The sequence below is a fragment of the Mytilus galloprovincialis genome, chromosome 3 (genome assembly GCF_965363235.1).
Source record: "Mytilus galloprovincialis chromosome 3, xbMytGall1.hap1.1, whole genome shotgun sequence".
NCBI lineage: Eukaryota > Metazoa > Mollusca > Bivalvia > Mytilida > Mytilidae > Mytilus > Mytilus galloprovincialis.
The window spans coordinates 78,747,499-78,819,587 of NC_134840.1; the positions used below are offsets into that span (position 1 = coordinate 78,747,499).

The 72,089-nt window shown below is 32.4% G+C and overlaps 2 long non-coding RNA genes across 6 annotated transcripts; one reads left to right on the forward strand and one right to left on the reverse strand.

Moving 5' to 3' along the window:
- Window positions 1-25,268: 25,268 nt before the first annotated feature.
- Window positions 25,269-36,574, reverse strand: LOC143069054 (uncharacterized). 5 transcript variants are annotated; one of them, XR_012976314.1, is made up of 3 exons: window positions 36,487-36,574; window positions 26,742-26,829; window positions 25,269-26,046 (listed from the first exon to the last, which is right to left on the reverse strand). It is a non-coding gene; the product is annotated as an uncharacterized LOC143069054 (long non-coding RNA). The 5 variants fall into 5 exon arrangements; XR_012976313.1 differs by having other exon boundaries at window positions 36,483-36,571; XR_012976312.1 differs by lacking the exon at window positions 36,487-36,574 and adding an exon at window positions 30,327-30,354.
- On the forward strand, window positions 36,564-41,002 carry LOC143069055 (uncharacterized). Its single transcript, XR_012976315.1, has 3 exons — window positions 36,564-36,697; window positions 39,180-39,272; window positions 40,312-41,002. It is a non-coding gene; the product is annotated as an uncharacterized LOC143069055 (long non-coding RNA).
- Window positions 41,003-72,089: the final 31,087 nt, after the last annotated feature.

Below are 72,089 nucleotides of genomic sequence, written 5' to 3' on the forward strand. Positions count from 1 at the left end.
TTATTTCCTGCCTTTTTATTGAACAAACTATTTACGTTAGCATCAATATCTTTTTTCAAACATTTCCATTACATACTATTCATATCAGTACACTAAGGGATTAGACATTTAACTTCAAATGGGTGATGGAGTATGGTTTTCTCCTAAAATAGATATTTTGATCCCAAATTTTATGAGAAATTTTTTTTTATGGTCAAGAAAATATATAAGACCGGATAATTTGGACTTTGCAATGAAATAAGTTTTTAAACAACATTTTAGTAATTCAATTGTTTATGTATATTTAGGTTTTGCATTTATTTTATTATTATAATTCTAGACTTTGTCGTAAATTTAGGCATAAGTGTTTTACACACGGATTATGTGTCATAATCTTGGACAAAGGTCTTAAATGCATTTACTCTATTTATCTCATTATTTATTCTCTGTGACAGTTTAGACTTTAATTCACAAATACGTGTCGGACACTTATTACTCTTTTAATCTATTGTTATTTCTAATTTGTCATCTGTTAATCTGCTTAATCCTTTAATTGCTTGTGCTTATATATATTGTTATTGTTTGTATGTTACATTACTCTTGCCGGACTGCTGAAATAAAAGTTTACTGATTTACATTTAGCTGGAACGACATTTCACCCGGCTATATCGATGACAAATTAATGTTTTGCATGATTCCTGATTTTTTCCGAATACCGTTACATTTGTAATAGTGCTAATTTAAACAAAAACATTTGGGTGATGGCGTTGAAAAGTAAATAGTTAATATACTCAAAAAAGAACATACCGCTTCCTTTATGAAGCAAAATATTCGGTCAATAAATGTTTTCTTGAACAATATATGGACATGTATAGTATTTTGGACAATGCTGAAAGTAAAGAAATGATGATACTGACGTGTATATTTCAATAAAAATAAGACAAGAAATAAGTAAATAAAAAAATCAAATCTAATATCAAAAGATAAAGTCCCAATCAACTCACCAATGCATGATTGATCCTATAAACAAAAAGTGTTCATGTAATACACGTCCAAAAATGCAGCAAATCTAGAAGAAAATCATTCAACCTATGTCATCAATTTTGGGCGGTAAGCTGCGATTGGATCATATATTAACACATGTTTAATCCCGATCAACACTTGCAGATCTAGAGACGAGCATGAATTTAAAAAAAAAATCAAAGTATATGCCTGAATATATATAATATTAAGACAAAATTCATTTTTTCATAAACATTTCATTCACTAACGAAGTAGGAAATTCATTCTTTTAATACATTTATATTGTTATCAAATGTATATCTGTGGCGGATCCAAATCCAGGACAAAACAAGGGGAGGGGGTGTCCAACTTTATGTCCCCATTTAAATGCATTGATTGTCCAAAAAGGGTTGTTCCAACCCCTGCGACACCCACTACTAAATATCAAATTCATGTATTTGGCAACAAACGCGCGATTTTTACGATTTTTTTTATGGGGGGATGGAATGGCACATCCTACATTTTTTCATCAAAAAGAAAGATCACAGCCTGTTTATTTTAAAATGAATTAGACCCCCCCCCCCCTTCTCCGCTTTCCGTTTCATTCATAAAAATCAAACGTTATCTTACTTACCACTAAAATATTTCTTTAATGTATTACTTTTTTACGAAGTTGCATTTAAAAAATCTTAAATGCGTACAACATTTATCTTTTACTTGAAATGTTTTTTTTTTTTTTATCAAATTATTAGATTCCTGATTTTTTTTTCTTGAAAAAAAATCTCGGTTGAAGGGGAAAAGAAAAAAAAATGTGTTTATACTATAACTTACATTTACTGCTTTATGGCTATCTAAGTTTCTCAAATGTTTAGTCTTGCAAAAAGTATTATTATTTTCTTGAAACGTCGTACAAGTCAGATAAAAAACAAAAGTAACAAAAGAAACAGGCCGGTTACAACCAGCCGAACAGTTTTTCTGCACTTGTAGTCAGGTCAAGGTCCGAGGCGATAGCCTCGGACCTTGACCTGACTACTCGTGCAGAAAAACTATCCGGCAACGGTTGTTACCGGCTTGCTTCTTTGTTACCTTTGTATTTTATCTAATACATACTGACTGGGAGTAAATGTGACTTGATTGTCTTGCGGGAGAATAATTATTGGCAAGCCAGGTCTGCCTAAACGTCCATTTTTACGGATTTCTGACAAAACAGTGACTAGATTTTACAAACCAGATTTTTTTTTACGTACTATACCTCTTTGTGTTCCTGTACCACCTATGCATGTATTTATGATAATAGTTAATAACTACAGCCCATACCAGTAACGTAGTGGACATAAAAGACTCCCAACCCACCTAAATTTTGCTACTTTTCACATTTATCCGATTTTGAACTTAAAGTTGTCATATTTTCATAAAAAAAAACACACATCTGGAAAGAGTTTATGGACCATGCATTGTATGGTTGAACACCCTGCTGTCAACAGTTCAGCTGGGACAGTTCTAAAAAAGTAAGGAGGTTGCTATCACGACTACAGGTGAGATTGGGGGCGAAGGGGTTAATGAAATTTATCTGTAAATGGAGTTTCAGTGAATCCAGCTCAAATGAACTTTTGAATGAGACGAATAGATGGTTAAAAAATTCGAAATTAGGGAAAGTATATTTATTTCATCAAAGAAGACTAATATACAAAACAGCGATTAACAACGAATTTATTTTATAAGCGTATAAAGTTATCAACAATATATTAAGCACTGATGTACAAATACACTGAAAAATCTCGAAATTCTGCACAAGAAAATGCTTAAAATTGCAGGGACATTTATAATACTATACGCCAAATTTATGAGGAAACTCTGTTATATGTCCACTTTTATTGGGTCGCAGACTAAAGGCGAGTTGTACATAACTTCTGTGCATCGAACTTTGTGTATATTGTGTTGAGTTGCACAAACTGGGAATGGTTCCCTCCAAAAGCTTTGTATAAGTCCACTTAATTTAATATTCATATGGTCAATGATTTTACATTTTGTTTACAAGATTTTTTTAAATTTTGACTAGAACTTAACTTTGCATGTGCAATCAGTTATCCACTTAGAACAATTTATTTATCTTTGATTGGATGAATAATTGATAAGGATTGTAGAATATATAATTCGGTTAATTTTACAACTACATTCAAACTTCTTTAAAATTTAAAAGTTAAAATGGGTGATCCATCTTATGAAATACAAATCTAAAAAGACAGAGTCCGGTTAAATGTGCTATTATCGATAGCATTATTTTCTTGTATTATTTTTCAAAATTCGTTAAACACAAACCTTTTTTCAAGTTGTCATAATATTTACCTTATTTTAGTCGGATTATAATCGGAAGCTGAACAGTATGAGAATTTTTATACTAAATTTCTGAATTTATTTATTATTTTACATTCATTATCAAAAAAGTATAATATGAAAATTAAATTATATAAATTGTATATAGGTCTCGCTATACTTTCCTAAAACAACAATTTTAATTGCTTTATAAACACCAAGCCAATCTATTGTTTGTTACTTGTTGGATAAACGTGAATTGGAATTTTTCAAATGTTGCAGAACCGTGAATAACGGTGCATTACGTTTGCGCGCATTACCACTACGTTTGCGCGCAAAAATCATTACGTTTGCGCGCAGCTTTTGATTACAATTGCGCGCATTTTTATGACAGGTAAACCCAGGTAAAATACAGGTAATAATACTTATTTATTTATAATTTGTTCAATTATTTACCCTGCTCACCAACGATGAGGTGGAAGTGGTATTTCGAGCAAGATAATTCCGTTTTATTTTGCACAAGCACTAAATCCTAGAAATCTATACAGATAAAATTGTTAAAATGCTCAAACATAGCTAATCTTAAAAAAGGTAAAGGTATAATTGATAAATTCATTACTTCACATGTTGTTACGTGCCGAAACTCCATGTTTGTGCCTTAGTGTAACTTTAAAAAAAATAACTTATATTATTTACTAATTTTAAAAACGATCACTATTCATTGAAACACTTTTTATTCTGAAACATTCGCAATGAAGTTACATGTATGTCTTAAGCTATACTACGGAGTTTATAATGCTCACTTTAAAATTTGTTTTACAATTTTATATGAACAAATTACAATTTGAATTAAGAAATATTTTCAAAATTAATAATTGATAGTCATGTTTATTATGAAAATGAAAAAAAAATATTTAGTCAATTGTAATTTAATTTAATTTTTTACCTGAATTTACCTGTAAAATGAATGCGCGCAAATGTAATCAAAAGCTGCGCGCAAACGTAAAAAATTTTAATCCCCAAATGCGCGCAAACGTAGTGCGCCCGTGAATAAACCGTTTTTAATTGATTTCTTTGTGATAGCGTATTTCGTTTATCCACCCTTTTTATCTCTCTCTCTTCTTGTATCCAAAGTAGCTGTAAATTAATGTTCTGTAAAAGTACGGATGTATCCCGGGAATCTCATAATTCTGCAAAAGTACGGAGGTATCCCGGGAATCTCATAATAAAAAAGGTAATAGATTTACTTAGTAACTTCATGGATTTCATTATTTCAATTATTGCTGTATAGAGTATATTTGGTACTTTTTTTTTTAGCTCAAAATAGATCAGATCTCGGGTAGCTCATGACAAGCAACATTCCGAAGTTACGTTGGATTCGATGATACGAGGTATTCAAACCACAAATAGATAATTTTTATTTATCTCTCTTTTACGAAATTTTCCTTTGATCTTGCTGACTGATAATTTACCTATGACGAAGTTGTCAATTTTATGTCAACTTCATTGACAACGCCACGTGCCCCCTTAGTTTCTAGCGATAATTTTTCATATCACTCGACTCCGCTGAGAAATATGAAAAATTATCGCTAGAAACTAAGGGGGCACGTGGCGTTGTCAATGAAGTTGACATAAAATTGACAACTTCGTCATAGGTAAATAAACTCATCATAGATACCAGGACTAAATTTTATATATACGCCAGACGCGCGTTTCGTCTACAAAAGACTGATCAGTGACGCTCGAATCCAAAAAAGTAAAAAAAAAACCAAATAAAGTATTAAGTTGAAGAGTAGATAAAATAGCCATAAACAGATTATCATTGGTCATCTCAACTTGATTGCTTTTCTCACTTTCGCCGTACCGACTCAAGCGAGAAAATCAATCTCGTTGAGATGATCAACGATAATCTATAAATATATCAAAAGTACAGGTAACAGTAAATGGCGTAATCATATTACTATTTACAATGAACCTGGTATAAAAATAGTTATATGAACATTAAGCACTTTCACAGTTAACAGTCAACTTATTTGGTATTGAAAAGAAGAGCCTCAGCATGTGTTATGATTTTGATTGAATTGTGCGGTCAAATGTAAGATTAAAGAGGGATGAAGATGAAAAAATAGAAACGAATTAGAAGATACATCAATCAGGGATTTAAAAACACCTACACAAGTCTTTCAATGACATAGTATTGAATAAAGAATTATAAGTTCTTCATGAAAGGAATACAAAAAAGGTATATAAAAGTATGTTGACTCTGGAGCGTTGTTTTACACACGCTTGAACTACAATTAGAAACTTTTGTACTTTTATAATTCGCGTCGAATCGAAATATATTATAATTAACCATATACCTTTAATGTACAATTGATGTTGAGTGCATCGAAACTTCGACCTGCATCATCATTACATAATCTGTTACCTTGCAACTATATACCTTCAGTAAGATTTGTGAAATGCATATTAAATGTATTTGCTATTTCAACATCATTTTCAATTACACTTTTTCTATATTCTAAATGCGTTATATTATTATGTGATTTTTTGGGGATTTAAATTTTTAACAAACTTCCAAAATCATAATTTTCGTTCAGCTGATAAAAACCTATTGAAACTTCCGAAACTACAAAACAAATTTTTTGAAGAAAACTTTTATATATTCTGGTTCTCAAATATGGAACAGTTTACCAAATGAAATAATTTAAAAGATGAGTAATACACTTGTATCTTTTAAAACAAAATGTTACAATTTTTTCATGAAGAAGACAGTTTAATATGCCTTTTCATTTATATCTATATAAAATTGTATATTGTGTATATATCATTATAATACTAGTATTGTATGTACTTTATTGATATGTTTTATTATTTTTAGGACTCTCAGGAAGATAAGTTTTAACAAATGAAATTATCCTGTTGAAATCAAGATTATTTAATTTGATTTAATTTTAATTTACAACGAATTCATGAGATTAAGCTCATATATTACGTAGTTATAACCAATCTTGTTTTAAACAAGTTTATAAGAATTGCTATTGTTGTCTGGTTTTTTATTTTCATACAAGTGAAAGATTTAGCTAGCTCAATTTTCAATTCTTTATTTACACTCAGACACAAAATATGTGTTACATGAGGACAAATTACAAATCAAATGCAATAAATGACAAAATAGACAGGAAACTAATAACAAAAGTGTACTTTCTAAAGATCATAAAACTTGTAAGATACATGCACCTTTCTAAATAAAGGTAGATAGTTTCTTGATAAATATAGTTAAATTATACAATAACTGCATGACAGTGACACAATGACAGCATCTTTTGCATTTTCAGTACAGATGGGTATGTTGTATAATATTTCGGTATATATTTCTTCCGAAGGTCAGTAATAGTACTTTTATTACATACATATAAATAATGATATTCATCACCAATACATTCATTACATAAGGTACATATGCAATCTGTTCTAGCGATGTTGTACCATCTGCTAGTTTCCATAGGAATTTTAAGATGACATGTTCTCAGTTTTGAAATCAATATTCTTTTATCCTCTGGAAGACGTAATAAATAATTTTCAAGACCAAACTGAGTTTTAAATAACTTATAATATTCGCCACGAGACGAGTTATCGATATTACTGAACCACTTTTAAAGATTGAAACTGATCTTGAAGAATCTGTTTTATAACAGGTTTGATAGTGGAATAATCAAAGTATTGGTTGAAAAACATATAACCTAATCCTGAGTTGTCAAATATAGATTTTACAAATGACACCCATTTAAACTCACAAATACCATCAGTATGTAATTTGAAAATAAGCTTATACATATAACTACTAAGTTTGTTTTCATATTTAGCCATTCTACTCCAAAACGATAACATTCTTAATTTAACTTTAATTTTTAGTGGATACCTTCCTAATTCTCCATATACCATAACAATTGGAGTACTTGATCTCACATTTAAAATTCTCTTGCAAAATTGTAGATGAACTTTTTCAATTATATCAATGTTTTCAAATCCCCATATTTCTGATCCATACAATAAAATAGGTTCGACAAGATAATCAAACAATTTAAGTTGTAAATCAATGGGTAAATGTAAATTTCTAATCTTTGTATACAAACGTCAAAAAGTCCTTTTTGAGACTGTTCTACAAGCTTTTTCTTTGCACAAACAAATGACCCATTATAATTTAGCAAAAGACCAAGGTATGTATAGATATCTACAATTTCAAGAGATGTACCATCAAGTTTAAAATCAAAATCCATTTTCGTTTTTCTTTTGCTAAAAACCATCACTTTAGTTTTACCAATATTCGCACTAAGTTTCCACATTTTACAATAGTTTTCAAATACTTTGAGAGCATTTTGCATTTCATCACAATTATCAGTAAAAATAGCAGTATCATCTGCATACAACAAAACAAAAATTTCTAAAAATACATGTAATTTATTATAACATTTTTCTTTAATTAATTCTAGAGGTAAAACATAAAGTTCTCTGAAGTAATCTTCTAAGTCATTTAAGAATATGGAAAACAAAAAAGGGGAAATATTTTCACCCTGACGAACTCCAATCATACAAGGGAAGAAATCTGATTTCGTATTGTTGTATTGAACACATGATTTGATATTAGTATACATATTATATATAACTTGGAAACATTTTCCTTTTATCTGGCTTTTTTGTAATTTTAACCAAAGTCCAGTTCTCCAAATAGTATCAAAAGCCTTTCTAAAATCTATGAATGTACAAAACAATTTTTTACCAAAGGACAAATACAATGAAACAAGTACATGTATGACAAAAAAATTGTCTGTAGTTGAATGCCCTTTCCTAAAACCGGCTTGATTTTTAGAGATCAACTCCAGTTCATTAGAAAAAAAAATCAGTCTTTCATTTATAATCGAAGTGAAAAGTTTACCTAGACAACTAATGAGTGTTATTGCTCTAAAGTTGTCAGGATCTTGTGGATTTCCTTTATTCTTAAACACCGGCTTAATTTTACCCAGGAGCCAACTATCTGGGATAATACCTGTGTCTAGCGCAATGTTAAAAAGTTTACAATACATTGAGATAAACTCAGGTGGGGTGTTTTTAAGATATTCGTTTAAAATACTGTCAATCCCAGGTAATTTTATTACTATTTTTCAATTTTTTAATAGCTTCAGCAACTTCTGTCTCGGTTATAATCCCATTTAATATTTTATCATATATAGGATTGTCTTGTATGACTGTATCTATATCAATAGTAATATCCCCAGGTTTCATATCGTCTTGCATCAGATCTCATCCTCCGAATTATCAGAGTTAAGATTTTTGAAATATTCTGAAAAAGTTTCGATAGATATATCCGGATTATCTTTTTTAAAATTACTAAATATATTCAACAACTTCCAAAATTGCTTGAGTCGGATTTTGAAAAAATTCGCAACTCATTTACGCACTTATCTTTATATTTATTAAAACTGTTGCTAATCTGTTTTTTAAACTCTCTGGATTTCTCATTAAGCAATAATCTGACATTATCAGATTTGTTATGCTTAAATTTTGCCTTTACCTGATGAAAAGCATCCCTTTTCCCTCGACAAGCTCTATCAAACCCAGGTTTATTACTATAACTCGATTTGTAGGAAAGAATATTCGAGTTGCCCAGTACAATACTGTCTGTCTGGGTCAACATGTTGCCAAGGTCATTGACAACCTTATTTACCTGTTCAGTTGTAATGTTTTGGTTTTTATCTAGGTCATCTAGTGTGCTGTCAATTTCACTCAAGCGATTTGATAACACCTGCTGAAATTGGTTAGCGTGTACAGGATTCCACTTAATTTTAGTATGATCTAGATCATTTATGTTTTTGGGATTTACTTGTTTCAAAGTCTGGAAACTAAGAAACTCAAGGTAAAATGTATTCTGTTAATTACATCTGAGATCATCGGATCAAAATCGAATGCATTCAATATAATTAAATAAATCAGGAGAAATAATCAAAATAATCAATAAGACTCACATTTTTACACGTGGTTTTACCAATTGTATCATCAAGTAATCTACCGTTAGCGATATACAATGAACACCTTTTACACATGTCAATTAATTTTGAACCAAACCCATTAGACTTTTTATCCTCTGAGGATCTTTGCAAAGGAATATTGTAGTCTAATAAATAATTGTAAGAATACATATTTTTAAGAGTATCTACGTCCTGATTATCAGTTAAATCTAAAATATCAAATAGTGTATCATCAGGAACCATAAAATCAGCCATTGTTGCAGTTCTAGCATTAAAATCACCAAGCAATATAATTATAGAATCGTAATGACTGGTCATGTGTGTCTGATGTGTTGTCCTAGTGTCCGTGTACATGTTGTTCAGGGGTACACCACGGGGCGGGGGCTCATACGGTTGGACATCGACAATGAGTTGATCATATACAATTCTAGCGTTTCTACGGGCCCTTTGAAACTCTTTAAACTTCGGTACTAATGCCCGTCTACGATCATTAATTTCTGCGGGGTACTGCTGCTGGACTGAATAACGTGACTTATGTTTTAGTTTTTCTTGGACTGCTCGAAGCACACGTTGGTGGTCATCGTATTGTGAAAATCTCGCAATAATATTTCTAGGTTTTCCGTTATTTCGTGGTCTGAGTCTTTGAACATTCTGAAAGGCAATTGTGTTTGCGTCTCGGATTTCAAGTTCAGTTGCGATAAAGTTTCTTATTACACTGTCAGTGTCTTCTTTGGATTCATTGTCCTGCTCTGTTATACCACTAAAAATCAAATTATATTTCATTGAATGTGTTTGGAGCCTTATATATTGTTCTTTAAGTTCAAAGTTTTCATTTTCAAGATAGGTGTTGACTTGTTCCATTGACTTTACTCGATCTTCTATGATGTGATGGTGATTTTCTTCTTTTGTCAACGTACGTGCTTGTTGTTCTTGTGTTGCTTTAATGTTATTTATTTCAATTTTCATATCTTTCATGTTTTTTTTTTCAAATATTTGGATTTTTTGCTGATATCTTCCAATAAGTCAAGTTTTTGTAACTGTTGGTATATAATTGTGTTAGAATTGTTTACACTTTCTAGTTTTTGATTCATTATACTCATGTTTGATAAAATCATCTGTATTGCAACATTGGGGTCTGAATTAATTGGTAGGGTAGCAGTTGATATAGGCAGCCCTGAATTACAAGGAGCTATCTGTGGACACGGCATTGGAGACTAAAAGATGCGTTGAGGCTCATGCACCGGTGTACTTTGCAGAGGGTAAGGCGGTACCGGAGGTCTCTGAAATATGGATTTACTAAAGTGCTGAGAATTAGGTTCTACAAATGAAACTGCAGCTGCGGGACTAATATTTCCATGTAAAGACTCATGTGCTTCGGAAATTACTTGCGACAAGTCCATTGTTTTGTTTTGGTCTATTGTTTTTGACGCCGCCATTTTTGTATTTGTTTTCTCCGGTGGGGTCAAACCTGTTTTTGATGAGTTGTTTCTTTGACGTTTGTTGTTCTTTTTTTCCCATTAAACCAGTAATTATGTCCAATATCCAATTGGGAATATATCAAGCACAAAAATGTTAATGGATCTCGCTAGTATCATGGTGAAATTATAATTTTCGTTCTCCCACTACTGACGTGGACCCTGTCTATTCCGCCATTTTTGTTCTTGCTATAAAACTAGATTTAAATCACCATTTTCTACATAAAGAAATGTCTGTACCAAGTCAGGAACATGGCAGTTGTTTTTTATTCGTTTGATGTGTTTGAGCTTTTGATTTTGTCATTTCATAAGCGACTTTCCGTTTTGAAGTTCGGTATTTTTGTTATTTTTACTTTTTAGTATACAATTCTAACATGTCTAACGAATATTTGCTTTTAGTTCTAACAAATATTGATCAATAATAACTAGTAAGAATATCATAATTAAAGATTATCTTTTCAAATTAATCAACCTAGATTAATGTAAAGCGTATATCTTTTACCAAGATACATCTGTCCGATTAGAATAACAGAGTAAGTAAGCACTGGAAGAATAGACACAACTGTATGAAACTGTTTATATCTAGTACATGTAAGTATAAATAATATCATAAAATGTTTAAATCCAACATTTATTCTTTTAAAAATGCTAAACATGTAAGGATTATTTCTTATATATAAAATAAATTTAATTCCAAAAACAAAATTATGTGACAGAATGCGATAATCAAGATTTGAAACTAACCTCAACACGTTGTATCTAGACGCAGTAAGATTTGAACATTCACCTCAACATGTTGTATCTAGACGCAGCAAGATTTGAAAATCACCCAAATATGTTGTATCTAGACGCAGAAAGATTTGAAAATCACCTCAACATGTTGTATCTAGACGCAGAAAGATTTGAAAATCACCCAAACATGTTGTATCTAGACGCAGAAAGATTTGAAAATTAACCTCAACACGTTGTATCTAGACGCAGTAAGATTTGAAAACCACCTCAACAAGTTGTATCTAGACGCAGTAAGATTTGAAAATTAACCTCAACATGTTGTATCTAGACGCAGTAAGATTTGAAAATCACCTCAACATATTGTATCTAGACGCAGAAAGATTTGAAAATCACCTCAACATGTAGTCCGAGATTACTCTGACGTCGAACGGCTGTTTTACCAGACAAGCTGGGGCCGTGGGACGTCAGAGCTCGTCCCATATCAAAAAGTGGATATTTGCCCACCCAAAATAGATGCGCTGCTTCGTCGCTTCTGGTGCCGACTGACGGCCTTGGAATTATATAAATTGGGCATCAGTCTGGTTCATTTTTCATTTATCTCTTTATTTATGTAAGTTTCACCTACCTGCCAACCTTTATTTTTCTATATTTTAACAGTTTTCACAGAGACCCACCGATTTCTGCATTTTGACTTTTATTTTCAAAGATTATCACGTGACCACGATAAAACAGTGATGATTTATGCAAATGACCATAATGTAACACCTCGTTCATTTACGATGCAAGTTATCTAAATGTCCGAGAGCTTCCGATTGTTATCGTGGTCGGAACTAAATGCTTAATACCGATCTCCTGTAAAGGAGGTGAAAAATCGTGGTTGGCTACTAAATGTTAAACATCGATCTCCTATAAAGGAGATGAAAAAAAATAAGTATTTGCATATTTGAGTCTCGTGGCCACGAACTCTCTCTCGTAACTTGACGTCCATTTGAAAGTGAAAGTCAAAATGCAGAAATCGATGGGTCTCCGTGAAAACTGTAAAAATATGGAAAAATATAGGTTGGCAGGTAGGTGAAACTTACATAAATGAAAGGATAAATGAAAAATGAACAGATTGATGCCCGATTTATATAATTCCAAGGCCGTCAGTCGGCACCAGAAGCGACGAAGCAGCACATCTATTTTGGGTGGGCAAATATCCACTTTTTGATATGGGATGAGCTCTGACGTCCCACGGCCCCAGCTTGTCTGGCAAAACAGCCGTTGGACGTCAGAGTAATCTCGGACTACTCAACATGTATTTAGACGCAGAAAGATTTGAAAATTACCTCAACATATCGTATTTAGATGCAGAAAGATTTGAAAATCTCGCAAACATGTTGTAACTAGACGCAGTAAGATTTGAAAATCACCTTAACATGTTGTATCTAGACGCAGTAAGACTTGAAAATCACCCCAACACGTTGTATTTAGACGCAGAAAGATTTGAAAATCACCCAAACATGTTGTATCTAGACGGAGTAAGATTTGAAAATAACTTCAACAAGTTGTATTTAGACGCAGAAAGATTTGAAAATTACCTCAACATATCGTATTTAGATGCAGAAAGATTTAAAAATCTCGCAAACATGTTGTAACTAGACGCAGTAAGATTTGAAAATCACCTTAACATGTTGTATCTAGACGCAGTAAGATTTGAAAATCACCCAAACATGTTGTATCTAGACGAAGTAAGATTTGAAAATAACCTCAACAAGTTGTATTTTGACGCAGAAAGATTTGAAAATTACCTCAACATATCGTATTTAGATGCAGAAAGATTTGAAAATCTCGGAAACATGTTGTAACTAGACGCACTAAGATTTGAAAATAATTTTAACATGTACCTAGACGCACTAAGATTTGAAAATAAATTTAACATGTACCTAGACGCACTAAGATTTGAAAATAAACGAAGTCAAAAATCGATGAGATAACAACCTAAAGTCATTTATGAATTAACCTTTACACTTCATAAGATTCAAGTAAATGTTCAGTTATTATTTTAAACAATTATTAACAACTCATTGTGATATTGTCGAACATAATAGCTGTTTATGAAGTTATGTCCAGTCCAAGATACTGAGTAATTTGACAATTATGTGTTCATATTGTCGAATATAATAAAAGCTGTTTATAGGTCCATGATGATGATATTTCGTTAATCACTTTTGATTTTCTCTACTTCACAAATAAATTCATTCTATTGATAAGCTTGACAGACGACACAGTCATATACCGAGATGAAACATATTTCTACAGTTATAAAGCAGATTATTCGTGCTCTGTAAAACTTAACTATATTTACTAACAAGAGGAAAAAGTTCAAGTTTTAGTATTTAAACAAGAAAATGACAAAATAGAACAGCGATTCATAAAAGCAGTGGTAAGCATGATAATGTATCAATTTGATGACAGAAACAAACAAAGAAACAATTAGGTTTGCATTCCAAATCCGAAACTATAAAACATCTTCTGAAGGTGTGTCTATTCTTGTTTATAAAAGAAGGCTCTTTTTCGAATAATAGAAAAGAGAAAATAATTATATGTACATCAGAGGCGGATTTAGAGGGGGACCCAGCCCCCCCCCCCCCCCTTTGTGGGAAAAAAATTGATTGATTACATAGGAAATCACTGAAGCATGACTGGAGCGGGCCCCCTTTTAGGCAGTCAGTGGGCCCCACTTATGAAAATTTCTGGATCCGCCACTGTACATGTATTTCTTCTATGTGAATTACGTTAGTCGTCATATAGTGACGCCACTCAGATTTGAGAACACTATGTCTAATACTATAAAAAGTCAAAACGTAAAACGAACGCAACTTTAGTTATAGTAGTTTGGGGATATCTAAAAGACAAGCTATACAAAAATTTACATTTTTTTTATGAAGAATTCAGTATATACCTGAAGGAAAACTAGAAGCGCTTCCTTGACGAGTGTTTACATCTTTTGGAATAAAAATATTGTCATAAAAGTAGATGAAACAATCACCACAGATCTTAACGCTAATAACAGCGATACTAATTTTAAAATATCTTAATTTCATATCCTGCCACCTATCCCACACCAAAATAGAAACATTCCGTTTAATATTTTGAGATGTATATGCTCTATTGTAATAAATGCACCACTTCGCGACAAAAGGCATCAAGAATTGAAAGAACATCTATCAAGTCAAAATTATCTTCATATTGTCATCGATGCAACAATTGCAAAAGCTAATTCCATGCCTATTGCGGAATTAAGAACACCGAAAGAAACAAATTATAATGACAAAAACATTTCATTTTTATCACACATAATCCAAGCTAAAGGATCATACAACTTTAAACACGCCAGACGTGTTTTTCTCGATTTTAGATCAAATTGAATCTTCCCAAATGAAGGAACTGATAGACGAATTCACTGTTATAATTAACAGCAGAAGACAACCACCGAACTTTAAAAAGCTGTTAACGAAGTACATACTAAATTCACATCTAGAAAAAAAAAAAGAAATTTGGTGACCCTAGATATGGGACATGTAATGAAATTGATGAAGGAGAAGCTATAATATTCAAATCCGGTGATATTTTTAAAGTGAACGTAAAAACGAATTGGTAATCCCGGAATTTGATTTATAGTGCTACTTGTCCAACCTGTAAAGGAAACTACATTGGACAAACCGGTGATACACTATTTAGCCGTGTAAGAGTGCATAATCAACATTTAAGAGATTCGTCAGTACGAACAATGCTATGCAGTGAACAATTTGATAGTTGTTGAAATGGGTATTTTCCGATATTTCCGGTTTATTAAAAAATATTTATTGACAATGAAGGTTATTGTTAAACTTGTTTTTATCATAAATTACCAAGTTACTTTTCACTTTTGAATTGATTTTACAGCGATGTTCAGATAAACTATATTTGTATATATCAATCCTCCAGGTTTTAATCTCCATCGTTTTTCTAACGAATGATACAGAAATTAACATGCAAGAAAAATCAGTACAAGAAATACTTTACTCATAAATAACGGCAGACTGTATAATAGATTACAAAAGCACTATTACAATAAAATAATAACAATAGAAAGAATGCTCTAAATCAGGGGCCGGTTTCACGAAGCTATCCTAAGACATGTCATAAGACATATCTTAGGACATGTCTTATGATCCTCTTATGACTATCCTAGGACATATCTCAGACCTCGTCTCGAAGCTGTCTTAGGATCATCTTAGCTAAGACATCCTAAACCTGTCGCAAGTTCTTTAAATTTTCAAATAAAAATATGATCTACGGAAAAAAATCATGTAAATGTAGTATGTCTTACCATAAATTATTCTAAACGTATTGATTAATATAATGACATAATATGCAAAATAAATATAAAAAAATAAAAGAAATTTATATATAAATTATCTTTAAACAATACATCAATATAAATATGAAATTTTCAATGCAAAATTAAGATTAAAGAATATAAAATTATGACATTGTTTTGGTACAAGTGAGGTGAATTCAATTTCGACTTTATTGGTTATAAAAGGTTAAGAGATAAAATCGTGCAATTTTTATATCAATACATCGAATTTTCATTGTTGAAAAATCCTGATAATCCTTCAATGTATATATGTTTTAAGCAGGAACAGGAGAATAGATAATTAGATAATAATAAGATAATTTTTTTCAAAATTAATATAAAAAATGAGTGTAATTTATATAAATAAACGTATAACTATCCTAAGACCATCATAAGACACCTCTCGCGTTGTCCTAACTTCAAGACCAACTTTAAGAGATGTCCTGATTTAGGACCGCTTTGTGAAACCCACTTAGGACTAAGATATGTCGTAAGACCATCCTAAGACAGCTTCGTGAAACTGGGCCCAGGCCGTTAGCAACCGAACGATGTACACAAATCTAACGGGACTAAGAGAAAGATCTGATTTAAATACGATTGTATCTAGACCTACCTCTAATTTCATTTTACTCTCTTATAAAAAATTATAACTTCACCAATAACTTTCGTTAAAACATTTATTTGTCGTTCGAGACTCAAGTTTTTTTTTCCTAGCAAATCTTACTAGATTTATACAATGTATCGAAATAAAATGCCTCCCCCTCCCGCAACAAAAGTAGATAAAAGAAGGTTAAATTTGAATTACAAAAAATCAGTATTATTCATATTAATTAAATGTAGCAATTCAAAAACCTTGGTATTAATTTATTTTAATCCAATTATGGAATAATATTGTATATTAATTCTTAGCCGATTTTTTCTTAAAACTTTTTATACATGAGTCCTCTTTACAGCTAATATTACATCGGATAATATGTTGAATATGTTTATAGAATATTTCTTTGCTTTTGTATGCTTTAAAATGTTCAATACATTTGTACAGCCTATGATGAAAGTTAAACTTAAATAATTACTTTTAAATAATTTCATCTTAATTATCAAAATATGAACAAATCATTCCTAACATAAAGTCCTCCTATACCCACTTGACAAAACCCAAAGATAAAGAATAACGCTATTATTGTTGTTCATCGTCTAACAGTTATTGTATCCTACCTGATCAATATACTCAAATCCTGGATGTTCCTTATTAAACCATATTTTAGGATCGTCTTCTCTTGATGTTGTGAATACTATCCTGTCAGTAAATTCTCCATCTCTGAAATCTGATCTTCTAAAACCACAAACCGAATGGAACAAGTATATTAAACTAAGAAGAAAAAAATAAAAATTCATTTTTGTTCAATTCAAAAGGTCAGTGTTTTAATATTTAATCAATATTTTTTCGGCATATGTCACGTTAAGAATATGAACACAGCTACGTGTTTCTTTAACTAAAGATTTTTTTAAAAGTTATCAATAGTTTATATCTATATATATTATTGATACACTTCAGAAACTGTTCTGTGTCATTGGCTGGTGAATTTTAAAACGCATTTATTTTTTAAATAGTAGTACGTACCGTAGGTGTATATGTATCTCCATGAATTGTAATTAAAAAGTAAAATAACAAAAACACCGAACTCCAAGGAAGATTCAAAAAGGAAAGTTCCTTTTCAAATGGCAAAATCAAAAGCTCAAACACATCAAACGAAGGGAAGACAAGTTTCATATTCCTGACTTGGTACAGGCATTTCCGCATGTAGAATTCGAAATGGTGAATTAAACCTGGTTTTATAGCTAAACCTCTAACTTGTATGACAGTCGCAAAGATTTCAATTATATTGACAACAATGTGTGAGCAAAAGCAAAATCAAACAGACATAATAGGTAAAACTGTAATAAATTGGGGAACAGCAACCAATATTGTTTTATAATCTTAATCACTATAAAAAAAAAAAAACAGCTATGTCAAGAAAGTCAAGAAAGAAAAACAAAATGGCATATAGACACTATAGACAAAGCACATAAGCAAAAATGAAAGACAAGAATACAAAAAATAAGCATAGTACAATAACACAATGGCGGGATGTGTTGATACCGAGCCACGCCAAAAGGATAACACAAAAAATGGACAAAACAGTAAAGGTTGAAAATATACAATGATAAATAAAAAGAACACTATAGCACATTATTAAGATGCTAAACAACGTCAGTACTAAGAATCTATATATCTTGTAACCATCTTATGATGTTTATATATCTCAACGTGTTCGATTCGCTGGTGTATGGAACAACGTATTTAATTTGAACGAAAGAAATCGCTGTATTACTGAAAAATTATTACACCAGGGTTTTCGATATCACAAACCAGTCAAAACATTTACTAAATTGTATCATCGGTACAAAGACATCATTCGTAAATACTAATCAACATGCAGACATCTTATACGTTAAGGTATTTCACAACTAATGTTTTATGGTAATATTCTATACAAAGCAAAAACAATTTCGTCATTCACCCCAAAATCTAACCAAACCTTTAAACAGACTTATTCAGTAGTGATATAGTTACGATACTGTTTTCCAGTCATTAAAGATGGAATATTTGGGACTTGATATTGAATTACGCATAGGGTCTTTGCATCGGATATAAACACCATTTGTTGGCATGATACGGGTTATATTTTTCTCATATATATATTATGATGGTATGATACTAAACCCCTAACGGGAGGGATTGTATCTGATTTTCATATGAGGAAGACATAATCTATCTATCCGTTTAATTGAGGTATGTTGATGGCATGTCAGTAACTGCTAGTAATCCTTTAATTTGTTAATTTATGTATCATTGTCATTTTTCTAAATAGTTTCTTCTGTTACCTATTCTTACATCGGACTCGTACTTCTTTTAAACTGAATTTTACTGAGCGCATTGCTGTGTGAGTAGCAGCTGCAAGCTCTTGAATACCGGACGAGTTGGGAAATGTATACATGTATCCCATACGCAGCTGAATTTGGTATATTGCTGCTATAGTGGGGGGAATTTATAATTTCAAAAATAAAGTTTGTCATAATACAGCTTATTTATAGTTTGAATCAATATTAAAACGATTCTTTTATTTTTTCTACCACCAAATGTTGATGAAATTAGGTATGATTATAGCACAATATGGTGCCTCACTTGTTTTCTGTTTATGGTGTTGCTGTATGGCCAATACATGTACGTGGAAATACAATCAAACAGAGCTATGGATGGTAATATTTCAAATGAACAGGTGAAGTAATTTGGTCACTCTTTCAGTTTAGATCTGCGAGTGTTCAAAGTGTAGAACGTCAAGATTTCAAATGGGCAGTTTAAGTAATTTGGTCTTTCTTTCACTAGCTGCGAGTGTTTTGTGATACGTGAATAATTTAAACAAATATTTTTTGTTAATTTATGGAACTATTATTTAGAAATTATGTGATATTCCTGTATCGAAACAATGTATGTTATTTCATTTAAAATCATGGAGATGTGGTTTGATTGCCAATTAGACAAATACCCACAAGAGTCTGAAGCAATTCCAAAGGGTAAATATATGCTATATAACTATAAATCAATAAAAACAAATACGGAAGACACATATGTATATACCTTTTTGTTTTAAAATACACTCAAATAGTTTCAAGAAAAGGGGGAGATTGAGAACTATCAAAAACATATCTAACCTAACTGGTATGTCAACCACAGACAACTGTTACACTTTGGCCACGATAAAACAGACGAACTCTATTTTAAAGACATATTATCTGAAATATCATACGGCTTTCTCATTATTTTTTGTGCACTGAAATATTCTTACTAATTATTTTTCTTCTCAATTTCAGACATCTTTGCAAACGTGGTTAAATAGATTCGAAATTTTTTTTTGTTTAATATGTTCAATACCGTAAACATGAACACATTACAAAAAATTCTTTCTGTTATTATATTCAAATTTGTTTTAAAGGTATTTATAATTCTTCTGATTTTTTTCTTATTCTTTTTAAAGGGGACATAAACAACGTACTTTCTATTATAAATAATATTTACATAATTACTGACAAAAGTCCTAAAAATATAATTGATGCACAGGCACTTGTCTCAGAATTTTTTTTCCCGATATACCTGAATATAACACAAGGTACTTAACTCGCAATTTTGAAAAATGTCACCCGGTCACGAAATTCCGTTATATGCCGATTTCTCGGCTGTCAACCCCACTAAAACTTGTTATGCCGTAAATCTAAATTGATTTTTCTGCACAATGGTGTATAACACACCTACCTATGTTGTCGGAATCATCCGTAGCAGGCCTACCCAAGTATGTCAACCGTAATTATTTCTTCTACCAACACACATTGGACAAAAAAGGTAGGCGTGTTATACACCATTGTGTAGATAAATCAATTTAGATTTACGGCAGAACGAGTTTTAGTGGGGTTGACAACTGAGAAATCGAAATATAACGGAATTTCGCGAGTTATGTACTTGTGTTATATTGAGGTATATAGACTTATTAGGAAAAAAAATTCTGGGACAAGTGCCTTTGAATTGGTGATAAAGAATTCACTAACCGTAAGGAATTATCCATGTTAGATTTAATTCCATTCGTTTATTTCCGTCTCACGGTCCATATCTCCCATGTTATTCGATTTTGGAACAGAATACGTTGGCCTGGTAAGAACAAATGGAAAACAATTTGCTTTCTTTAAAAAAAAAAAAAAAACAATACGTGAACCCAAGACTGCTGACTGGTCATCAAGATTGTTGCTGAATGTTTGGCTTTTGATTTGAAATAATTCACTGTGAATTAGATAATGATGAGCTTAGTTACAAAACCATTATTGCAAATATATAATAGTGTAGATTCTTGCACTAGTGAATACAAAGATTTGTTGAATTTTACTTATAAATAAAAAAGTGTATACACGTTTTGAATTTACCTTATAAGGCTCGACTGCTTTGTTTATTACTTGGGAGTGTAAATCATTTTTACTTAGTGTTCAATATTCAAATTCCTTTAATTATCCTATTATAATTCCCAGTTTATGCAAAATCTAAAGCGACTAATGCAAATTGCATTGACACTGCAAAATAAATTTCAGACCTCAATTTGCTTTTATTATCTGGCTGCATTTATTTTAACTTTCAAAATTCACATACTTTGTTTACTGGTTGCTTTTAATTATTCTCCACTCATTTTAGAAGCGGTCTGTGACAACCATACATATTTTATTTGTAAATGTAAGCAATAAGGACATATAAGATAAATGGACAGTGTTATTGTTAAATAGATATAAGAAGATGTGGTATGATTGCCAATGAGACAACTCTCCATCCAAGTCACAATTTATAAAAGTAAACCATTATAGGTCAAAGTACAATCTTCAACACGGAGCTTTGGCTCACACCGCACAGTAAGCTATAAAGGGCCCTAAAATTACTAGACTTAGTGTAAAACCATTCAAACGGGAAAACCAACGGTCTAATCTATATAAAAAACGAGAAACGAGAAACACTTATGAACCACATCAACAAACGACAACTACTGAACATCAGATTTCTGACTTAGAACAGGTGCAAACAATTGCAACGGGTTTAAACGTTTTAAAGGTACCAAACCTTCACCCTTATCTGAAACAATAGTGTAAAGTCTGGACAACTCACATGTGGTTTTGGCATTACTTATCTATATACAGCACCTGTAAGACATTGATACATGACTTTGAAGCATGGTTTTCATTAAGGTATATCGACCTTTAGTGTTTCATCTTTTTGTTGTTATGTTCATGTTTATTAACTTATAAGTAGGTTATTTAGAGAGCAGAATCTGGTATTCATAATAATTGCTAGTACATAAGAGGTCTGTTGTGATATATCACCAAGAATAAAGGAAACCAAATAAATGTATGCTTGCAAATGAAAAAACATAACTCTATACAAATATTAATATGTTGCCAATGAGACAAATATCCACAGAGACTAAATGAATGTCCGCTGGCATAAAAAAAAAATAAAGACCACAGTGTCTCTGTTTACAAATAAGATTAATAGGTTGCCAATACGACGACTATTCACCAAAAACCAAATGTTTGTATGCTTGCAAAACAAAAACATGTACGAGATGCAATCTTGTTGATTTGTGAATCCAAGGATTTGTATACACTATAAAAATCCTTGGTAAATCTACCTCTACCTCAAATATTTGCATGACTTAAGTTTCCGAGAATAAATTTTCATACTCCATAACCCGCTGAATCAGTTCCAACGTATAGTACAAAAACAAAATATTGATAAATGGAAAATGGTTTTATTTTTAATAATGCATACTTATGATACATAAAAAAAAAACATATAGTATGAAATTCAATTCTAAAATATACCAAAAAGCAAAATCATATTTTTTATTAATAAGGTTTGCACATATTTTTTTTATCATTCTTTCAAAACACCTGATGGCAAAAACGTTTAACTAAACAATGTTATTTATTTTATACTTTGAACAGTTCAATAAACAAAGATTCATATCAAAAGAAAATTATGTTTGTATTAATTTTCATTTAACCCAAATAAATAAAAATCTGATTCTAAAAAATTCTTAAATATGAGCCTCATTTATTTATTCTACTCTTACAAAGAAATATCTAATTAAAATACATTTTATTACTTGCAAATTATCATGACAACTGAGAAAAAGTTAAGTTAATAATAACATATATACATATTTACAATAAATAACTCTACTAATATAAAAAGAAGATAGGGTATGATTGCCAATGAGATAACTCCCCACAAGAGACCAAAATGACACAGAAATTAACGACTATAGGTCACCGTACGGCATTCAACAATGAGCAAAGCCCATACCACATAGTCAGCTATAAAAGACCCCGACATGACTAATGTAAAACAATTCAAACTAGAAGACTAACGTACAAAATAATGTACGAAAAACAAATATGTTACACAGCAACAAACGACAATCACTGAATTACAGACTCCTGACTTGGGACAAGTACATATATACAGAATGTGGCGGGGCTAAACTAGTTTGAAAGCGCCAACCCTCTCCCTAACCTGGGACAGTGGTGTAACAATACAACATAAGAACAAACTATAAAAAAGGATGTATGAAATTACAGAAAGGACCTTTTTGTAGGGAGTTATATCTCGAATCACTGAAGAACATCTATGATGAAGTACATCTATGACTAATCAATTATTTTTTTAAATTTGAAATCTTTGATGTTTCAGAAAAATCTATAGAACTCAATTTTTTTATGGAAACATGAGATTCATTTCACCACTTACCATAATATATGATTTTTAGAAAGTATCTATAAACTGAAATAGGTTTTTTTTTCTTGGGACACAGAATGACAATCAAGCATCCAGAAGTTATTCTTTTATCAAAGTTATTGTATTAATGTGGCCATCGAAAATAAAAAAATTAAGCATTTATAATTGCTTTTAAAATACAGTTAAAAAAGAAATTTACAATGGACATCATCTAAATAAATGTTCGCTTGTTTTTTTACTTTAATTTTTGTTAGTTTCTATTAATTTAATTAAATAATATTTTTGACAGTAATGCTATCTCCTCAGGCTATGATGGAAATACACAATAGCACTTGGTTAAACCTTTAGTTATACTCACTTTGTACGACTTTGCTCCCAGCAGAGCTATACTGTAAAAACAGTACATTAACGGTTGCTACACGGACTTATATGCATTTAGATGGTCAAACTAGATGTATTTCTTAATGCTTTCAGTTGCTAACCTCGGCCAATATTTCATTTGTATTCTGTCGGAAAGAAAGCCCACTTTGCTAAAGGTTTTCGAGCCATGACATGGTAGGTCTATACTCTGGGGAGGGGGCATTTTCTATATAATTCGTGGTAGGGATCGCTGTTGTAGGTAGCTGTTTTCTGCTTTATTATATGGATAAGACTGAAATGTGTTTGTGTATATGTGTGTGTGTGTGGGGAGAAGGGGAGTAAAAAAAAACTATTCTATAGTCAAAAAATCTAGAAGTAATTTAGTCTTGCCCCTTGCTCCAACGCCCTTGACGTTGAGCAGGCACTAAGTTCCAATTTCTGAATTCAAGCAAACCAAAAGATCTTTCTGATAAACTTTGCATTTCCAATATCGCAAACAGTCAATAGATGTCTATGCATGTCAATCTTTTATGTTAAGTTGCTGACTCGCTGACTTTCAACTAATTTTCTCCTTAAACATATCTTAAATAAACTCGAATAATTTAATCCCTCTCCGTGTCCAATTTTCTCTCACGCGAGGTAAATGCAGCCATCGTAGATCAGAGAAATTTAACGACTGCATTATTCGGGTTAATCTTAAATAATAGTATTTAGTATAATAGAAGGTTTCAATTGACTCCTTCCTTTTCTCCCTAATTGACATGTAACCGCAGCCCCCTTTTTAATAGTTCATTGATCCATTATACGAACCAAAATATGCTTCTGTGATTTACAACTAAGCGAACCAAAATATGCTTCTGTGATTTACAACTAAGCGAACCAAAATATGCTTCTGTGATTTACCCCTTCCGTTTGAACAATTAACAGTCTCCGGGACAAGTTTGCAATTCCGCTGAGTGCAAAAGTTGTCACCTTAATTTTTGGAGTTAAGTCAAAACAAAGTTGATAACTTGGTTGGTATTGGTTCCCTGATATTTGTCCTAAAATTTTTTGGATCTAGCACCACTGTTGAAAAAGTTATGCCCCTTTTTTCAACAATTTCCTCAGAGGAAAAGTACTTTTCCTCAAGGGAAATCAAATTTCCCTGAAGGAAAAAGATTTTTCCTCAAGGGAAATTGTTTTTTCCTCAAGGGAAAAAGATTTCCCTTAGGGAATTTGCTGCATAATTATTTCCTTTGAGGAAATTCTATTTCCTTAGAGGAAATTCTTTTTCCTTAGAGGAAATTCTTTTTCCTTTGAGGAAATTCTTTTTCCTTTGAGGAAATTTGCAGCTTCAAATTTTCCTTGGAGGAAATACTTTTTCCTGTGAGGAAATTTGTAGCTTCAAATTTTCCTTGGAGGAAATACTTTTTCCTGTGAGGAAATTTTTGACAAACACTTTTCCTTGGAGGAAAATTCAAGACAACAAATTTCCTCTAGGGAAATCATTTTTCTTCAAATTTCCTCTAAGGAAATTTCTGAAGATCAAATTTCCCTTAAGGAAATGTTTTCCTTTATTTTTACTTGTTGAACATTTCTTCACTACACCATGTATACAAACAGTATGAATATAATTATTACAAGACTGTATAATTGATGCAAATGATATTTAAAACTTTAATAAATGTTTGACTCAACATTTTAATGACATTGAAAATAATACAGTCTGACTGTTTAGATCTAGGTATTGTTTATACTTTTTTTATAAATTTAACTTTGAGTTATAATTTTTTTTGGAACAAATGCTTCTATTTTCTTTGTAATTGTTTCAATGCGATACATTAATAAGCAACCAATTTGAATGTCATACCATTTGTGGTGTTCTAAAGAATTTGTTTATATATTTGCAGATTAAATAATAAAATAAACACTTTTCGTGTTATTTTAAATTAGAATTTCTTCTGTTTCAGCTTGTGTACAGTTATTCAATCCACTACGTAAGAATTCAGTGAATACATTATTCCATTCACTAAACAATTCCCTTCAATTCTAAGAGAAATCATTTTTGCAAATTGTTCTTCAATGATCTTCTTCTGTATATTTGATATGAGGGAGCGATGTAAATGAGTGGATAAAACTGGTGTTCCTTTTTTCAACAACAAAATAGTATTTGTTCAGCATTCTCCTTTCTTTTGATTAAGATATGTTGTTGCTTTTATGCAATAGTGTTTTTGTGTATCTATGATAGAACTCCATTTTGTTTATGGTCATTATCATGTGATAATGTTGAAATTTCCTATTTCTTTTTTGCAGGAAAGCACACATTCCATTTCAAATTAATCCAATTATGCACTATGTAAATAAATTTCAACTATAAGTTTCCTCTTCAGTAATGACCTATTGATCATGAAAACCAAGATGTCTGATCACCTATAAATACACAAAATAAACAAATAAAATGTTATAAATGGAGAGAGAAACAGCAATAAATGTTTTTCATGTGTATCTTTCCTTATTAAAATACATTAAGTAAACTTGAACTCGAGAAAAATAAATAACTGCGATGTAGACTAGAAAGTATAAAATGCCAAATAAAGTATTCACGAAAAATTAGTTGATTTACAGAAGTCAAGTCCGTGTTTGCAGGAAATTTACATCATTGGTTGTCTGGTGGAGAGTTGTCTTATTGGCAATCATACCACATCTTATTTTTATATAACCTTGCCATATTCCTATTGTGCCTGTCCAAAGTTCAGAGCCTGTAGCTTTTGTCAGTTTAGTCTGACACTAAAATTTAGTGGTTGTTGTTGTTGTTGTTTCATACCGGTCATATTTATTTCTTGTAATTTATTTTGTTATAAACTAGGCAATTACCATGATTAGTTTTACAGTTTGGATTGTTTCAATGTTTCATCTTTAGGTCTTTTATAGCTGCCTACTTTGACTATAGTATAGGGTATGGATTTTCTCATTATTGAAGGTTGTAACAGGCCTACAATTGCTTTCTCTAAGCCATGATAGTTTTCATATTTAATATACCACATCTTTTAATTTTTATAGTAATCATGATACTAGTAATCATCTTTCAAGTTCAATAACTTTTTTAAAATTAAAAGGTGCCTTACCATTTAGGTTTAGTTGGCTTCTGCAAATTTTACATTGCCTATCATTTCTGCTGTATATAATTTCTCTGTATCTTCTATAGTTCTTGTCCTATACATAAAAGAGTAAAAGTTGAATGACATCTTGCATCAATATTTTTTTCTGTTTAATGTACATTATGTATATTAATGTGTGTTTAATAAAAATCTAAACCATGAGTGCTTGATAAGCTTCTTGCCCTTATAGCTGGTCTTTAAGCTTTAAATGAATTTTAATGATCGACTAAAAAACTATGAGCACTGTGCAAATAAGACCCCTGCCCTCCAAAAAAAACAAAACATGCACAAACAGTGGTATTTATTGACATAAAACATGTATATAATTTGGCTCCATTTATAGATATATATCTCAAGTGACTATAAGTTTAAGGCTGTGATTTTTTTAACAAATCCATAAATTTCTAAAACCTTTCAAAGTTTTTGAAAATGGACAATTTTAAAATAACTTTGCAACAACTAAAGTTCCTTAACTCTGCATCTTATAAAAAAATATACATGATAAATAGGGAATGATACTCCAGCTTGCATATTATTCAAAGTTTTAAAGGAACATAACTGAAGAACGGTAAAAGTTTTACTACCAAAATTTGAAATTGATCTGATTAAAATTGTGATAAAAAGTATTTTTTTAAAGTTTAATAAAATTTGGTTGAGGGAAACTTAAGTTAGAAGGCCGAAACATTTTTTTCCATTTTTAAAGAACATAACTATAGAATTTAGTAAAAGAGACACTACCAAAATTCAAACTTAATCTGTATTTTGTGATGATAAGCATTGTGTATTGATTTCATAACATTTGGTTGAGACAAACTAAATTTTAGAGAACAGGAAACCAAAAATTCAGCATATTTTCCCCATTTCTAAAGGGGCATAACTCTGATACTCTAGTACAGTAATACTGACATCACCAAAATTCAAACTTGATATGAGAATTGTGATAACAAGCTTTTGTAAAAGTTTAATTGAATTTGGTTGAGGCAAACTAAAGTACTGTAAGAGAACAAAAAACAACTTTGGGACAGACGGACAAACGATCTGACAAGTGTTAAACATTATGCCCCCTCCACTTTGGGTCATAACAATAAAAAGGGAGTTTGTCAAGATATAAAAACAATTCACCAAAGTTTCATAAAAATTTGTGAAAGCATTCTTGAGACTATCCTAATCCCAAGTCATGATAGTACAATGACATAAATCAGATTTTTTTTTTAAATTAAAAGGAAAATTATCATGTTTATGTTATACACAAATAATTCACCAAGTTTCATGAAAATTGCTCAAAGCATTATTAATAGTATACGTACTGGAAAAATCCCCCCTTTTATGAATAAAATCCCTAACTTTAAATTAAAAATTTTAAATCCCTAAAAATTAAAAAGGAGCTTAATTATCATGATTATATCAATAGATAATTCACCAAAGTATTATGAAAGTTTTATGATTAATGTATTCTAATTCCAAGACTATCTAAGACATGGTTTGTTTGAATTAAAAAAAGTTGGAATAAAGTACCTGCTAGAATTCAGGAGAATTAGACCAAATCAGGCTATCTTCTAGATTATCAGACAATTGACTGTACATAGAAAAGGAATTTTCTTTTTTCTTTTTTCTTATTTAGCTATTTGTTATCTCTGTCCTTAATATATACTGAACTAAGCCATTTTTTCACATATTTTTTTTGTTTTTTCTCTCTTGTGACTTGTTATTTAACATAACAAAAAAAACCCAAAGGCAATGAAAGAGAAACTGACAATGCCAAGGCAAAACATATAAAGATGCAGAAAAGAAAAACAAAACAAAACACTAAGCAACACCAACATCACCAAAAAACTAGTGTTGAATTCATGTGCTCAGCATATCCAGAAATCAACGCCACTTTGCTTATTTGAATATTATACTAAAGAAATCGGATACGGGTCACGGAAATTACATTAAAATGATAGGGAATTTTGAAAAAATGTCTGTTTTAATTTTAATTTAAGTGATAGACAGGTTGCCGGGGCAGAAAATGAATATACACAACAATATACACCATTTAAACGAAGCATAATGACTGTTGTTGCAAAAATACAGGTTCCTGAGCTATTTTAAAAATCGAAGCGAGAGGATTTTAACATTGCAGTGTAAAATGCAGGCTAAAATGGCTGAAACGTCAAATTTGCAAACTTCGTGTTGAAAATTGGCTTACAAGGTCATTACAAAAACAGGTTGCCGGGGTGAAATATGAAACTTGAATTTCCAAAGAATAAGCAAGTCCAAACCTTGTATGTGTAGTCATTGAACTCTAGGTTCCCACGTAAAATTAAAATGTCACTATTTCAAGAAGAAGAAACTCACGAAAGCACGAAAAATTCACTAAATTCGCGTTCATTGTTTTGATTTTGACCGCCTGACAACTTTACGGAAATATCAAAGTGATTGTAAATAAGGACTCTGTGACGGGCAACTTATAATATCCGTGTTTTAAAGATTTTAATGATATCAAGCCTATCAAGCCAGTCCAGTTCAAAGTACTATCACGTGGTACAATTCTCATTTACATATTATGAATATTAATTAGCAAAACCACTACTAATTTCTGGCTATGGTCAGTCAGTGAGAGTTCGCAGATCCTGACCTACTATATCTATGCTTAAAAACCTAAAAATCATATAGTTCTTAACATATTTTGTAAATTTATACTTGATTAAAATGTTGTCATAAATAGCATAGACACCTCTGAGTTTTGAGAACCACATGTGTTAATTGTGCGAGTATAATCATTGATAATCATGCACAAGATTGACTTTTAAAAGCCTATATATTGAAATATTCTGAAAATATTGCATGCATTTATTAATATGACCAATTTCAAGAAATGCACAAAGATGTGAGATGATTTATATAATTGTAATTTCAGGAATTTACAGTAAAGGCTTTTATCCTCACTGCATTTTGCACTTTTCCTAATTCAGGAGCCAGAAGTTATGGCCTTTGTGACCTTTGTATGATTTTTATTTTAGTTTCTTTTTTTTTATATTGAAGAGTTTAGTATGACGTCCATTATCACTCAACTAGTATACATTTTTGTTTAATGGCAAGCTAAAGCATGCCTCACAGGCACGGATCCAGGGGGGGGGGGGGGGGCTGAAGGTTGGACATGTTGGAACCCCCCTTTCTTTATTGGACGATCAATGCATTTGAATGGGGACATGTAGTTGGACACCCCCCCACTAAAAAAAAAATTGTCCTGGGTTAGGAACCCCTCCTTTATATGACTAGATCCACCCCAGTCTCAGGTTGCGGGATTTTCTCGTTGCAATGAAGACCCATCGGTGACCTATGGCTGTTATCTGCTCTTTGGTCATGTTGTTATCTCTTTGATACATTCCCCATTTCCATTTCCATTTTCTTTTCGGTTCTATTATAAATATTAGAAACGAGTTTGGCGCCTTTACAAAAATATAATTGTCTGTGCTGATAGGGGAGTATGTGTGCATACCAATATTTAAATTTTCTAGGCCTTCTTTCTGAATATTTTGTGCATTTCTTGGTAAAATACTGTCAGACCTCGAGTGCTGTTGTTTTACAAAAACGGTCACGTAATGTAGGGGAAAGAAACTAATTAAAAAGACCAAAATAAGCCACAACTAATGGGGGTCTCATTGGGGGTTCTGTTCACGGATCCCGCTTAGTTACTACTTATTTTTTTTAGATTCTCGCATGATGCCATCCCGCGTACACTATGTAAGTGAACAATTCTGCTATTTTTGTAATTTCCCATGTCCCGCTAAACTTCATTTCGCGTTTTCACGGCACAATAATTTGAGGGAGGATAGGACCTTTATCGGGACTGCGGGATCGGGTGTTTTTAAGCTCTGGATTTTGGGATTGACCCTTTCGGGGTACGATAATTCTTTTTTCGAATTTCGGACCTCTGGATTTCGTGTTTTTTAAGCCCGGGATTTCGGGATTTCGTGTTTTTAAGCTCGGGATTTCGGGATCAGTACCCAGGCGCGGATCCAGAGGGGGGGTTCCGGGGGTTGGAACCCTCCCTTTTTTTTGACCGATCAATGCATTTGAATGGGAGCATATAGCTGGAACCCCCCCTTTACTCTGGGTTGGGAACCCCCCCTTTTTAAAATGGCTGGATCCGCCCCTGGTACCCCTCCTACCCTCCCTCATAATTTGACTTTCATGTGTCACGTTTACAAAAAATACGCCTCGACAATCCCGAGTCCCGCTCAGACCCCCCTTATAGGTACATAATGAATAGTTTACTATGTAGTCAGTAGTCGGGTCAAATACACATGTATACACTTTTAGACGACCTTAGATTCATTTCACAGCGAAAATACTCATTAATATTGAACATTTTAGATCACTTTACATTTAGATTTTATAACTTTTAAAATAAAGACCATATAGATTTAAGATCATTTAATCGAAAGATTATAATTTGTCAATGCGCAACTGTAACCAGGTACTGCATTTTTTTTTTGCATGCGTTATGTTAAAAGTGCCGGGAATAGAAAAGCAAGTTAAACTTCTCATCTGGACTTTTTAATAAGTCTGTATACCGGACCTCTTCTCTATTTTGGGATTGAAAAAAAATCTAAAGTTAAAAATGCGGTTTTGAGCCTATTTCTTCTTTTTAATTTGGTAACACGTAAAGCCATTAGTGACACTAATATGGTATATTACCAATAATAAGGCCATATATTTCGGTGTGTAGAAATACCGCAAAAGACTTCTTAGTGCACTAAGAAGAAAGTTTTTGCATTAAGGACACTAAAACGATGTTTTAAGATCACAGCGAACATGAATATAAGAGGATATGATTAAATACCTCAAATCTATAAAGTTAGGTATCAATAGATTTTGTAATTTTGAAGTTAAATGACTTTTTAATCAACGCCTGCCACTCGCCACGTGACCAACGGTTTATTGCAGATTCCCGAATCATCCTGTTCAATCAACCTAATCCAATAAACAATTGTCTTTTGATCGTTACTTATTGATTAATCAATGGTTGTTAACCTAACGGTTTAGCGTGGTATAAATTCAAGTTTATGAAAGAAAAATAAAAAATAAATTTTGTGTTTTAAAACTTTGCCTTTGTTATATATATTTAGTTTTTAAGGAAATTGCTATGCAAGCTTTTTTTTTTATTTAAAGAACCCTATTTTGAGATAAAAATTGAGAAACAAATGCTTTTGATATTTCATTTCCTTACTAACAACACAAGAGTTTACATACTATCATTATTCCTTGAAAGACATTTGAGAGTATGTGGTGTCCATGGGGTTCTTCAAAATCCGATTACAGAAGTAACATATAGAAAAACTCCAAGAGGTAAAATTATATTACGTTTTAAAAAGAGAATTATAGAATAAATCATAACTGTCTTCTATGAACGATAACTTAAAACTGGTGTCAATGCTTTTTTTTTAACAATTCATCTTTATCTCAACAATTGAAGATGAATACCATTTTATTTTATAATGTAATAAGCACTATGGGCAGGCGCGGATCCAGAGCTTGAAGTGGGGGTTTGGGGGAGGGGTTATGTGAGAAATGTTTAAAACACTAGAGAAGTTTTCATGTTATACCAAACCATATGTTTTTCAATAAATGGCACACTTTTGTTCATCCGGCATATGGCTACTCTAAATAAAATTTTAAGTATTAATTTTATAAGGTTAATTATTTGATTACAGATCGTATCTACCCGTTTTGCAATTGTTGTATCACTCTAAGGGAGGATAATAAAGATATATATAATAAAATATAGAGATAGCAGCCTTGGATTGTCTTAATTACATCCTTTGGTCCTCTAATTATCAAGTTACCCTCTGGCCAATGTTATTATGACTTGTGTATATTTAAAGAAGTGTAGCGACAACGTGTCACCCTATTCAGTGCTAGATATTCAAATTATAGTAAAGATAACATTAAAACAAGAAATGGTTAATACAAAAAATATTTTAAGATTTTCAACCGGGGGTGGGGGGCTCGCTTTAACCCCCTAAATCCGCTAATGATGTGGGAAAACTAAATTATTTAGTTAACTTAATCATATGACTCTTAAGCCCGTTCTGCCATTATTAAGAAACGCTAAAGAACGGAAATGTATGATTTTAAGATTTGGAAATAAATGAAATTGGTGTCACAAATGGTATGTCTGCTTGTATTTAAAATATTTTATAAATAGATATAATGCTCATATACATAATTATTAACGGTTGTTTTACTTCGCTTATTTTTAGCATTTAACAAATAACTTCGTATTCTTATTTTCGGCATCAAATAAAAATAATGGAATAAATATATTTTAAAAGACAAGGAAAGTGAATTAAAAAATATATACAACAAAAATAAGCGAAAGGAGATGTGGTACGGCTGTCAATGAAACACCTATCCACAAAAGTTAAAAATGAAGAAGATGTCAGAAATAAATTGGTCATAATTTATTTACAGTCTAAAACATCGAAGGGACTAAACATCAACCTATACATATTTATACTTGTAATGCATTTGTATGTAAACATCGAATCAGAAATATGTTCCTTTCCTAAACATGTTTAAAAACATTGCTGTGATGGTTATCAAAAGTACCAGGATTATAATTTAGTACGCCAGACGCGCGTTTCGTCTACACAAGACTCATCAGTAACGCTCAAATCGAAATATTGATCAATGGCATAGTTCTTAACATTAGAAAAATGAATGAAGTATTGGCAACTGGACGTTAAGCAACCAAATATCAATCCTCACTTTTCCGTGAAGTGTTCACAATTATTTGTCTTTTTAAAATTAAAAGGATGAAAAATCCCAAACTGAAAAGAGTTGAAAATACGCTATTAATTTAGAAGTAAAAAATATAGCAGACAGAATAAATACGGCAAAAACAAACAAATGAAAAAAAAATAGAAAACAATTTGAAATACCATATACATGTTTAATCAGTATACTAGTAGATTATTCACGGGCCAAGGTTGAGCGAACATGAATTGCTATCGATTATACTAAAGGTGACAATCAACTTTTTGAGGTACGTGTCGAGAAAACATTAGAAAAAATATAATTTAAAATTATGAAAGGAGTAGGTCCTTAATTAGTGCACATTTTTGTTCTTAGTGCACTAAGGAGGTCCTTTGCGGTGTTTCTACGGACCCCATATATTTGAAGCTGTTCAAAATTCTGTACATTATAGGTACGTGTATCAGATCGGACAATAATTTTCATATATGTAAAAAGAATTACTGTATAAGTTATCTAGTATGAAATATGTCCACTGGACCGACCGTGTTAGTGCTATATATATTATATCATGTATATAGCCAGTCAAAAAGATGTGGTATGATTGCCAATGAGACAACTATCCACAAAAGACCAAAATGACACAAACATTAACAACTATAGGTCACACAAGGTCGTTAAAAACTTCCATTTGTTGTTGTCCACTGAAAATAAGCTCATAAAAACACGAATCCCCGTTTACTCAATTCCACCTTTATTTGTTAATATTTCTTTATCTTTTTCTTTTGATTTTATCATATCTTTTTTGTGAAATATTTTGTGTGGTCGAACATGAAATTGCCTCCGATGCTACAAAGAAAATTTGTTTAATGTCATCTGTTGCAATATATGCTATAAGTACTACACGTGGACAGGATGTTCCCCAGAAAATAAGTTATACACACCCCGATATAACCCCGAGGGTACACGCTACTGTCATATGGAAAATTACTGGGTCACCTGTAAGATGGTAATCAGCCATGCAACTAATTAGGTTACTGACCATGTCACTTCAATTTAAAAAGTTTATCGCTAGATATCAAAATGATAAATTCATTTTAATTAAAAATTTAAGAACTAAAGGATTTATCATTAAAATGAAGTGAAATAATTCAACCAAATCGTATATAGATTATATACATATTTTTTTTTATCTATGCCGGAAAAAATTGTAAAAACTGTATTTATAATTTTTGATTTGTTTTATAGAAATCTGTGTAGGTCTCATGAAATGGAACTCACGCAACGCATGCCTAATTAAGATTTATAAATTTATTGAAAAATATAACAAAAATTTAGTTTTGATATTAAATTAAAGTTACCTTTCTGCGCTGTAATTTATTTGATATGACATGAATCAAGCAATTTTTGTTGAGGGATTTATGGGTTTGTCCATACAACGTATAAAAAAAGAAGTGTATGTTATTAGTATTTCACATGCCTTGTTTTCGCCTTGAAGCTCATTATTCAGAGTGTTTCAGACAAGATGATGCGGAAAATAACGTGCAAGATACTTTTTTCGATCATCGTGAAGAGACAATTTTAATTCCCATTCCTCAATGCACTCTACCCCTGTTGAATTGTATATTTATAATTCCTCGTGCTTTTAATTAGCCCCCCCCCCCCCCCCCCCCTTTCGTGGTTACCGTTATGCCAACAAATACCCGGGGCTTGATTTACATGTAAAATCATGGGCGGATCTAAACTGGACCCCTGTTGTGTTCACTTATCGCTACACTGACAACAGGTATGGCCTAAATCCCGTGGTCAGAATTCTGACCACGGGATTTAATAATTCGACGAGACTAGTACATCATGGGCTATGTTTGATTATGTATTATACTGATAGCAAATCAAAGAAAAATTAGCACATTTATTACCCTACTGAGTTCTTAAGGGAATAAAAGATACCGGCTCAGTTTGTCAAGAACATGTTAACACGCTCGTTGGTCATGTATCTGCCCTACTACCATGGGGTCAATTAACAGATACTTGTTTATTTTGCGGCATCGCAGTATTAACATTTGAGGTCAATTTCCTATCACTTTAATTGGCCAATTTTATTAGCGAATCGTTGAATTTGTAAGACTCATCCAATTAATGCCAATGTGACAATAGCTCCAACCCGTTCCTTCGGTGCGAAGCTATAGATAGAACGGCGGACCAGTTTAGGGCGGATCCAGCCATGATAAAGGGGGTTCCAACTACATGTCTCCATTAAATAAAGGGTGTCGTTGCCGCTGGTTTTCTGTTACCCCACCCTTTTCATATAATTTAGATTTCAAAAGTGTATACCTTATTCATATATTGTGTAGGTTAAAATGTTATCTTTTCCCATATTGTTTGCGTTTTGATTGGTGTGTAATGCAACAGTGCAATACCTAAGTGTCAAAAGAGAGTTTTTCCCGACCTATTCACATATTTTTAAGGTTCCTATATACAAGGTGATAGGACGTTCGGTTCCGTTGGAATAGGTTACCTTTTCACGCTATGCCTTAAAACTTTTCCTGATGCACAGGTAACCTATTCCAACGGAACGTCCTATCACCTTGTATATAGGAACTTGAGAGGATTCCCGAGATTATCATTTATGCAATGATTGCTCACAAAATGCTAGGGGAGGCCAACCCCGGATTCCATCCCCTTCGACCCGCCACAGAATACAGATATAATTGATAATTGTTATTTAAAAGTCATATACTATAGCCACTATATAGTACTAGAACCGAACACCTGTTTTCGGATATATATATATACATACACCGGTCCACATCTTCCTATGTCTATATAGCTGATTTACCGTAAATAACTGCGAGAAAATGAATAATACACAAGTTGATAATTGTCTCTTCTCTGCTAATTTTAATGTGCATGCAATATTCAATCTGATTTACTTGTGAGACCACCGACACTAATAATAATTACCTACAAAATAATAGGTGCTCCTTTACTGGGAAGAACATTTCGGATCCGATCAATTTATTGGTTCCATTCCCCCATTCTACACTTCTCCTTAGAAAAAATGCCTTGCAATGCGTCATAATTATCTGGACTACTAACTTACTTCCATATAACTTCGAAAACAGACTATAATCTATTTCACTGGATGAGATTGGGCTCACGGATTTTTTAATGGATTGGTAATTTTTATTTATAGCACAAGTTTACAAAGCAAGATTAATGACATTTTTCACCCGGCCTACAAATCAAATGGTTGCCTCCTTACTGACTTACACCTACACAAGCTAAAAAAACATATTCATGGGGGGGGGGGGGGGGAGGGGGTTCAGATGGGGGATGCTTGCCTCAGTCATGTTTCTGTGATTCCCTATATAATCAACAAAATTTTTCACACAAAAAGGGGGGCAGGGATTTCTCCTTTTATAAGAAATCTCTATTTTCAGCATAAGCTCATATAAATTTGCCTTTTGAAGAACTGAAATAAATATGAGACGGCTAATGATTTTTCAGATGCTTTACATTAAAATACATCCATGTGACATTCACAATTATATATAGATCCAAATTTAAAAAGCTATTTTTTTCAATATTTAAATAATGTAGGATCAAATCTTGATACATGTATGTAGTTGAAATTGTTAGCTTTAAACATGTTAAACATTAAAAAATGAACACCCAAAGTTTAAACCACGTTTAAACATAAGAATGACCATGTAGTCTTTATTAATGTATGCTATTGCTATGAAACTAGGTCATTGTAGGTAAACTGTCATCTATTCCCTTAAATCTTTGTTCCCAGTCACCCCAAGTTTGATTTAAATTAGTCAAGTATATCTACTCTATTAGGTCTCTAGTTTGGATAGTTAATAACTTGCAAATTACAAATGAATTAAAATCATACTCCTCCCAAATTTATTTCTTTAAATATTATGGATGAAATTACATGTAGCAAGTAAGGGATGAAATTAAATTGGATGAAATGTGGCTTTTTTTTTTGATAAAGTAGTATGTCGTCTGATGTTGTCAAACTTAATTATAGACCCTTAAGGGGCGGATCCAGTCATTTTAAAAAGGGGTGGGGGTGGGATTCTAACCCAGGACAAAAGGGGAAAGGGGGGGGGGGGTCCAATTACATGTCCCTATTCAAATGCATTGATTATCCAAAAAAAGGAGGGTTCCAATCCCTTGAACCCCCCTCTGGATCTGTGCCTGCCCTTTAAAAATAAAATTATCCTTATTTTGAGTTAAAGCTTATAGATTTTTCTATAATGCTTCTCAGGGGCGGATCCAGCCATTTTAAAAGGGGGGTCCCAACCAAGAGCAAAGAGGGGTTCCAACTATATCTCCAATTCAAATGCATTGCTCGGTAAAAGAAAAGGATTCCAACCCTCAAATCTATGGTCAGGTTGTTGTCTCTTTGACACATTCCCTTTTTCCATTCTCAATTTTATCATGTAGTCGTCGTTGTCCCAGGACATTTAGTTTTCGCTTAATAACTTTAGTACAAGTAATAGAAATCTATGAAATTCAAACACAAGGTTTGTGACCAGAGTTTTTGTTCAGAGTTTAGGAATTACATGAATTAGGGGCCAATAGGGGCCAATATTAAACTTTGTTTGATTTTATAGAAAATTGAATTATTGGAGTTCTTTGATATGCCAAATCTAACTGTGTATTTAGATTCCTAGTTTTTTGGTCCTGTTTAAATTGGTCTACCTTAAGGTCCTTAGGGTCCAAAATTAAACTTATTTTGATTTTAACAATATTTAAATTCTTGGTGTTCAGATTAATATGCTGAATCTGAATATTTACTTAGATTTTTTTATTATGGGCCCAAATTCAAGTTGATCCAAATCGGGGTCCAAAATTTTACTTTGTTTGATTTCAACAAAAATTGATTATATGGGGCTCTTTGATATGCTGAATCTAACCATTCATTAAGATTTTTGATATTTTGACCCATTATCAAATTGGTCCACATTGAGTTCTAAAAGGTCCAAAATTTAACTTTATTTGATTTCACCAAAAAATGAATTATTGGGGTTCTTTGATCATGTTGATATGCTGCATCTAACCATGTATTGAGATTTTGAATATTGGACCATTTTAGAGGTTAATTGTCAATTTAAAATTTTTAAGTACTTGGACCGCATTCATTCTGTGTCAGAAACCTATGCTGCATCAACTATTGAATCACAATCCAAATTAAAAATTCAGAGTTGTATCGAGCTTGAATGTTGTGTCCATACTTGCCCTAACTGTTCTGGGTTCAACCTGTACATTTGTATCAAACTGAGCCATGCATAGCATTTTTATCTGATTTATATATTAATTTGAAATTTTGACAAGTGAGACACATACAGATTATACTGTTAACAATATTTCAGAGTTTAACGTAGTCAAGCGAAACAAATTTTAGAAGAATAGTTGAATCATGTCTTTGTTGTCAAATGAAAAATTAGTACGAACACAAAGAAAAAGTATGGGAATGTTTGTTTTTTAAACTATTGACCAGGGTGAAAGTCTTTGAAAGTCATGACTGGCAAAAAGTTTGTGAAATGAAATAGCACAAATATTCCATTCTTTTTAAATATAACTGAATATAAAGAAAAACACAAACTGATGTTTTATAATAGTTTTTACCCTTTTTATGTTTTATAGGACAAGAAATATAGAAAAATGATGAAAAATATAAACAGTTACAATAGAAATGAGCGCAAAACAAGATAAACAGAATACATCAAGGCCTAAATGGTAAGACCACTTCTATATACTGTAAATTCAGATTTTTCAGGGAAGGGACAACTTATTGTGATTACAAAAAAAATCTGCATAAAGATCTATATAGTTACATGATATATATATATATATATATATATATATATATATGTTTCTGTTATCAAAATATGATTTCTTATTTTTGCGATACTCACCCAGTCACATTATTCACATTACTAAAAAGTTTCGATAATTTCTGAATTACAGTAATAAAAGAAATTGCCTTTGAATGATGACTCATATAAAAATAAGAAAATGTGGTATGGTAAATGAGTGACTTATCCACCAGAGTTCAATGAAGCGGATGCAAGAAATTAAAGGCCAATCATGGGCCTGCCTTCAATAATGAGAAAACACTTCCTTTATAGGTCATCCATTAAAGATCTCAACATATAAAGATTTAAACAATCCAACTTAGTTCAACATGTTCAAAGTCAATAACAATTAATAAAAAAAAATCATGCCTAATATAAAATATTGTTTGTTTCTCCAATCCTGACCGACCCTGCAAAAATGGCCCTACTCATAAAATTTTATTGTCAAAACTAAGCCAAATATTATTTTATTCATTTCTGATTTTCGGGCTTGCCGAATCATCCGATAATATTCTGGCTTTTGGGAAAAATAAAATTATTTAACTACCTACCTACCCACACCTGGCTTGACAGAATAGGGATTAGGGAAACAAACAATATATTAATTTAGGCCTCATGTCTGTGAGCACTCAACCTGACCATAATATAGGACAGTGGTTCAAATATTAACACAACATATGAACATTCTATAACAACTATTGCAAGTGGCTCAACTTTAAATATCACTGCAAGGCACTAAACAACGAATATTAAATCTTGGACACAAAGCACTGAAATAAGAGAACTCATAAGCATGACAAGTAAGAATATCAAATGAAAGTTTCTCAAAATGTTCATTAAAACATGATAAAATAAGCTTATTTATATTGCTGTTTTTTTCTCCATTTATAACATTTTTTTTTTATTTTGTGTATTTATAGGTCAGATATCTTGGTTTTTATGATCATCAACAGGTCCTGCAGGTCTATACTGAAGAGGAAACTTAATTGTTAATACTTTTCTACATAATGTGCTAATTGGATTATTAATGTGAAATGAACTCAACTGTGTGTTTTTCTGGAAAAAGAAATAGAAAAAATCCTACAAAATTGCTATAAACAAAATGGAGTACTATCAAAGAACACAATTGTGTAAAATGTAACAACCTACATTCATATTAACTGATGGATTATGGAGAAATTAAGAAAAAAAATAGTATCTTTGTCATGTTTGTTGTCGAAATAAACACCTGCTTTATCAATTCATGTACATGGCTCCATCATATCAAATATACAAAGAAGATGTTTGAAGAACATACGTTGCCAAAATTTATTCAACCAATTGAAGGAAGATGTCTTGTGGATTGAATTATTTATGCACTGAACTGTTATGTAGGGGGTCGAATACACAGCAGCTGAAACAGAAGACAAGTTAATTTGACATGAAAAGTGTTTATTTTATTTAATATGCAAATATGAGCACAATATTAATAACATCACAAATGGTATGATATTCATAGCATTTTGCTTATTATTGTATTGTCTTAAACATGCTAAACAGTCAGCCTTTTGTTTTTGTATGTTTAATACTCACCATGAAAATTTGTATTACAGTATTAAAGTTTTAATTATCTTTTGTATCAATAATTCAGTCTAGGAGAAAATATATTAATACTGTTTGTACTGTTATGAAATTTCCATAGAGGAAAAACATTTCCTTAAGTGAAATTTGATGTTCAGAAATTTCCCTAGAGGAAATTTGAAGATCAATGATTTCCTTAGAGGAAATTTGTTGTCTTGAATTTTCCTCCAAGGAAAAGTGTTTGTCAAAAATTTCCTCACAGGAAAAAGTATTTCCTCCAAGGAAAATTTGAAGCTACAAATTTCCTCACAGGAAAAAGTATTTCCTCCAAGGAAAATTTGAAGCTGCAAATTTCCTCAAAGGAAAAAGAATTTCCTCTAAGGAAATAGAATTTCCTCAAAGGAAATAGAATTTCCCCAAAGGAAATAATTATGCAGCAAATTCCCTAAGGGAAATCTTTTTCCCTTGAGGAAAAAACAATTTCCCTTGAGGAAAAATCTTTTTCCTTCAGGGAAATTTGATTTCCCTTGAGGAAAAGTACTTTTCCTCTGAGGAAATTGTTGAAAAAAGGGGCATAACTTTTTCAACAGTGGTGCTAGATCCAAAAAATTTTAGGACAAATATCAGGGAACTAATACCAACCAAGTTATCAACTTTGTTTTGACTTAACTCCAAAAATTAAGGTGACAACTTTTGCACTCAGCGGAATTGCAAACTTGTCCCGGAGACTGTTAATTCATTAAGACAAATAAAACAATGCAATGGGAAATCTACTGACAAAATATTACCTTCCCTGTAAACAGCGAAAACTAGATCCTCTCAATGTTTGTCCTATTTTAGCAAGGACGCTATCAATTATGTATTCACGGAAAAACGTTCTGGTAAATAGAAAAATAGAAATTAGTTGAAATAAAAACAAAACTTTTACTCAATGTTATCATTTCCTCCTCAAGTATTAAACGACGAGTACAGCAGGCCATAGAAGCTTGTTGTAAAATTTGTTTAAAATGTTGCTATGCGAATACCAACCTCAATTAAATTTTTTACTGTCTGTATAACTCTCTGGAAAATGCTAATTATTCGTATATATATAAAGCTAGACTAGAGAAAGTCAGGAAAAAAAATCCAAACGAAAGATATGCAGTAAAGATTGGCACTTTTGAAATTAAGTTACTAATCAAAATCAATCAGACCTTGTCTCGATGTAAACATGGAATGCGAATAGATCGAGAAGACCGCAAATTCTTGTACAAAACTCGAGACGACATTTTCTTAAAATTGTATACAAAATAGTAGAAAGATATCTGCTTTATAACAATACTTATTTTTAATTTGTTAATCTGCACAAATAGACTTTTATATTTTTATATTCACAAAAAGACAACATTTCTCTATTGAAAGTACATATGACAAGAGCAGACCGGTGTGCTCGATCACTTAGGTGTGACAAATTAGCATACTTTGGGAAATTGTAACATGCTAAGGACTTTTAGGAACACTCCAAAAAGTGGTGACCCGAAAGATCTTTCGATTTTGTATGTACAGGATTTTTTCCATTTTTTTTTTTTTTATCAATATGCAGCAAAGATTGGCATTTTTTAAATTTTAGTTACACAAGCTTCTAATGCAATTATCTCGATAAATACTGAACATAAAACATCGTGTATTTGCATGTATGTTTCTAATAACACAGAATAACAAATAATTTATTTGAAATGTGCAATTATTATTTAGATATAACTTTTAATCAGTATCGTCACCGGTATTGTTTTATTATTGACTATCTCGACTCTATCATAAGAAGTGTAAAATTGAGAATGGAAATGGGGAATGTGTCAAAGAGACAACAACCCGACCATAGCAAAAACAACGGCAGAAGGTCACCAACAGGTCTTCAATGTAGCGAGAAACTCTCGCACCCGGAGGCGTCCTTCAGCTGGCCCCTAAACAAATATATACTAGTTCAGTGATAATGAACGCCATACTGATTTCCAAATAGTACACAAGAAACTAAAATCAAAATAATACAAGACTAACAAAGGCCAGAGGCTCCTGACTTGGGACAGGCGCAAAAATGCGGCGGGGTTAAACATGTTTGTGAGATCTCAACCCTCCCCCTATACCTCTAACCAATGTAGAAAAGTAAACGCATTTTTCTTTTGTTTTCGTTCACTGGATATCCCACTGCAATTGCTACTATATACATGGTAGACATTACATGAATTTAATATGTGATGTATTGATGGGGTCATGGCATAATTAAGTTGATTAATGTTGATTTGATACGAGGTTGTCTCCTTTCCCCGGAAATATTACTGGAAAATAAAAATGAAAATAAAAGGAGTTATAAAGAGTACGACTTCCAATTTACTACAAACCAAACTCCGTTATATCGTTGAAACTCTGTAACTAATTTCGTAAACAAATATATATATAATTGATTTAGTTTTTTTGGGGGGGGGGCGGGGTCTTCTTTTGAACGTAAAAAAACAACAGTAAAAACTTTTTTTTTTTTTACCAGAGTCAGAATTTTCAAAATTTAATCGTCAAAACTACTACACAACTACAAATGTATATCATATATCATTTGATTCGAAAATATGTGTACATGTACTTAACATAAATTTGGTCGTCAACAGAAAATTTGGTGCAGTTTTTCAGAAATCAAGATTAAAGATTGCCTACCATTTTCATGAGAAAAAAACATTGAATATTTATTTCCAATTTAAATACACTTTTAGCAGTAGAATGATTGCAAACTTGCATAATTTATGTTTTCTTCCTTATTCAATTTTTCATCAAAAAAGTGGAAAACAATCATTAAAGGAGTTTCCTGAGTAAACGTATGCGATTTTACAAAATGGGGGTGATTTTCATTTTAAAAATATGTATTTTTTCAAACAATTAGAACAAAAGCCGTCAAACTATACAAAATGTATAGACAATGTATAGGTTGAACTTGGTACATGCCAAACACTGAAACAGTCTACTGGAGTTCCTTCCTGCGTTTAAACATTCTCATGACTTTTTTTTTAAATACAAATGTATCGATAGGAAAATACATCAATATTAAATAGATTTACAGTTATAAAAAGGCATTTTTCGTTTGTTCAATTCCAAATTTAACTTAGTGAAACAAGACAAGAAAATCTCTTTAATTAAAGCAGGATAATTTAACATCGCACTAGACATGCTAAATCTTTACTTTAAATCGTTCAGACATGAAATGACTTAAATATTGTGGGAATTCTGACCCTTGGCTGGAACATTAAATTTGTACATATAAGGTCATGAATATCAACATTTGTCCAAAGTTTCACTATAGTTGTTTACGGTCAAGATAAAGTTCTCAAACCACAAATCTTAATAATTTTGCGATTATGAACGTTAAGCTTCGGCCATTTGGCTTTTTCTGCATTGGAATAGAGTGCTGGCCAAATGTTTGTGTACAGCAACATGTAGCGTGCTTTTCTCCAGCATCATAGGACATTTCAAATCATTTCTAAATTGCAGAATACACTTTCAGGATATCAATATGCCATTATGGGAAAATACAACAACTGCAACATCGTGGCGCTTCTAGGACAAATGACAAATAAACCCTGTTCAAAAAGGACTAGTTTGTTCTGCTTGCAACTCTAAATATCCCTGAACAAAATTCAAGAGAAAAAAAATATCTTTAATTGATAGTATAGTTTACGCTTGCCATGCTTACAATTTTTAAGATTGTCAAACATTTACAATTGTCGTGATTGTTCTGCCCTACAGTCTGATCTGTATAAATTGATTTGATATCTGAATTATCATGGTTAGTATTGCTATTGCACTGCTTATTGTAAAATGCTTGTTCTGTAAATTTGTTTTTGTAATAAATGAATAAAGTTAGAAAGAATCCCCATTAAGGTTTAGAGGGGTAGTCAAGCAAGTTTCCCTTTATCTGAATCTATTTATTAAAAGTCCGTAATCCCTTGTCTTGCTTGAATGTATAGCGTTTTTATTACTATGTGCAATAATAGGAACAAATATAGATTGATTTACACTTTGTTATCCGTGAGTTTTCAAACAAAAAATGAGGGAATCCCATGAACTTCAAAAAGAAGTGAGTTCAGATGCACCAACAGCATACGCGTCTCTTGTTATACATGCATCACACACCATGCAAATCACAATCAGTCAAAATGTCACAAACAGGATTAGGACACAAATGGTAAATTTAGTTTCTACTTAGTAGACTTAGTACATATCTTATACCGCTAATAAACGTTGCTAGTCAGTTAAGATGTAACAGTAAATTTTGTACGGTAGTAAAATTTGTCCTCCAGACTTTTTTTCCTAGTTAATCAAGTCCATGTCCATGATTTTACTAGGAGTATAAGTCCTAGGACAAATGTTCCTAGGAAAATAAGTCCATAGCTAGTAAATTATGTCTGGCACTTGTTTTTCTAGGAAAAATTGTCCGAAGACTTGTTTTTCTTATAGTTTTATTATATCATAAAATATATTTAAAATTTTCTTATTTTTTTCCAATTAAAATGAAGGACATTTCCTTTATAACCTAATTAAAACATGAATATTGAGTTCCCATTGCTTATAACATTTTCCTTTTATAACAAAAGACATGGACATTTTTACCTAGAACTATTAATGACATGGACATGATTTCCTAGGAAAATTAGTCTGGGGACATGAATTTTATCAAACATTACTAAAACATAACATTTAAATTTCCATGGTTTAAATGTAATTGAATTTATTATATGATTTTAAAGGACATGATTACCTAGGAAAATTAGTCTGGGGACATATATTACTAACATCGGACTAAATATACTAGTAAATTCTGTAACCATGGACTTTTTATACTAGTAATGTTTGTCCGCCCAGACATATTTTACCAGGACAAATTTAACACTTACAAAGACACGATAAAGCTTAAAGCAATCGTCACAACTCGCCCGATTCCGTACCTCATCTACGGATAGAAGGAGAGAAGCGGAGTCACCCGAGGATTGCCGATTCGATAGAAGGAGAGAAGCGGAGTCACCCGAGGATTGCCGATTGGATAGAAGGAGAGAAGCGGAGTCACCCGAGGATTGCCGATTGGATAGAAGGAGAGAAGCGGAGTCACCCGAGGATTGCCGATTGGATAGAAGGAGAGAAGCGGAGTCACCCGAGGATTGCCGATTCGATAGAAGGAGAGAAGCGGAGTCACCCGAGGATTGCCGATTGGATAGAAGGAGAGAAGCGGAGTCACCCGAGGATTGCCGATTCGATAGAAGGAGAGAAGCGGAGTCACCCGAGGATTGCCGATTGGATAGAAGGAGAGAAGCGGAGTCACCCGAGGATTGCCGATTGGATAGAAGGAGAGAAGCGGAGTCACCCGAGGATTGCCGATTCGATAGAAGGAGAGAAGCGGAGTCACCCGAGGATTGCCGATTGAGCTTAAAGTAACGCAATTCGCGATGGTGACTTTACAACTTACTTTGTATAAGAATAAAGAGATGTAGTATGATTTCCAATGAGACAACTATCTACCAAAAGAACAAATGAAGTGGATGCAAGCAATTATAAGCAACCGTACGAGCTTCGGCAATGAGTAAAAGCTCATATTTCATAGTCGGCTATAAAGGCCCCGACATGAAAAATATGAAACAATTCAATTGAGAAAACTAAAGGCCTACTTTATAACAAACCAATTTACGAAAACAAATATGTGTGTCCATTTCAGTCGCCGGTTCTTCCTCATAACTATATACATCTAACTGAACTCTTTTATACTCGAGCAAAACACACAGGTGACACATGTGTTGCAGAATCTGCTAACAATTCCGTGACACATTAGATAACCCCCATTTCTTAGTTAGGTTCGTGTTGGTCAGTCTTTAGTTTTCTATGTAGGATTTTGTAGAATTTTATTTGTCTAAAAATATGTCGTTCTTCGACTTTTGCCATGGCGTTGTGAGATTGTCTTTGACTACTAAGTACGAGTATCCCTTTGGTATATGCCACCTCATTTAAGCTGTTTTGTGTCAGGAGCACACCATTGGCCATGAAGTCGGTACTGTGTCATTATGCATGATACGTAAACGCTACACGGTGGTGCAGAGAATGTGCTTCTATTAATAACTATAAGACATTGACATTGGAAATTTAAAATAATCATTTGACGTTTGTCATGGATTTTTGTTTGAAGTCCTCAATCTGTGTCAGTATCAAAGAAGAGGTCAAGATATGAAGCAACCATTCTAGATTTGGTAGTATCTTTTATCATTATTTAGATAACTAGTGGGATATATGAAATGTAAGCACTGACTGAAATGTGGGTTGCAGAGCGACAGAACATCTTAATATATCTAAACTTTAAATTAAAGAACTGGGCAAAATGGTTGTCTTTAAGTCTTTGAGAAGGTTATGTATTTCCAATTGTAATTAGGACTGTAAACGTTGATATGTTATGTTGACTTATACATCATTCGTATCAACTTTTATAATAAACAATTTCCAAACTTTCCTTCGATATATTATCATTGAATGAACCAATTTGAAAGTCAGTCATCAATTTCGAGTTTATAATTTCATCTTAACACCTATTTACTGTGTCAAAATACCGGAATTAACTGCTTGTGGTAAATAAAACAACTGACCCACTTCTGCTTTTGAGAAAATAACACTATCCAAAGGATTAAACTTAATGTATGTTTCTTTGAAATGTAAAAGCCAAGTATCAACGGACTTCCCAGTTTTGTCATCTTCTGGGATTGGGTCGGATCACAAGTTCCTAACTATACAACTCAAAAACCTATTTTGCCTCTTATATGAATAAAACTATATCAACAAAACCTCACAAAGAATAACGAACACCCAAAAAAATCTAAGAAACAATAAATATCAAGTCCTAACTATATGGGGAAAACTAAGTTTTCTGCCCAATCAGGTGCCGGACAAAACATTCCGGAAATTATTCAATGTATAATAATTAATGATTTGATAGTAGATCTTTGAAAGTTTAAAAAAATCGTTTCAAAGAATAGTATTCCATAAAAAAACTTGTGTATATGACAAGAGAAATTTCAGTTTTATTAATTCATAGTAGCTACGATACAATTTATACATTAGTATTATTATATGATGTTTGAATACTGTGAAACACAAAAATAATCCCGTTTACAGTACTTTGTACCTTCGTAACTTGTCATAAAAAGGCTTTTATGATAACTATTTCGATTAATGCATTGTGTATGATGTTTGAATTAAATAAAAAAGAAATATATTATTGAGTGCAGCCTTTGAAAAACAGGTCAAACTGCATGCAACTCGTGATCTCAATTTTTAGTAAAATTTGCTAGCTAAACAATAAAATTTTAAAAAACTGCACATACGACTTTTTGCCGACCAATCTTAAATTCAAGTAAAATAATTTTTGTAAGACTGTGTCAATTTTTAGCCGTGTACTATTAAACTCTTCAAATAATCAACTTTTTTTATTTCGTCACCGCACTAAAATAATATAATATACCAACAGTTATTAGTACATTAATAAAAATTCATATGTAACATTCGTAAAAAGTGATTTCGATCCCTATTATGTTTGACTACCAGCCTTGAAGAGTTGTACTTTTAAAAATCAGTACATTTATACCATTATTTATTAAAAATATTCTATTAGCATATCAAAATTAAAATTGATATGCCATTGAAACCATTGAACTGACACACGAAATTTTTAATCGCAGTGTTCATATCATTACACGTGGGCGCTGGTTTATAGAAATGAAAAGAGAGAATGTCAATAACTTATCACAGCTGAGTTACCAAAGAGAAGTTCGTGCCTGTAGGTTTAGAACTAATGATTTTTATATGACCTAATGTTGTTGCAAAAGTACAACACACGTGTTTAATCTTTTATTTTTACACCGTGAATTCAAAATGATACAATCTAATTAAAAACACTGCGATTCAACCGATCTCTCATCGCTCCTGTTTCTGATATGTCGCGTGGGAGATCTAACGAAACCCGCTTGATTTATGATGAAAACAATAAACGAAAAACAAATATGATATACAGCAACAAACGACAAGCACCGAATTACAGACTTGGGACAGACACATACAGACTGTGGCGGGGTTAAACATGTTTACGTCGTGTTTAAAATACATATAATACTAGAACATACCCGCAAAATTGCGGGCATTTAGAGCATGGTTGAAAGTATGTAAACTGTTGTTTGGTGAATTTTTGTAAAAGATTTTATGACTGGAGACTTTCAGGAAAGGTATCAAAGGTATCTTAAACACGAACTGATGTGAATATAACATTTTGAATGTTCACCAGTTCAAAATATTGGATGTAAATCTAAAGAATGTCAACGCAAAGGTCAACTATTTGTAGTATTTTGAACGCACAATTTTTAGGAGGCGAGTGGCTTTGTCACCATGCTTTTTGTTTCGATATGCAGAATACAGAATAATCGATATGTTAACCTTTTCAATTTCAGTCACTCGAAACAGATTCCACTAATGAAATCAGATTATTATGTGATATTTGCATTATGAATAGAGCCATAATAAAATATTCAATAAACAATGCAATTTGTGCACAAAACTGTCATATTTTACTGAAATCTGGAAATGGCGTCAAACTTGATAATGTGTTTTCTTTTAAGAAAGCAAATTAATTCTAATATGGGTGCTTGTTACGTCATAGAATGAAATTCAAAACAGTCATTTGACTGGGACAATTTATGTGAACGTTTGTCTGTAACGACCACTGTTCACGACGTACCTACGATAGACATTTAAACTGTGGGGTCACCAAAGGTTTCTTAACGCCTTTAATTATAAAATAATTCGAAAAATTAATCAGGAATAACCTTTATGTTTTGATTTATATAATTGATATAAATCAAAACATCGTGTTATTTCTGATTAATTTTTCGAATTACTTTAATAAGGTGTCGAGAACCTTTGGTGACCCCATAGTTTAAGTGTCTTTAAAAAGTACATAGTGAGCAGTGGTCGTTACATACAAACGTTCACCTAAATTGTCCCAGTCAATGGATGAATTTAATGTGTCAATCAATGGCCACAGCAACACTGTTTTGAATTTCATTCTATGAATAGAACCATAATATAATACTCAATAAATCACAACCATTATAAATCGACGACGTCACAATCCGAATTGTGCACAAAAATGCCATATTTTACTGAAATGGCGTCAGAGTTTTCAAAATAATTCATGCATTACATAGATTTGATTTCATTTTCGCATGGCCTGGGTCGTTATATTTGTTAATTGTATCCCTTGCTTACGCTCGGGATAAAATTCCAATATAACGACCCAGGCCAAGTGAAAATTTTCAACAAATCTATGGCTTGCATGAAAATTTTCAACAAATCTATGGCTTGCATGAATTATTTCTTAAATAAAACATGATTATATACTGGGCACAGGCACTTGTTTCTATCCATGGGAAGACCCACTACCAACGTATATTTACGAGAAGGTATAATATCCTACTATTTTTTTCACCTCTCCGCGTCAAACCCTTATTTTGCTGTCAATTCATTCTCAAATTTCTTGTACCACATACCATTCGATTCGTGAAAAGTTTTTCTTTTAGATGGTATGCATTGTATTAACCCTTAAGAGTACCCCTTACTTACAACACACAAGATTTGTCAATAAATTTCCATGTGATGTTTTTAGTCCGCCTACAAAATACAACTAATCAGGTACTCTCCGATCCTTAATTGCTCACCATCAACGAACGCCTCCAAGACATCTTGCGCATTGAATCCAGGAAATTATATCAAAAACAATTAAAAAAATTTAAACGAGACGGCGTACTTTAAGACACTATAACACGAGAGCAAACCACATTAACTCTCAATCGTACAGTCATAGCCGGGGGAAAATACTGGAATCGCATATTCAAGAGGAAAAATAAACAAATTTGTGAGAACTCTACAAACACTGTAGTCAATTTCTTTTCAATTGCTATAACTTCACATTCAATGGTGAAAACTTTCTCCAAGTTAATGGAACAGCAATGGGAACAAAGATGGCCCTGTCTTATGCCAATATTTTTATTGGGAAATTAGAACAGCAAATTCTCAATTCTTCTCTTTATAAACCTCTCTCTTGGTTTTGATTCATCGACGATATGGACATGAAGTTGGATAATACTGAACAAGAACTCATTTTCAATGTGTTCATTCAACATGCCAACGATGCTCATCCCTCAAAATTCCCTTCTGGAATCTCTGACTCTAAGATCACATTTCTTGACACTGCTACGCAAGTGAAGGATGGAATCATAATTACAGATCTATATTGCAAGCCCACAGACAAACATCAATATCTTTCTCCTTTGAGTTGTCATCCTAAACATTGCACCAAGAGCATTCCCTACAGCCAGGCCATACAAATAAAACGGATTTTCTCCACCAATGATTCTGCAAAAAGGCGACTACAAGAACTTTTCGGTCACCTAAAAAATCGGGGCTACAAAAGAAAAGACATTGATCAATGTTTCTCTCGTGCTAACAACATCAACCGATATGAACTTTACAATATAAAGATAAAATTAAAGTTCAACAAAAGAGTGCCGTGTGTATTGTTCCAAATGAAATATTTAGGATAAAAACATCGTTATTGAATTTGGAGCGATAACGTAAAAATTCTGCGAACCTATATGATGGATACAAAGAACATTTGGTGGAATTAAACAATTATATCATGCTTACAAGGGGTATTTGCCAAAAATACCGGTTTCGAGGTTAACAAATTTCCCTCGCCTAACGGCTCTGGAAATTTGTACCTCTCAGCCGGTATTTTTGGCAACTACCCCTTGTAAGCATGATATATTTGTATAATATCTTAACTGTCGTCACCTTTGAAATTTTAGAAATGTACCAGTTCATATCGCACATTACTATTTTGTTAGACGCATATCTATGCAGTCTCTGTTGTAAATACCTATATATAACCTACGTCATTTTTAAAATTTAGAATTGTACTTGTAAGCGTTTTTGTGTTCGGTTTTAATTGTATAAATTGAAGGATTGTTATAGTTGAATCAGAATAGATTGATATGAATCATTTTACATCATAATCATACTGATGAAGGATATCTGTTATCCGAAATAATTATAGATACTTACATTTAATATTTCCTTTTTTTAATATTGGTGTTGTTTTGTACACTTTTTAAGCGTTTAAATAATTTATTTATTGTGTACATGTATCGTTACTCGTAACGATCCAGCTCCCTCATAAGAAAAATTGTTGACTAATATCTAGACGTTTTATATATTCTAAAGATTTGCACAACGGTACTAATATAAGATGGTAATATACGAAGATGATGTTATAAAATCGTGTTGACTAATATTTCGGCTTAGCAAATAGCCTTCGTCAGTGTCAATAATTTTAACAATACTAATTGTGTAAAACAGCTCAGTAATACAGGTACATGTAAGTATTGATTGGTCTATTGATTTAGTCCCAAATCTTGAATATCATAATATAAAACAAGACTCGATACTCTAATACGTGACTATATGTACATCCCAAAATGAGTGAAAAATAAAATTGCTAGTATTTCTAACGACTAATTGATGCCGTTTGGATGATGTACATTTAGTTCCTTTATCCAAAAGCTTTCCCGAACCTGTCGCTAGGCATCACTCCAGTGAATATCCTGTTCAATCACTAGGATTTTCATGCGGTAAAAGTCATCAAGTTTATGACCCGACTGTCTGAAATGCTGAGAAACTGGGAGAAGTTTCTTCTTAGAGATATCACTCATATGGCCATTGAGGCGTTTGTGGAAATGCTGCTTTGACTCACCAACATATTGGAGGCCACAAACCGAACATTCTAGAATGTAAATAACATTCATACTTTTGCAGGTTACATTGCAAAATATTCTATAGTTATTTTCGGTTACCTTACTGTGAAAAGTTGATATATATAAGTCTAAATTGAAAAATTCGTCTCAAATTCAGATTTAGCCCAACAATGTTAGATCTTCAAATTTGCGTCAGCAAATTTTTGTTTTTCCCTCAGCGGGGTTTGAACAATTGCTTCTGTGACATCGTCGCAACACCGCCTGAACCGTGTCCAGCGCCCTAGACTACTCGACCACCTAGGCGATATAAAACTATATCTTTCGGTGGTCGATGTAATGCCTTTCCTCGTCAGCTTTATCTAGGGTTGTAACACAGTACATGACGTATGTGGCAAGTAGATGGTGTACCTTTCAGATCAACCATTTTGTTTGTCGTAAAGGATGATAATGTCAATTACCATGCCGCCACATCAAAGTATGATGGCCTTCATCAATGAGACAAACCCATACCGTAAAGTCGGCTATAAAAGGTCCAGACATGAAAAATATAAAACAAAATTGACAGATATGAACCAACGACAACCAGTGAACTACATGCTCCTGACTAGGGACAGGCACATAAAGAATGTGGCAGAGTTAAACATGTTTGTGAGCGCGCAACCTTTCCCCCTTACCTGTGATGGTGGTATTACAGCACAACATAAGAACAAACTATAAAAATCAGTCAAAAGCATAGTGATCAGTTTTGTTGATTTAGTATGCATTCAAGAAAAGGATTGTCCATACAAAGTTGCCAGAAATCTAAAACCTAAACCGTTGACATGACTTAGCCCACTGGTACCACAAGGGGCAAATAAATATAGTAGACCCCTTTCAACAATATTAAACTCATCGTGCCATCCATCACCACCATATCCTCACTCATTATCATGATTATACTTATATGTTATAGTCCTCACTGTCATCTATCCCCTGCCTATTCTGACCAATTCTTAACCTTTTCTCAGCAGCTCAGAACTCTTGTTCGGCATTCATAACATCAGTTTTACTGAACCTTCAAATTCGACATCAGATTCGTCTGACGACATTTTTTCACGGCAATACTTTTTCTACTTTCTAGCAGTAGCAGACGAAATTTCACTTCCTATAAAAGAAGAAGATGTGGTATGATTGCCAATGAGACAACTACCCACAAAAGACCAAAATGACACAGACATTAACAACTATAGGTCACCGTACGGCCTTCAAAAATGAGCAAAGCCCATACCGCACAGTCAGCTATAATAGGCCCCGATAAGACAACGTAAAACAATTCAAACTAACGGCCTTATTTGTGTAAAAAAATGAACGAAAAACAAATATGTAAAACGTAAACAAACGACAACCAATGAATTACAGGCTCCTGACTTGGGACAGGCACATACATAAATAATGTGGCGGGGTTAAACATGTTAGCGGGATCCCAACCCTCCCCTTAACCTGGGACAGTGGTATAACAGTACAACATAAGAACGAACTATAAAAATCAGTTGAAAAAGGCTTTACTCATCAGGTGGACAAAAATACAAGTGGACGTGGCCGGGTACTTATACATCCCGACACAAAAAGACGCAATGAGCAGATCTGAGAGTACTCGCAGTTATCTGACATCTAGTTCAAAGCCACTTACAACTAATAAAAAAAAATCATGCATCTAAGACTAAACTATCAATCCGTACACATCCAACATCCAATGGATTTAGTGTCAAGACGTCATAAACAGCCAGAGAAAAACATGACCTTGTGCAATGCCAAGTTACAGGTATCGACAGATTGTAGATCCATGAATATGTATATCGTTTACATACCAGTAATATTTAGTTAGCTTTTAATTTACTGATAACAAAATCAATATTTATACCAATAAAAACAATATTCAATGATCTTATTACAGTGTTGAATAGGTAACCTTTTAGAATAAGTTTATTAAAGGAGCGAAGTTAACATGGATCATTTATAAATTTCCGGGCACGGTTAACAACATTTCCGTAAAAATGAGGATGTGCTATCCCGTTTGAAATAAGTTTTCTACAGGTACAATCAAACTTCAAAACCAAATCTTTATATCTATGGAAAAATTTAGTAAAGGTTTTAAGTAATTTATGGTAACGATATCCCTGGTTTAATAATTTACCAGTAATACATGGGTTGCGTTCGTTAAAATCAAAAACGTCACAACAGACACGGGCAAAGCGAACAAGTTGTGAAATATTAACACCGTAAGATGGTGCCAAAGGAACATCACCATCTAAAAATGGAAAATTAACAATAGGGAACGAAAAATCGTCTCTTTTGTCGTAAATTTTATTGTGGAGTTTCCCGTTTAAAACCGAAATATCTAAATCCAGGAATGGACAGTTATTACCGAATAAATTTGATTTATTTAAAGCAAGTTCCTTGGGGTAAATTTCAGCAGTATATTGAGAAAATTCTTGATTATTTAACGAAAATATATCATCAAGATAACGATAAGTGTTGTTGAATTTATCAATTAAATGCAATTTCGACTGGTCTTTACTGAGTTTAGTCATGAACTGTGATTCGTAACAGTACAAAAACAAGTCTGCTATTAAAGGGGCACAATTAGTGCCCATGGGGATACCTACAACCTGTCAAAAACTTTGTTGCCAAAACGTACATAAATATTATCAAGGAGAAAATTAACAGCTTCAATCATCTCATCACACCTCTAGTAAGTATATCTAGCATATTTACCTTCCTCATTAGAGAAGAAGGCTTTAAATGAGTTGCAGCAAATATATCTACATTCAGCTTTACCAAACGACCATTTAATTAAATAGGAAAACTTTTGTTTAATAAGATAGTGTGGAAGTGTAGTGTAAAGAGTAGAACAATCAAAACTATTAACAGAATCAAAAGGACCATCAAAAGCACGTAATTTATCTAAAACATCCAAAGAATTGTTTACACTCCACTATGTTCATATATTTTATTACAATAGTTATGATAAGCTCTTTAATAGTAGTTAATGAACTCGTTAAGAGCACTGAAAGATTAGTTGTAGAACACTTACTAGAGGCCGAGATGAAACAATATTTAAATGTTTTTTTGTGTAGTTTAGGAAGCCAATACATAGTAGGGACCTTCAAATGATCAGAACAAGCCTTAAGCTTTGATGTGGTTGTGATATGCTTGTTTACTATGACTCTCTGTGGAACGGATGGATTTGAATGTAGATGAATTTAAAATTTCATTAAGAACGTCCGTGTAGTATTTAAGGCATACCACCACCACATTGTTGGCTGCTTTGTCGGCCGTTACAAACACAAACCGCTTTGAAAGTATTTGAAGTTTATTTCTTATTCTGGAAATAGGTGTATTACGTACTCTATTATTTACTTCTAAATTATTTTCAAAATGTGATATTCTCTTATCTACTACATTCATACATTTATTCAAATAAGAATCAAGAGATTTTTTATCAGATTTTCCCGTTTACACCATTTTTTACAAAACGAGGAAAGAGCATCTTTGGTGACTTGACGACACTCTTTCCAATCTATTTTAGATGGAGGACGACATTTTGGTCCTTTTTCCAAAATGATTTTAACCTCTAGCTCTGTCCTGGACGATATTGAGGTCCCCTGTAATAACATGGCCATAGGGAACATATCTAAACTTCGACGATTCACAGTTTCAAGTTAAGGGAGTATTACTATCTATATTCACGTCTGATGTAACCGACGTATAATTAAAAATTAAACTTCTGCTGTTTTTTTGTATGTGTATGAAATTATAGCTAGGTGGTTCTATATTACCAATTATAGGGAGGTATAAAGTTTTGAACGGTAGTCATTAAATATACTAGATAAGTTGATAAAATCCATACCTCTGCTAATATATTTAATTTTCAAAAAATGACGTTTATGATCTTCAGGTTTGTCGATACGCAGGAACAGCCTATGGTGGCAAAAAGCTGTAATTATACGAGAATATTCATACAGTGGGCTGAAGAATGAGATGGTGTCACACTCTGAAAATATCGTGTAATTTACTAATGGGTATTTGGCCCAGTTTACATAATAATGATGCCTACCATTATTTTTAAATATAGATAGGAGATTAGCAACTGTATAATTTATACGATGACTATATTAACTCGTTGATTACGATTGATACGTTTCCCATGAGACCTATTATTTCGTTGGTTTTTTTTATCAATAATATTCATGATATCAATAGAGGAAGTAGTAGATATGTTCCCTTGTCCAAGTATATTGTCATTTAGACCCAGGGGATAAGCTGTTTAAAGTCGTTTAATCCAAGACAGTTCAATAATTTTACGGGAATCTTCAAACTGTTTATGCGACTGCCCTTGTTGTTTCTGGACCGTTTCGAGCGGTTGAAAACTTATAAATTTAATATTGTGGTTGTGTTTACCTAAATGTTGATAAATTATGCTTTTGATTTTCTTAGGTTTTCGGAAGCGGTATAGATGTTCCTGTGTTCGTTTAAAAAACTTCCGTCCTGTTTGTCTTACATATTGTATACCACACTTAGGCTTAGTTCATGTAACCAGATAAATTAGGCTTTGGGTTTTTCATGTTATTTTCATGACCATATATACATATTGTATACCACACTTAGGATTAGTTCATGTAACCAGATCATGAATTAGGCTTTGGGTTTTTCATGTTATTTTCATGACCATATTGTAACACCTCGTTCATTTACAATGCAAGTTATCTAAATATCCGAGAGCTTCCGATTGTTATCGTGATCGGAACTAAATGCTTAATACCGATCTCCTGTAAAGGAGGTGACAAATCGTGGTTGGCTTCTAAATGTTAAACATCGATCTCCTACAAAGGAGATGAAAAAATATTAATATTTGCATATTTGAGTCTTGAGGCCACGAACTCTCTCGTAACTTGACGTCCATTTGAAAGTGAAAGTCAAAATGCAGAAATCGATGGGTCTCTGTGAAAACTGTTAAAATATGGAAAAATAAAGGTGGGCGGGTAGGTGAAACTTACATAAATGAAGAGATAAATGAAAAATGAACAGATTGATGCCCGATTTATATAATTCCAAGGCCCTCAATCAGAACTAGAAGCGACGAAGCAGCGCATCTATTTTGGGTGGGCAAATATCCACTTTTTGATATGGGACGAGCTCTGACGTCCCACGGCCCCAGCTTGTCTGGCAAAACAGCCGTTGGATGTCAGAGTAATCTCGGACTACATATTATAAAAATCTTCATAAATGTACTGCTATTGAATTATTGTCTTCCCGTACTCTGATTCGCCGATATTTCCCGGTATGCAGTGACGTTAATAACGTGCAGCTGTAAGGAAAAGTTAAATTCACAAACGCAAGGAATATATAAAACAAAATCATGGCTCTATCAATTAACGTGCTCTGTGTTGATTGTTTATCAATGTCGCAATCCGGTAAACTTCGGCAAGAAACTCGAAAGTTAATAAGCTTGCGACCAACAATCACTGAATGAAATATTATTGTTCGATATAATGTTATAGATTCGTAATAAATATTATAAAAAAAACGTGCATACAGGACTTAGTTATGTATGCATACATTGGTTCAATAATTTCGAAAACATTAAAATTACAAGAAACTAGTTTCATTTAAGAATTGAATGCTTCTTTTTGTAAATTTATTGGGGTGTAAAAGCGTTGACCGAAGTACATTTTGTTTGAAGCGCGGATTCTAAAAATATGCGCACGGTCAACGCTTTTACACCCTTATAAAATTACTGAAAGAAGCATTCAATACTCATAATTACATTTTTTGCTAGGATCATGTACAATTATTGTGGAAGCTCGTGTCATCATGAATGTTACATTTCAATTTGAAATGAAGGTTAATTTCAGAATGACGAGAGATTGCTATTAGCCAATCAAAATAACGTATTACAATGTGGTATGATTGCCAATGAGACCAGTATCATGAGCATACACAGCTAAAATAGCTACGGACGTAAAACACATCCATATCATGGACGTTTTACTGACGTATAGTAACAAACTCCCCGGCAGTTCCAGCTCCTGTGTGCATATTACACTACACAGATGGAGTAACAACAAATGGAAGTTTTTAACGACCTTGACTGGCTATACAGCCCTTGCACGGTCGGTAACAGATGGAGTAAAGGAAAATAGTTCCGGATAGGAAACTATCACTGTACCCAGTTTAGTACCACGTCCATAAAACGTATTACGGGTGTATAATTAGATGTTTTATTTTCCGAAATCATTGCATATTCATTTGCCTTGTAAATTTCTTTCAGTGTAACATTAAGAAACTGATACGTCAAGGTGCAAAAAAAGTTTTTGACATCCCGCCGTGAGTTAAGGGTTATACTGCCCTGCAAATATACCATATACATGTCTTTTGTGTTTTGGTTTTACTGGTTGGCTGTCTCCGCATTATAGAGGTGTAATAATATATATATATAATAACTGAATTAATCTCTGTACTGATTAATCCACACTCCCATAGATTTGTATGTCATGTGCTGCTATTTATAGGCACTTATATAATATATATATAGTATATTTCAAAGTGTATTGGAAATCTTAAAATAACATTTTTTTTTGTTAAATGGATGTGTTGACATAGGCTACATAATTATATTAATAAATAGAGAATGTGTCCATGGGACACAGATGATGATGACCCGCTTGCATATGACGTTATAAAGGGACATACTCAAGAACGGTAAAAGTGACGCAACCCAAATTCTAACTTGATCTGTGTTTTGTGGTAATAAGCAATGTGTATCAGTTTCATAACATTTAGTTGAGGGAAGTTCAACCTTAAGTTACAGAACGGAAATAAATTTTAGGACGCACGTACGGACGGACGAACGTACAAACGCACAAGGGTAACACTTAATGCCTCTTTCGCTACGGTGGGGCATACTAAACGCAGATAGAAAACATATTTTATTTTTATCATAAAACTATCTGCCAAGTTATCGAACCTTCGCTTAAGCTCTAGAAATAATGCATCACTTCACTATAGCAAAAGCTATGGAGTTATTTTCACTTTTAATATGAAATATCAATAGACATCTCCAATATAATAATTTAAATTCACTAATCATGCGATTCTAATTCATAATTTATACCTACAAAAGACCGTTCAAGATAACATACAGTTTTGCCTGATGTATTAGATAAAGTTAATAGTCACCGTTCTCCCATCGTTCTTCCTTTTTAGTTGACATTTAAAATTTTAATTCAAAATCAAATACTTTTAAATGAAAGAACAAACTGTATCTTTATATGTCATATTTAAATTATTAGTAATAGCAAAGAATGTGACTTACATTATGGGGTTCTGAACGGGATTTGCTTTACCTCTGTGTATTTTTTTTTTTTTTTTTTTTTTGTGTATTCTATAATAGTCCTCCTTCATCTTGACAAACTCTAACATATTCATGCATGTAGCTCATTCAAAAAATGATACATGATATACAACACATATCTGCCAACTTTCCCGCTTTATTGGGGATATCCCCCATGAGAAGTGTTGACCTGACTTATTTAGACTAAATACTTTTAAAAAGGCACCTTTAACTTGGCATTGCACAAGGTCATGTTTTTCTCTGGCTGTTTATGACGTCTTGACACTAAATTCATTGGATGTTGGATGTGTACGGATTGATAGTTTAGTCTTAGATGCATGATTTTTTTTATTAGTTGTAAGTGGCTTTGAACTAGCTGTCAGATAACTGCGAGTACTCTCAGATCTGTTCATTGCGTCTTTTTGTGTCGGGATGTATAAGTACCCGGCCACGTCCACTTGTATTTTTGTCCATCTGATGAGTTAAGCCTTTTTCAACTGATTTTTATAGTTCGTTCTTATGTTGTACTGTTATACCACTGTCCCAGGTGAGGTGGAGGGTTGGGATCCCGCTAACATGTTTAACCCCGCCACACTATTTATGTATGTGCCTGTCCCAAGTCAGGAGCCTGTAATTCAGTGGTTGTCGTTTGTTTATGTGTTACATATTTGTTTTTCGTTCATTTTTTTACATAAATAAGGCCGTTAGTTTTCTCGTTTGAATTGTTTTACATTGTCTTATCGGGCCTATTATAGCTGACTGTGCGGTATGGACTTTGCTCATTGTTGAAGGTCGTACGGTGACCTATAGTTGTTGATGTCTGTGTCAGTTTGGTCTTTTGTGGATATTTGTCTCATTGGCAATCATACCACATCTTTTTTTTTATACTTAGAGGAGTAGACAATACATTTCAACACAGTCAAAACCATATTTGTTCTAATTAAGTACACTTATGACATTTATAGGTAAAACAAACTATACATAAAGCCGACTTGTGCTTAAAATCCCCTATGGAGATTTTGAAAAGTTGTCATTTGATGATTTTATTTTAAATTATTTAAAATTGAATAAGGTAGATCATCGGTATATATTTATTCAGATAGAATTTATTTATACTTTGCCAAAATGAAGATTTTACTATGCTTTTTCTAAAAAATATAATAAAAAATATGGGTCACCGTGCTGTTTTCAAGCTACGAGTCGTTCAAAATTGCCCAAATTTGCTTAGATTGTTCATGAAAAAACACATTTTTGTCACGCATAAAAAGAAATCTATGAGATAGAATTTTGAAATAGATTATGAGAAGAAAGGTTTAATAATATGTTTTAAGAAAATAAAAAGAAAAATGGTGTCACCGAACTTGTTTTGTTTTTTTTGCTACAAATAAAAAAATAAAATTTCCCTTTCTGTCCAGTATTTTTTTTTACTAAAGAGTTATTTCCCCTTAAATGGGTAATATGAAAAATGATTCTAAAAAACAAATATATGAAATGTGTTTAAACATTTTGGAAAATGCAATAAATCACTCAGTTTCTTTGTATAAATAAACAGTCTAACCAATAAATTGCAAATCTGTTTCCAAATTTGCAGATTTGGGCAAAGAACTAGACCGATTGTGTACTGCGATTGTACAATCCAAGATGGCGGTATACCATGAATCTACCTTAAGTTCCAATTTAACGTCAATAATCACAGAATTATACCAGTAATTTTCTACCTTGCCATGCTCGAATTAACGAGTTTCATTACTAAATTGCTGTCTAAATAAGACAAAACTGTAATATTGATTTGTTGTTCGCAGTAACTTTTTTTCTTGCAAACATGTAAATTAATGTTTAATTAATACTGAACTTCAAAATAAATATATATATATATATATATAATATATATATATATATATATATATATATATATATATATATATATATATATATATATATATATATATATATATATATATATATATATAAGTCTGAAAATTACACCAAACAGTGTTAGAGTTAGATTTTATACTGACAAATTTTTGTCCGTCCCTCAGCGGGATTCGAACTCACACCTTTGATACACTACAGCACCAATCGCTTAGCCTCATATCCAGTGCTCTATACCACTCGACCACATCCGCTATATAAAAATATAACTTCAATAGTCGTAGTGTTACCTTGTCACGGAAGGTTAATCTAGAGATAGACATGAGACACGTGTTTTTTAAGCGTGTGTAGAGGTAGGGGTTAGCGGGCAAAATTTGTATCGGCACTAGATGGATAAAACAAGAGAATTCCGAATACTTGACAAAAAAGTCAATAACAAGAGTAGCATCATCGAGTGGAAACCGTGATGAAAGAATGTAAACAAACGTGCACTGGAAGGTAAATAGTAATAACTGATTCTTAAAGAACAAATTTAATAGAAAAAAAATATTTAACAGTTAATGGAAAGTTTAATTAACAAATGGGAACGCATGGAAAAAATAAAAATAAATATATCAGGGCTCTATCAATTCACTTATGTGTCACGTGCTTCACGTGCTCTATATTGATTGTTTATCCATGTCACGATCCAGGGTTGACTACACGCACGATACACGCACGGTGAATGCACGATGAATGCACGGTAAATGCACGATCCATGATCCACGCACGATGAGCGAAAAATGAATGATGAACGCACGATACAAGCCCGGTGAATGATGAATGACGAATACACGATACACGCAGTCGGAAACTCGGTTGAAATAGAACAAAAGAATCGAAGCTCTTTGTTAGAGAAGGCGATAAATGCTTACTATAATGTTTACTATGGTGACAAAAATTTTAAAAGTTAATAGAAACAAACACAATTACAATTTTCTTCTCAATTACGAAGTGTTTTATTTTAAAAACACTATTTGCATAAGTTTTCAATTTATTTAGTACATAGTTTTAAAAGTAGAACAATTAGATATCAAGTCGACGACATGGGTATCTTTCAAGTTGGATGTAGAAAATGCATAACCTCCGATTTTTTATTTTTTTTTACCATGGACGGAAAACATATCAATCTATTAGTTCAGTAATTTTCGTGTCTGCCCTTCCATTATGCGACTCAAGAAAAAATTCCAAAAAATGGGTAGCAATTGTATCAAAAAGAGAACATCGAGTGCACCTTTTTATGTTAGGGCGTGTTTGAGTTGAATATTTGTCTTGATATCGTACAAAGCAAGAATATTTCATACATCGTCTCGCTTCAGATTCTATCATTTTTATATATCAAAGTTACAGGTTGACTTTATAACATAAAAAAATCACAGTACTAAAAGATGAAATATATGGGTCAAGTGAAATACCTATCTAATGAATCACAAAAACAGAGTAGGTGTGTTCGAATAGCTATTTTTTTACTGAAAGTACTTGACGACAGTCTTTCAAGTTGGATGATGAAAATGCATATCTTCGAAAAATTATAATTTGTTGTGTGTGAAAACTAGGGTTTATAGTCTTCATACACTAAAAAAATCTAGTCTGCCATTCCAAGAAATATTTAATTAGAATTTTTTTAAATGTTTATGAATTTTCGAAAATTCCACCTGAAAACCGATCAGACAATAGTTTTAAGTTGAATCAATGCAGACAAGATCATTAACTGATGCTCATTAGCTAGTTGATACATTTGTCTTTTAAAATACAACTGACATATAAGGATCGTAATGGTGCAATGTAGATAAAATTATCGGTTTCCGAGAGCAAAATTGGCAGCGCGTCATCCCTACAATGGCTTCAATTTCTACGATTGTGAAAATTAACTGGCGTAATGGGGAGATAATTTTGACAAAGTAGAATCTGACTGATTCATTGACGAATGAACTATAAGCAATTGACACACGATTCGTAAAGCCACTTTAAGTAATACTATGTAGAATGGCATTTTAAATTGATGTATGATAATTAAAATGTATAAGGGTATACAAATTTTAAAAAAGAGAGTTTTCAACCCAGGATAAAAGAGGTGGTTCCATCCATATGTCCCCATTCGAAAGCATTGATCGTCAAAAAAAGAGGTTCAACCCCCCCTTTTTTTATCTGCCTTTATTTGTAACCTTAACTAATTTTTTATCATTTGTTTTCGTTCAGAAATGTATGAAAAATTTGCCACTGGATATTACGCAAACATCAATCCCGGCGAGGGAAGAACAAAAATTTGCTTCCGCAAATTTACAGTTTTAACATTGTTGTGCTGATATTTAGAGTAATTATGTATATACATATTATATGAAAAAAACGTGCATTGTGAATGCAACATTGCAAATAATACTTTTTTTAAATTCCCATTATAAAACGTTTTTTAGTATTTTTGAAAGGATAATTAAGTTTTGAGAATTTCCCGGCCCATAGAAAAGACCCGAAAGAGACAAAAGAAAGCCCTTTTAAATAAACAAAACGTCTAAGATGGTCATTTCGTTTAATATTATTTCAGAATGTGGTGTATACTTAAGAGGCTGTCCAAGTAAATATCAGGCAAATCCTATGATATGGGTGCACAACATAATTTTTTTTCCCACTGAATTTTTGGTTCCAATGCAATGTTTATATCATACAAAGGATATATATGTCAAAGATATTTTTGAATCAACAGTGGATGGCTCAGAAAATGATTTTAAAGTTCACTAACAACGCAACAAAATTTTGTACAAAATGAAGAGTTTTCTCCCCTTTTCAATGAATTTTCAGTGCTTTCTATATATTTTGTTTCTCTTTATTTGATGAAGTTAATAAAAAAACAAAATTTAACTTTGAGAAAGAATGAATTTGTGAAATGAAATAGATGAAAAAATTTTGAAAACAAAATATGTCATGTGCCATCCACTGCCTGGTTTTTCCATGGACACGATTTGGACATCTGTGTCCCTGGATCTGAACAAGGATTTGTAGAATCTAAATGTTCTGAAGAAAGACAACTCTTTTCTTCAAAACGAACGAGAGAAAAACATGAAAATTACTCATTACTTTTTTGAAAGGTCGGTGACATATACTTTTCTTTGCTTTATTTTAAAGAGTACACATGACACTTTCCTTCTTGAATTTTTTATGAAGAAAGCACTGGTAGATATTTTTTAATACTGGAACTGTTTTTGTCTCGCCTTGACGGAGTAAAAAAGCGAGACATATGTATGCTGTTTCCGGCGTCGGCGTCAACAATGTATTAGTTTGTGATTAGGTCTAGTTTATGGTGAACCACAAGTGGTAGGTCAATCATATTTGGTATGCAGTTGTATAAGTATTGCCACATCTCATTTCCATGGAGATTATTTGGCCCTGCACCCTCAGTCATGGTCTATTGACTTCGAATTTTTTGCTTATTTTACATGTATTAGTTTGTGATTAGATCAGTTTATGGGGAACCAGAAGTAGTAGGTCAATGATATTTGGTATACTGTTGTATAAGTATTGGTATATCTCATTTCCTAGGAGAAAATTTGGCTCCGCCCCCTTAGTCATGGTCTATTGACCTCGATTTTTTTTCTTATTTTTGATACATGTATTAGTTTGTGATTAGGTCAGTTTATGGGGAACCACGAGTGGTAGGTCAATGATATTTGGTATGCAGTTGTATAAGCATTGGCATATCTCATTTCCATGGATGATAATTCGGCTCCGCATCCTAAGTCATGGTCTATTGACTTTGAAATTTTTTCTTAGTTATCATATATTAGTTTGTGATTAGGTCAGTTAAAGGGGAACCATTAGTGGTATGCCAATGTTGATTGGAGATTGTTTAGCCATGTTTCATTGACTTGGAATATTTGCATAACTTGTGTAAGATGTTAACGTATTTTGATTTCAACATTTTCATTATAAAAATTACAAAAGGTGAGACATATCTCTGTGATAACAGTTTATTTATTCTTACGTTTTATTTTTGGCGGGAATGAAATAAATCATATTTTTAAGATCAAAACAATAAGAGTCTGAAATTGTTGAACCTGTATTTGATAGGCACAAATTTACAGTAACTGTTTAACGTGAAACAAGAATTATGCTTGTAGGTTTAGTATAATGGGATTTTTTGAGAGTTTTTAAATAACACGCAAAAATATCATGTTAATATTAGGGAAAACACGAAACTGAGGTTTCTATAGTGACAAAACTAAGTCGTTGACCTCCATTTTTTTTCATCATATTTTGTTCCTGAAACCATGAAATACCTTCACACAAAATTTAAAAGAAAAATCACTGGTAGAACTGAATAGGCTGTTTGGTCTTTAATACAAATATAACGTTCATTTAAATCGAAAACGTCCCAACAGACCTGCCCCAAGTTAAGAATATATGATTCAGAAGTTGCTTTCGGTTGTTTTCTGTAATGTTTCGTTTTAATTGTTTATTTATTTTTCATAATTTCATGCTGTTGGTTTCATGTTTGAATTTAAAATTCAGAAAAGGTCCTAGCATTTACGATGTTAGCAGTGTTATTTTCATTGACTAGCGCTATTTCAATTTAAAATCCAGAAAAGCTCCTAGCACTTGCGATGTTACATGTACTAAATAAAGGCAACAGTAGTATATCGCTGATCAAACTCATAAATCCATGGACAAAAAACAAAATCGGGGTAACAAACAAAAACTGACGGAAACGCATAAATATAAGAGGAGAACAACGACACAACACTACAATGTAACTAACACACACAGAAACGGACCAAGCATCAGACAAAATCCCACGAGAATAACAAATATAACATCAAAACCAAATACATGAATTTGGGATAGACAAGTACCGTGACACGTCTTATCGCAATGTCAATTTACACTAAAAAATAAGAGAAAACAAACGACGCAACGTTAAATTGTAACACACACAGAAACGAACTATAATATAACAATGACCATATTCCTGACTTGGTACAGGACATTTTTAAAGGAAAAAATGGTGTGTTGAACCTGGTTTTGTGGCATGCCAAACCTCGCACTTTAATGGTAATGTTAAATATAACATAGAAATGACAACATAATATTACAGGACTACAATACAAATAAATAGGAAAACGTATTAGACAAAGAAACACATGATTAATGAATAACAAAAAGCATCAGGTTTAAAATTTAATACGCCAAAAAAAACGCGCCTCGTCCACACAAGACTCACCAGTGACGCCCAGATATAAAAGATCGAAAGCGAAAAAAAGTACAAAGTTGTACAGCACTGAAGATCAAAAGTTGAAAAAGGTTGTGTCAAATACGGCTAAGTTTGTGTGCTTGGGATAAGAACATCTTAATTATTTTTAAAATTATATTTTTGTATGTTTATTTGTCCTTCCTGTTTAAAAAAATTACATTCCAAGACAAAGTGAGATTCATCCCCGATTTCATTTTTTCTACACAGAGTACAGTTTCTTTTTTTTTGTTGGTGTTATACCATAATTTTTTTGTGTGACTTTCTTTCTTTCAAATTCACTTTGGGGAAATATCCTATAAAAAGAGGTCGATTTCTGTGTCTGTACCGTCGTTTTAAGAGCTGATTGATAAGCGAAAACGATACGTGTGTACGTACCATGATTATTTTTTCAAGATTGAATTTTATTATCAAATAAGTTGGGAGTCCAAGTTTAAATGAATCAAAGAAAGTGATCGAGAGTCGAACAATGCATTGTGCACCCTATTTTGCAACAATTACAACACATGTGAGAGGAGAATTTGTATAATGTAACATTATGATTATGAACATTGTTCATATTAAAAGGTCTGCATCTACGTCGCGCGTTTTGACACGCTTTTTGACATGTCATGTCATGTCATGACATGATTTCTTATTGTCAGAGGTTGGCAAGTATGCCATATACCAGCTTCAATAGGAAATTTATGATTTGTTGTTCTAAATCTGCAAAATTCTACAAGATTTTTGTTATCTAAAATATCTAAAAAAAAACTTCCAAACGAAAATTATCTTTAAATACTGTGTTATTTACAGCTTTAGGTGATTCTTCTAACAACAAGTGCTAATTCTGTTCAAATTGATCTTTAAGGTTTATTCTAACTGTCTAACGCAGCCAATTCAAATTAATAAAAGTTTGTGTATTCCAAATATATATTAAGCCACATTCATTTAGAATATTTTTTATGTGATCTAAGTTACCATAAAATCGATCTCCGTTCACACATGACAATTAAAAACATAAGTTATAATAAACAATTTTTGACAATTTTGACTCTTTTCCAAAACGATGGTTAGCCCAGAATGATATTATTTTAATTTTATGTCAATTTCTAGAGGATATCTTCTAAGTTCACCATATGTCATATACGATGATGTAGAAGATTTTAAATGAAGCAGCAATTAACAAAATTTTAAGTGGACTTTGTCGATTATTTCGTTATTGCTGAAATTTACCCCATACTTCGCAACCATACAGTACAATCGGTTTTATCATTTTATCAAATAATTCGAGCTGTTTTTTGATAGCAAGGCCGTGATTTCTGCCTAATTTTGAACCTCATAGAAAGCCTTAGTAGCTTTGTTGGCTATCGACTGTTTCGCTCTCTTTTAAGTTCCCACTCCTGGCCAATTCTATCCCTACATAATTAAAACTATTCACTATTTCTAACTCTATTCCGTTCAAGTTAAAAGTAAGGTTCCTTGGAAGTGTTCCTCTAGAAAAAACCATAATTAGTCAAGTTGCCTTTGGAGATCTGTAGGTTATTTTGCGATTAATACAGACTATCATCAGCATATAAAATTACAAATAATTTCAAATATGTAATACGTTTGAGTTCAATTTCGTTAGAAATCGTTTTCAGTCCATTTAAGTTACAGTTTGATAAATATGACTCAAGGTCGTTCATAAATAAGGCAAATAGAAATGAGGACAAATTTTCACCTTACACCGTTACTACAAGGGAACAATTCTTACTATAACTGAGGTGGTGGAGGGTTTAGGATGAAAAATGTTGTCCTGCATTTTTTTTTAGTTGTAATATCTGTCCTGCCTTTTTATTTTTCACTCTATTCGGTCCTGCCGTTTTTTTAATTAGTTTAATATCCTGATTTGTTTACATAAATTGTCATCCTGCCTTTTTTTCTGCAAAGTTGCTCATCCTGCCTTTTTTACTCATGTCCTAGCCCCCACCCCCCCTTAAATTCAAATGGTAGCTACCTTAGGGGCCAGCTGAAGCCCGCCTCCGGGTGTGGGATTTTCTCGCTGTGTTGAAGACCCATTAGTGGCATTCGGCTGTTTTCTGCTCTTTGGTCGGGTTGTTGTCTCTTTGACACATTCCTCATTTCCATTATTTATTACTTACAATCATTACAAGAAATACAAGACTTTCTACCAAATTGTTTACAATTATATTATACATGTTACCATTCATATTATTCACTAGCAACTTGTACCATAGTCCATCTCGACAAACTTTGTAGAAAGCTTTTTCAAATTCAATAAATGCGCAAAACACTTTTTCTTCTTGTTTTTTAGAATTTCAAAAAAGTTAAAAATTATAAACAAATTATCAGTTGTTGAATAGCTCTTACGAAATCCATATTGATTTTCATTCAAGATAAGAAAGTCGTCTAAACTCAGTTAATCGCTCACTCAAAATTGCAGTAAAAAGTTTCCAAAGACAACTCAGAATTGTTATAAGTCTATAATTTTTTGGGTCCATTTTGTCACCTTTGTTTTTTGAAAATCGGTTTAATATTTGCAATAAGCCAACTATCCGGGACAACGCCAGTTACGAAAATAATATTAGATAGTTTGTCGATAATACGATAAAGATTTGTAACAAGTATAACAAAGACGTGCATACAGGACTTAGTTTAGTATATGTGCATGCATTGGTTCAATAATTTCGATAAAATTAAATTTAGAAGTTGCTTTTCTTTAAAAAAAAAAAAAGAAATGCAATCGTGAACCTAAATGCCTGTTTGGTATATGAAATCAGATAATTGTTATAAAGATTCATGATTTTACCTCTTTTTATATAAGATGTAGAAATCTGACATGGATTCTAAATGAAACTGCTGTTAGTTTAAACATATTTTATGGATCAGACACAAGTTTTATCATCTCCCATCCTCTCTCTCTTTCGATAAATAACATTACAAAAGTAAGAGACAACCACTGTATATTCCATTCGGAGGTGCTGTTTTGGAAATATGAGGTAGCTTACACGCTAAAGTCGACATGTAAATGTGAAAACAGTCTTGTGTTGTGAAGAAGTTTAATGAATGGATCAATTTTTATAATTATTGTTTTTGTTTTTGTTGCAATTTTGAAAATAGTTCAGAACCCTAAGCTTTAAAAAAAAAGAAGATGTGGTATGATTGCTATGTTCTTATTTGTTAAATCCGAATTAAATCTGTTTTGGAGAACCAATTAAACTGGTTTATATGGTTTGGTCACTGGCTGTCATATTTAAGATATTTTTTTACGCTTGATCTCAATTTATTTATACCCAAAGCAACAAACTCCAATCAGGCTTTTAGAGTTGAAACAGTTTGAAACCTCAACTCTATACTTAAATCAAACAAATCTCACTTTTTCATTTCATAACTTGTCCTTCTGTAAATAAGCCAAACTATAATAAAGTTGTTGATTAGTTTGTTCTTTGTTTATGATTGTGTGACAGACAAGAGGGAAGCAGGAATAACAGTGCCAATTGATTATAGCTCATGCCCAGTACGCAATTCGCCGTGTCAGAATCTAATGCATTCTGGGTAATATTTTCAAAAGTGAACACCAACACATGCTTTTTATATATACTATATATATGTTCATTATACTAATTTTAAACGTATTCCTTTATGAAATAGAGATCCTCAACACACACAATTAGCTACATTTTCACTAGTACTTGTAAAAGAAATTGTATATTGAGTAAACATCAACGCTAGGTTTAAACTGGTTGTAGATTGATTAGCCCCTAATTAATTTATGTTTTTATAACACTTAATCTGTAACAAATTATTTAACCTATGCCAACATTTTTTCACACAATTGTATACCTAAATTTCAAAATGTTGGCATACTATTAGGTTGAATGAACCCTGAATATATATACATACAATTTGCCGCTGCAGTCCGATATGCGGTTTAAATAGAACAAAAGAATTCGACCTCTTGTGTTTAGAAGGTAGAAAAGTGAAATGAACTTTGTATACGGTTGTCAAGATGTCACAAAAGTTACTTTCCGTAAAGTCATTATAATTATTTGCATTCACGTTGTTTAATTTTCATATTGTACAATTGTTGACAATGCAACTTGCAAACAATCGTTTTCAAAACGACCATAAGTCAAGCTGTTACGTCATTTAGGGGGTCTCCTTATAAACTGCTACTTTTTTTTGCTGGACATAGAAAAAATCTGGGAAAAATTACAAAAATTGAGAAATGAATTGCCAATCGTTTAAGACCATTCCCAAAGTGGCACACCTAAATTTGACATTTGGACGCAATTTCAAAGTTGGATGTTATATGACGGGGTTTTGTTAATTATTTTTTGAATCGAACACACCCGTCCTATATATGTAACATCACATGACTTTTAAGTGATTAAAACTAATTTTTTTAAATAATATTTGCATGTTTGACATGTTTTTTTCTTTAACAATTACAATTACACCGACAGTCATAATTTCTGTATTATTTAAAAAAGTTTTGTTACACATTTTGTTACACCTTAGTTATACAGTAACCCGGATTGGTTGACCAATGTGAAGTTGAGTTTTTGGGGTAGTATAAATTTATATCGTTGTACTCCTTTTGTTTGTGTTAACCAATTGTCGTTCGGAATTATTTTTTATACGTCATTTATTTATCTTGCAATTTCTTGTAATTTAGTTTGCGTCTTATTTCGTTGGTGTCATATTCACCGTACGGCCTTCAACAATGAGCAAAGCCCATACCGCATAGTCAGCTATAAAAGGCTCAGATATAACAAA